The sequence below is a fragment of the Silene latifolia genome, chromosome 11, assembly GCF_048544455.1.
Source record: "Silene latifolia isolate original U9 population chromosome 11, ASM4854445v1, whole genome shotgun sequence".
In the NCBI taxonomy this organism is placed as follows: Eukaryota; Viridiplantae; Streptophyta; class Magnoliopsida; order Caryophyllales; family Caryophyllaceae; genus Silene; species Silene latifolia.
Window position 1 is genome coordinate 164,125,060 of NC_133536.1, and position 72,089 is coordinate 164,197,148.

General features: G+C 39.5%; 1 long non-coding RNA gene and 1 other non-coding gene across 2 annotated transcripts; both read right to left on the minus strand.

The window, feature by feature from the left end:
* Positions 1-25,349: 25,349 nt before the first annotated feature.
* LOC141615177 (uncharacterized) lies at positions 25,350-27,711 on the minus strand. The gene is made up of 3 exons (XR_012529687.1): positions 27,323-27,711; positions 27,117-27,225; positions 25,350-25,404 (listed from the first exon to the last, which is right to left on the minus strand). It is a non-coding gene; the product is annotated as an uncharacterized LOC141615177 (long non-coding RNA).
* Positions 27,712-60,043: 32,332 nt separating this feature from the next.
* Positions 60,044-60,151, minus strand: LOC141615811 (small nucleolar RNA R71). The gene has a single exon (XR_012530207.1). It is a non-coding gene; the product is annotated as a small nucleolar RNA R71 (small nucleolar RNA).
* Between the last annotated feature and the right edge of the window lie 11,938 nt (positions 60,152-72,089).

Consider the following 72,089-nt stretch of genomic DNA (forward strand, 5'->3'; position numbering starts at 1 on the left):
ATTTACAGAGAAATGAGTCTTGGGGTCATTTATATAATTCTTGAGGGAGGTCAATTGTATAAATGTTTTTGAGTCTTCGCGTTATGACATTAGTTCATTAGACTAAAAATAAAAACGATGCACATGCTTATTATTTTATTCTTCTATCGCAGTGTAGAACACGTTTATTATCAATAATACTGTTACAACAAATGGCTAGAAATAACGCAATCCCAATGCCTAGTGCCACACTTGATCGCGCGTCCTGGCTTAAAATATTTATGGACCAGATGAATCAGTTCACACGTCTGAAAAACGACGGGTCCAACTTTGCGGACTGGGAGGCGGCACAACGGAATGCTGCCATTGCTGATGGTAAGCTCAAGTACTTAATTGAGCCAATACCGGTCAACCCAGGCCCCAATGCAGGAGTCAACGAGTTACTCGCTTATAGTGACTTCGTTATGGAAGCGGGTGCGATAAAGAACGTACTCATCTTTGCAATGGAAACCAATTTGCAGAGACGCTTCATTGCCCAAGGCGCAAACAAGATTTTCACCACGCTCACTAACGAGTTCTCAAAAGCACCGAGAATCGTTACATATGAGCATACCTGTCGCTTCTTTGATGCGAAACTCCAGAAGGGCCAACCGGTTAGCCCACACATTCTTCACATGATTGAGAATGTCGACAAGCTAGAGGCTCTTAATTGTAAAATCAGTGAGAGCATTGTCATTGACCGAATGCTTCATTCTCTTCATGATGGTTTTGCCCTTTTCAGGGCGAACTACTACATGAATGACTTGAAAAAGAGTCCTCATGAGCTACACTCTCTTCTCGTACAGACCGAGAAGGACATGAAATTGAGTGGGAGCATGAAGCAGGATGTTCTCATGATTTCAAACAAGGGTAAAGGTAAGGGCAAGGCTCATGGCGACCTAGCTGTAGGTAAACCAAAGTTTAAGAAGCCAGGAAACGGTAAGAGTGCGCCTGGTGAGACTAGTGGGTCACATGGCAAGACAAAGAGCAAGGGCGGTGACATAGAGTGCCACCATTGTCACAAGACTGGACATTAGAGGAGGAACTGTCCCGTGTACCGTGAGGACATAAAAGCAGGCCGCGTCGTTCCTGTTGGTATGTCATCTTATATTCATATGATTGAGATTAACCATGCAAGTTTCAGAACTTGGGTACTTGATACTGGTTGTGGTTCTCATCTGTGTAATTATTTGCAGGACCTAAAGAACATCATGCCTCTCGAAAAGGGTGATGTGGACCTGCGAGTCGGGAATGGAGCACGAGTTGCTGCAGTCTCGAAGGGAACATATGTAATCCAACTCCCTAGTGGTTTTGAGTTATTTTATATAACTGTTACTATGTACCCAGTTTTTCTAAGAACATTATTTCTATTTTCGTACTCGATATAGACGGTTTTGCATTTTCAATAAAGAATAATAGCTGTATTTTCTCTTTCAATGAAATGATTTATGGCAAAGCAGTTTCCATGAATGGAATTTACATCTTAGATCAAACCACGGAAGAATTACACATGAATAATAAGAAATTAAAGGTTGGTGACAAAGATCAAACCTATCTATGGCATTGTCGAATGGGACACATAAATGAGAAACGCGTAAAGAAACTCGTCGATAATGGGACTATTCTGTGGGAAATAATCTGTATACTTCCCTTTAACATGAAGGATTATAACGATATAATAAAGATGATCTAAGGTCATAAAATAAAATACATAAGCATAAGTAAAAAGATTTAGAATTAACCTCGGGTCCTTGCAAAATTGGCCTAAGAACAATATCAAAATTGATATTCGCCTATTAGTTGCACCCAAGACGATCCAAGATATACCCTTTGATTATGCTAGAAATCAAGTCTTTGTGTTTTGTGATGAGAAAGAGGAGGCTAGGTCAGAAAAAGAATTAGGTTAGAAACAATTCTCCACCTTTCTTTTTATATAGACCGAAATCCGAAATCAATTAGGAAAGATTTACATCTCCTAATTTCGGCCAATGTGATCCGAAAATAAGGAATTAAATTTCCTTATTTTTGGTCTTTCCAAAAATATATAAAGTGTGTTAAATTGTCATCTAGTGAGGATCGAACCCATGACCTCTTGGCTTGTGTACCCTCACTATTACCACTATGACACATTCAACTTGTTGATATTAAATACAACTGATTATATTTAATTACGAATTAACAGATTAATTCTTTCAAACTAACCTTATATATATTTAATTAAATATAACTTATTATATTTAATTTACGAATTGACAGTTAATTCGTCTCAACTTAATATTATTTAATTTTCATTAAATAATTATCTCATCAACACATTGACTAACTTTTTAGTCATTTTGGGCATCAATGTAATTATATTTCTATAACCACATTTCTCAAATACGTCCTATAGGTGTGACCTTTAGGGACCAGTTGATCACCGCCATCTGTATGATAATAACGTCAAACTTTCTAGCAAGCCAACCGCTATTAGGTAAACGTTAATCAACTGATTAAATATACGAAGTATACCCTTGTGAACCTGTAAGAGATTTACAAATGTTATCACACTAATTTGTGGAGGACACCAGCTCCAACAAACTCCCACTTGTCCTCACAAGTGTATGTGTGATAACCGATTCTCATATCCTTTAAAATTTCTCCCACTCAATGTAAAACAATTTGCAAATCCGAATTCACAAAGGTCGTAATTTACAAGCGATCAGTATCAAGAGTGGTTTTCCCGACTAGAGAGTAACTTAACTGATAAACGAATCAACATTCGAGCATGGCCATGCATTTCAGTTACAACTCCTCGAGTGGCCCTGAGAAATAACTATACCTGATAAGGGATGGATATTTTCCTCAACTCAAATCTTGCAGGTGTAAGCACAGTATGAAATGACCCAGAAAAAATCTACTTAGCCCCAGTTACGGTAGACCGTGAGAAAGAAACCAAAGTCACCCAAAAACTGCCTTAATCTCAAGAGACAGTTGATAGTCAAAAGAATCGACTCTAGGTACACAATAGATGTCCTATCCACGACCTGGCACCGAATGTTATAGAAAATTTAGGACTCCATTACGTTGTCACAAATAAAAATTGTCCCACGAGGTATCGTCATAATCTCGTATCTGTGATCGATTAGTCAACCGTTTAACTTATGGCTCGTTGAACCCACCATCAATCGACTGCACAATATAATAGCCGAGTTATCACTCACATTGGCGATTACGGACAAAAACAAATATAATGTAATTCAGTTCACTTTGTGGCGTTCAATGTTGTCAATACAATCCACATGAAAAACAAAATATTATATATATAAAACGATGAAGTTATAAATAATATATGAAAAAGATAATGTATCAAATCCATAATCAAGTACTACAACTTAGGAACATGTTTAATTCCCATGGAGTTAACATGCCCTACATGCTTATCATAATTCAACGGTTTGGTGAGAGGATCTGCGATGTTATCATCCGTCGCAATCTTGTCAATCACTATCTCTTCTTGCTCCACGTAATCACGGATCAGGTGAGCCTTCCGTAGTACATGTCTAGATTTATTGCTAGACTTTGGCTCCTTAGCCTGGAAGATGGCACCTCTATTGTCACAATAGATGGTGATCGGGTCATTTGAACTAGGAACTACCGAAAGCCCTTGTAAGAATTGACGCATCCATATTGCTTCCTTTGCTGCCTCCGAAGCGGCATAGTACGCGGATTCAGTAGAAGAATCTGCTATAACACTCTGTTTGGAACTCTTCCAGCTGACCGCAGCACCATTAAGAGTGAAGACGAACCCGGACTGAGATTTTGAATCATCTCGATCCGTTTGGAAGCTAGCATCTGCGTAACCGGTTGCGCATAGCTTAGTATCGCCTCCATAAGTCAAAACCCAATCCTTAGTTTTCCGTAGGTACTTGAGGATATTTTTGACTGCTATCCAGTGTGTTTCACCTGGAGTCTTTTGGTACCGACTCGTCATACTCAATGCATATGCCACGTCTGGACGTGTGCATATCATGGCATACATGATCGATCCTATTGCAGAAGCATAAGGAACACGACTCATGCGCTCAATACCTTCAGGCGTCGTGGGTGACTGAGACTTGCTCAACTGCATCCCAGTCGTCATAGGAAGGTTCCCCTTCTTGGAGTTGGTCATGCTGAACCTCTCAAGAACCTTATCTAGGTAAGACTCCTGACTAAGTGATAACGTCCGTCGTGATCTATCTCGGTAGATACGGATTCCCAAAATACGCTGTGCCTCACCCAGATCTTTCATCTGGAAATGGTTCTTTAACCATTCTTTAACCGAAGAAAGGAGAGGAATGTCATTCCCAATCAAGAGTATGTCATCGACATACAATATCAAGAATACAATCTTGCTCCCACTCGACTTGATATATAAGCATGGTTCTTCGACCGATCGAGTGAAACCATACTCTTTTATCACTTGGTCGAAACGATGATACCAACTCCGAGAAGCTTGCTTAAGTCCATAAATGGAACGCTTAACCTTGCATACTTTCTTAGGATTTTTAGGATCTATGAAACCTTCGGGTTGCACCATGTACAACTCTTCCTCCAAATAACCGTTTAAGAAGGCGGTTTTCACATCCATTTGCCAAATCTCATAATCATGAAATGCGGCAATCGCTAAGATTATCCGAATGGAACGTAGCATGACTACAGGTGCAAAAATCTCATCATAATGCAATCCTTGCACTTGAGTGAAACCTTTTGCCACAAGTCATGCCTTATAGATATCTGGTTGCGCGTCTACAGAACGCTTTATTTTGTAAAGCCATTTGCACTGTAGAGGTTTTACCTTATTAGGTAAATCAACTAGATCCCATACGTTATTCTCATACATGGAGTCCATCTCGGATTGCATGGCTTCGAGCCATAGCTTTGAGTCGGAACAGGCCATAGCACCTTTATAGGTTGCGGGTTCATTACTTTCTAGAAGTAAAACATCATTCTCCTCGACCATACCAATGTATCTGTCCGGAGGATGAGAGTCTCTACCCGACCTCCTAGGTTCCTCAAGAATATCAACCGTATCATCAGTTGGAGGTACAGCTTCCTCCATCTGTTCCTCGGTTATTGGTTCTGGAATCTCCGACAGCTCGAAGGTTCTATTACTCGACTTGTTCCCGAGAAATTCTTTCTCTAAAAACGTCGCACTAGCCGCAACAAATACTCGATGTTCGGTTGGCGAATAAAAGTAATGACCAAATGTTCCTTTTGGATAACCTATAAAGTATGTCTTGACCGATCGCGGGCCGAGCTTATCCTCGTGTCGCCACTTGACATAAGCCTCGCAGCCCCAAACCCGAATAAAGGACAAGTTAGGTACCGTTCCCTTCCACATTTCATATGGAGTCTTGTCAACAGCTTTAGACGGACTTCGGTTAAGTATAAGAGCAGCTGACAAAAGAGCATAACCCCATAATGAATCAGGCACTACCGTGTGACTCATCATGGATTGAACCATATCAAGTAAGGTTCGATTTCTCCGTTCGGACACACCATTTAATTGAGGTGTTCCAGGTGGAGTTAATCGTAGAGCGATTCCACGATCTTTCGGTGTTGATCAAACTCATTTGAAAGATATTCGCCACCCCGATCTGAACGGAGTGCTTTAATCTTTCTACCCAGTTGGTTCTGCCCCTATTCTGTATTCCTTGAATTTCTCAAAGGACTCACTTTTATGCTTCATTAAGTAGACATATCCGTATCTAATCAAATCGTCCGTGAAAGTGATAAAATATCTATAGCCATCTCTAGCGGTAATTGACATAGGTCCACATACGTTCGTATGTATGAGTCCTAATAGGTCACTAGCGCGCATTCCAACACCTTTGAAGGAAATTCGAGTCATCTTGCCAATGAGACATGATTCACACGTGCCATATGCAGAAAATCCGAATGAGGGAATAGTACCATTATCGACGAGTTTCTTTACGCGTTTCTCATTTATGTGTCCCATTCGACAATGCCATAGATAAGTTTGATCTTTGTCACCAACCTTTAATTTCTTATTATTCATGTGTAATACTTCCGTGGTTTGATCTAAGATATAAATTCCATTCATGGAAACTGCTTTGCCATAAATCATTTCATTAAAAGAGAAAATACAACTATTATCCTTTATTGAAAATGTAAAACCGTCTTTAACAAGTACGGAAACAGAAATAATGTTCTTAGATAAACTGGGTACATAGTAACAGTTATTTAAAGATAACTCAAAACCACTAGGGAGTTGGATTACATATGTTCCCTTCGAGGCAGCAGCTACTCGTGCTCCATTCCCGACTCGCAGATCCACATCACCTTTTTCGAGAGGTATGATGTTCTTTAGGCCCTGCAAATGATTACACAGATGAGAACCACAACCAGTATCTAGTACCCAAGTTCCGAAACTTGCATGGTTAATCTCAATCATATGAATATAAGATGACATACCAACAGGAACGACGCGGCCTGCCTTGATGTCCTCACGGTAGACGGGACAGTTCCTCCTCCAATGTTCAGTCTTGTGAAAATGGTGGCACTCTATGTCACCGCCCTTGCTCTTTGTCTTGCCCTGTGAGCAACTAGTATCACCAGGCGCACTCTTACCGTTTTCTGGCTTCTTAAACTTTGGCTTACCTACAACTAGGTCGCCATGAGCCTTACCCTTACCTTTACTCTTGTTGTGAATCGTGAGAACATCCTGCTTCATGCTCCCACTCAATTTCATATCCTTCTCGGTGCGACGAGAAGGGAGTGTAGCTCATGAGGACTCTTTTTCAAGTCATTCATGTAGTAGTTCGCCCGAAAAGGGCAAAACCATCGTGAAGAGAATGAAGCATTCGGTCAATGACAATGCTCTCACCGATTCTACAATTCAGTGACTCCGCTCGACGACATTCTCAATCATGTGAAGAATGTGTGGGCTAACCGGTTGGACCTTCTGGAGTTTCGCATCAAAGAAGCGACAGGTATGCTCATATGTGATGATTCTCGGTGCTTTTGAGAACTCATTAGTGAGCGTGGTGAAAATCTTGTTTGCACCTTGGGCAATGAAGCGTCTCTGCAAATTGGTTTCCATTGCAAAGATGAGTACGTTCTTTATCGCACCCGCTTCCATAACGAAATCACTATAAGCGAGTGACTCGTTGGCTTCTACATTTGGGCCTGGTTGACCGGTATTGGCTCGATTAAATACCCGAGCTTACCGTCGCAGCGATGGCGACATTCCGTAGTGCCGCCTCCCGATCCATAAAAATTGGACCCATCATTCTTCAATCGAGTGGACTGATTCATTTGGTCCATGAACATTTTAAGCCAGGACGAACGATCTAGTGTGGCACTAGGCATTGGGATTGCGTTATTTCCACCATTTGTTGTAACAAGATAATTGATAATTAGCGTGTTCTACATCAAAAGAAGAATAAAATAATAAGCATGCATCGTTTTTATTTTAAGTCTAATGAACTAATGTCATAACGCGAAGACTCAAAGACATTTATACAATTGACCTCCCTCAAGAATTATATAAATGACCCCAAGACTCAATTATCTGTAAATTGATAAGCTAACCTTTTAGCTAATTCTACCGTTAGAATTCTTGGTCGATAAATTTCTGTAAATTCTATCTATAGTCCATCATAATCACGAGAAACTCTTCGGACTATGATGTTGAGGTAAACTAAGTCAACACAACTACTTACCCAACGTAGAAGGGGTCATATTAGGCCTACCGACGAAGAAGGGACTCATAGATGTTTGCCCTTATAAAGACTAATCTCAATTTCCGTTTTAGAGGAAGATCCCATCAACTTTTTAATTCATTTTAAGTGAACTATAATCTAGCATGCGAGAATGATTTAAACTAAGGTGATGGCTTAAAGACTGTGACATCTGCATGTCCGTGAAAACTAACATACAACCTATATGAGTCAATTTTCATGCATTTTAGTAGTAGGTGGTTTGGTTTTAGGCGAAATATGATGCAATTACTAGCATGTGAATGAAAAGCAATAATGAAAAACGTAAAAAAAAAAACAGTAAAAGTCCTAGTGTGGCCTATCCTATCAAAATGAACAATAAATACAAGTTTGGAATCCATCCTTGGACCCGAGAAGCTTGTCTTGATGTTCCATCTTGATCCATGTAGCGGGAGTGAGCTTGAATCTTCATCTTTAGTCTTCTTTGAAATTACAATAATTAAAATTACATAATTGACCTATTAATTACATTCTAATTTCAAAACCCAAAACTAAAATAAAGGAGATTCGAGATCTCATAATTACATAAAAATTATGTTTCCTTCATTAGGAAAACATAATTGACTAAGGCCACACTAAGTATTACAAATTACAACCGATTGCAAAATTAAATACGTGACAATTCCGCAATTTAATCACATTAATTTCATACTTAATCCATATTATACTTGTAATATGAATTCTATCCGTCAAAAATTTTATACTGCTTTAAAATAACTCGGTATCATTAAATTGTGAACCGATTTACAATAACTAATTGGCCAAAATAAAGAAAAATAAAATCCAATTCTCTAAATATTACTCGGCCAAAAAACGAAAAGTCCCCCTTTTTTTTTTTGACACGGCTGAAAAAAAATAAAAAAAACAACTCCTTTCCTATTCTAATTAGGTAAATAGGAAAAACAAGGGAAGAAAAAAAACTTTCCAAAAAAAATACTCTAATTTTTCGGCAAAAGCCAAAAAAAAGTTTCCTAATTTTTTTTTTCTTTTTCACGGTTTACCAAAAATAAAATTAACATAATTTTTTTTTTTTTTCGTAAACCCTAAAAAAAAACGGCCTCTTTTTTTTTCCTTTTCTTTTTGCGGCAATTATGCCCTAAATCAAGATTTGATGATCAATTGTTTACCTTTGCTATTAGAACATGATTAGCATATGAAATAATAAACATGATTAATTTATATGCCAAAAACTATATAGCAAAAACAATCTTTTAATCATAAACATGACGATTCCATTTGATTTTAACTTAAGCTGCATTAAATCAAAAACTACCAATTCTTCATATGATAATTTTAACTGATTATAAACTATAATATGAAAAATAGAATGGAAGAACTATCATCAAACAGGAAAAAAAAACGGCACAACAAAACGGCATAAAAAAAATTTCGATCCAAAAAACGAAACCCTAATTTTTTCTTCTCGAAAATCTTATCGTTTACATACAAATTTTATGAAAATCATCAAAATTAAAATCGTAGCCAAAGGCTCTGATACCACTTGTGGGAAATAATCTGTATACTTCCCTTTAACATGAAGGATTATAACGATATAATAAAGATGATCTAAGGTCATAAAATAAAATACATAAGCATAAGTAAAAAGATTTAGAATTAACCTCGGGTCCTTGCAAAATTGGCCTAAGAACAATATCAAAATTGATATTCGCCTATTAGTTGCACCCAAGATGATCCAAGATATACCCTTTGATTATGCTAGAAATCAATCTAAAATTTTCTGTAAAATTTTATTGTTTTTGTGTTTTGTGATGAGAAAGAGGAGGCTAGGTCAGAAAAAGAATTAGGTTAGAAATAATTCTCCACCTTTCTTTTTATATAGACCGAAATCCGAAATCAATTAGGAAAGATTTACATCTCCTAATTTCGGCCAATGTGATCCGAAAATAAGGAATTAAATTTCCTTATTTTTGGTCTTTCCAAAAATATATAAAGTGTGTTAAATTGTCATCTAGTGAGGATCGAACCCATGACCTCTTGGCTTGTGTACCCTCACTATTACCACTATGACACATTCAACTTGTTGATATTAAATACAACTGATTATATTTAATTACGAATTAACAGATTAATTCTTTCAAACTAACCTTATATATATTTAATTAAATATAACTTATTATATTTAATTTACGAATTGACAGTTAATTCGTCTCAACTTAATATTATTTAATTTTCATTAAATAATTATCTCATCAACACATTGACTAACTTTTTAGTCATTTTCGGCATCAATGTAATTATATTTCTATAACCACATTTCTCAAATACGTCCTATAGGTGTGACCTTTAGGGACCAGTTGATCACCGCCATCTGTATGATAATAACGTCAAACTTTCTAGCAAGCCAACCGCTATTAGGTAAACGTTAATCAACTGATTAAATATACGAAGTATACCCTTGTGAACCTGTAAGAGATTTACAAATGTTATCACACTAATTTGTGGAGGACACCAGCTCCAACATATTCCCGCATTCGAATTTTCTACATATGACACGTGTGAATCATGTCTCATTGGCAAAATGACTCGAATTTCCTTCAAAGGTGTTGGAATGCGCGCTAGTGACCTATTAGGACTCATACATACGGACGTATGTGGACCCATGTCAATTACCGCTAGAGATGGTTATAGATATTTTATCACTTTCACGGACGATTTAAGTAGACACGGATATGTCTACTTAATGAAGCATAAAAGTGAGTCCTTTGAGAAATTCAAGGAATACCAGAACAGGGTACAGAACCAACTAGGTAGAAAGGTTAAAGCACTCCGTTCAGATCGGGGTGGCGAATATCTTTCAAATGAGTTTGATCAACACCTTAAAGACTGTGGAATCGTTCTACAGTTAACTCCACCTGGAACACCTCAATTGAATGGTGTGTCCGAACGGAGAAATCGAATCTTACTTGATATGGTTCGATTCATGATGAGTCACACGGTAGTACCTGATTCATTATGGGGTTATGCTCTTTTGTCAGCTGCTCTTATACTTAACCGAAGTCCGACTAAAGCTGTTGACAAGACTCCATATGAAATGTGGAAGGGAACGGTCCCCAACTTGTCCTTTATTCGGGTTTGGGGCTGCGAGGCTTATGTCAAATGGAGACACGAGGATAAGCTCGGCCCGCGATTGGTCAAGACATACTTTATAGGTTATCCAAAAGGAACATTTGGTCATTACTTCTATTTCGCCAACCGAACATCGAGTTTTTGTTGCGGCTAGTGCGACGTTCTTAGAGAAAGAATTTCTCGAGAACAAGACGAGTAATAGAACCTTCGAGCTGTCGGAGATTCCAGAACCAACAACCGAGGAACGGATGGAGGAAGTTGTTCCTCCAACTGATGATATGGTTAATATTCCTGAGGAACCTAGGAGGTCGGGTAGAGTCTCTCATCCTCCGGACAGATACATTGGTATGGTCGAGGAGAATGACGTTTTACTCCTAGAGAGTAATGAACCCGCTACCTATAAAGGTGCTATGACCTGTTCCGACTCAAAGCTATGGCTCGAAGCCATGCAATCCGAGATGGACTCCATGTATGAGAATGACGTATGGGATCTAGTTGATTTATCTAATAAGGTAAAACCTCTACAGTGCAAATGGCTTTACAAGATAAAGCGTTCTTTAGACGCGCAACCAGATACCTATAAGGCACGACTTGTGGCAAAAGGTTTCACTCAAGTGCACGGATTGCACTATGATGAGAGTTTTGCACCTGTAGTCATGATACGTTCCATTCGGATAATCTTAGCGATTGCCGCTTTTCATGATTATGAAATTTGGCAAATGGATGTGAAAACCGCCTTCTTAAACGGTTATTTGGAGGAAGAGTTGTACGTGGTGCAACCCGAAGGTTTCATAGATCCTAAACATCCTAAGAAAGTATGCAAGCTTAAGCGTTTCATTTATGGACTTAAGCAAGCTTCTCGGAGTTGGAATCATCGTTTCGACCAGGTGATAAAAGAGTATGGTTTTACTCGATCGGTCGAGGAACCATGCTTATATATCAAGTCGAGTGGGAGCAAGATTGTATTCTTGATATTGTATGTCGATGACATACTCTTGATTGGGAATGACATTCCTCTCCTATCTTCGGTTAAAGGATGGTTGAAGAACCATTTCCAAATGAAAGATCTGGGTGAGGCACAGCGCATTTTGGGAATCCGTATCTACCGAGATAGATCACGACGGACGTTATCACTTAGTCAGGAGTCTTATTTGGATAAGATTCTTGAGAAGTTCAGCATGACCAACTCCAAGAAGGGGAACCTTCCAATGACGACTGGGATACAGTTGAGCAAGTCTCAGTTACCCACGACGCCTGAAGGGGTTGAACGCATGAATCGTGCTCCTTATGCATCAGCTATATGATCAATCATGTATGCCATGATATGCACACGTCCAGACATGGCACATGCATTGAGTATGACGAGTCGGTACCAAAAGAATCCAGGTACCTAGGGAGGACTAAGGATTTGGTATTGACTTATGGAGGAGATACTAAGCTATACGCAACCGGTTACGCAGATGCTAGCTTCCAAACGGATCTCAGTCCGGTTCGTCTTCACTCTTAGTGTGTTGTAGCAGATTCTACTACTGAATCGTTGAATTATGATAACCATGTAGGGCACATCATTTCCATGGGAATTAAACGTGTTCCTGAGTTGTAGTACTTGATTATGAATTTGATACATTATCTTTTTCATATACTATTTATAACTTCTTCATTTTATTATAATATTTTGTTTTTCATGTGGATTGTACTGACAACATTGAACGCCACAAAATGAACTGAATTACATTATATTTGTTTTGGTCCGTAATCGCCAATGTGAGCTGATAACTCCGGCTATTATATTGTGCAGTCGATTGATGGTGGGTTCAACGAGCCATAAGTCAAACGGTTGACTGATCGATCACAGATGCGAGATTATAACGATAACTCGTAGGACAACTTTTTGTGACAACGTAATGGAGTCCTAAATGTTTAAATCATTCGGTGCCAGGTCGTGGATAGGACATCCATTGTGTTCCTAGAGTCGATTCTTTTGACTATCGACTGTCTCTTGAGATTAAGGCAGTTTTTGGGTGACTTTGGTTTCTTTCTCACGATGCCGCCATAACTTTGGAGGCTAAGTAGATTTTTTCTGGGTAATTTCATACTGTGCTTACATCTGCAGGATTCGAGTTGAGGAAAATATCCAAACCTTATCAGGTATAGTTATTTCTCAGGGCCACTCGAGGAGTTGTAACTGAAATGCATGGCCATGCTTGAATGTTGATTCGTTTATCAGTTAAGTTACTCTCTAGTCGGGGAAACCACTCTTGATATTGATCGCTTGTAAAATACGACCTTTGTGAATTCGGATTTGCAAATTGTTTTACATTGAGTGGGAGAAATTTTATAGGATATGAGAATCGGTTATCGCACATACACTTGTGAGGACAAGTGGGAGTTTGTTGGAGCTTGTGTCCTCCACAAATTAGTGTGATAACATTTGTAAATCTCTTATAGGTTCACAAGGGTATACTTCGTATATTTAATCAGTTGATTAACATTTACCTAATAACGGTTGGCTTGCTAGAAAGTTTGACGTTATTATCATACAGATGGCGGTGATCAACTGGTCCCTAAAGGTCACACCTATAGGATGTGTTTGAGAAATGTGGTTATAGAAATATAATCACATTGATGCCCAAAATGACTAAAAAGTTAGTCAATGTGTTGATGAGATAATTATTTAATAAAATTAAAGAATATTAAGTTGAGACGAATTAACTGTCAATTCGTAAATTAAATATAATAAGTTATATTTAGTTAAATATATTTAATGTTAGCTTGGACAAATTAATCTGTTAATTCGTAATTAAATATAATCAGTTGTATTTAATATTAACAAGATGAATGTGTCATAGTGGTAATAGTGAGGGTACACATACCAAGAGGGCATGGGTTCGATCCTCACTAGATGACAATTCAACACATATTATTTATTTTTGGAAAGACCAAAAATAAGGAGCTGATAGTCCTTATTTCGGTCTGATGGCCGAAAATTAGGAAAGTATTATTCTTTCCTAATTAACTCGATAATTCGGTCAGTATAAAAAGAAAGGGAGAGAATTATTTCTACCCTAATGCTTTTTTTGACCTTGCCTCCTCTCTCTCATCACAAAACACAAAAACAACTAAATTTTACAGAAAATTTTAGATCGATTTCTAGCATAATCAAAGGGCATATCTCATATCGTCTTGGGTGCAACTAATAGGCGAATATCAATTTTGATATTGTTCTTAGGCCAATTTTGCTAGGACCGAAGGTTAATTCTAAATCCTTTATACTTTGTTTATGTATTTTGTTTATGACCATTGATCATCATTGTTAAACTCGTTATAATCCTTCGAGTTTAAGGGAAGTATACAGATTATTTCCCACATAACCGACTACACACCGAAGTGTGTAGCCCTACCAGATTACCCATCGCAACAGGTAATCCTCTCTGCTAGTGGGGGACCGCAGCCAATCCCCACCTAAGCCCTGCTCATCAACGAGCGATAACCCTGTTCATTAATGTGCACATCCCCTTCTGTGGCGGGTTTCAGAGTAGGCGAAACTAGAGCGTTAAGCCACTCCCGCAAGTGACTCCCCTCAACAACCATCACAACAACCACACCAACACCAACCCTCCAACAATTATCAGCAGACAATCCATCGTACATAATACAACATAATCTTAAATCAATTAAACAGGAATTGAGTAGGGAAACCCTACCTTAGCAAAACTGCAAAGAGACACAAGCAAGGCAATCTAGAACGGCTCCTCTACGAAGTCCTCACCTAACAACAATCACATAAACTCCAATTACCATATGCAAAACCCCTTTTCCCCAATTCATAATTCAAACCAAACCCTAAAAGATTAATCAAAGGAACTGATGAAATCAAGGACTTACCGACACCGACGATACAATGAAATGTGAAGAAAACTTGCTAACGATCCACGCACTTGAGAGAGATTTGGAGAGGATTAGAGTTACGTTGAAATGTTTAGGTTTTGTAAAAAGTGATTAGAAACTGATTAACGCGTTTTATATAACTCTAATCATCTCTAAATAAAACCGTGGAAAATAACACCCGTCAGACCGGATACTCGGTCGAGTATGGAGTATACTCGGCTGAGTATCATCTACATGGTCGAGTATTCCGGGGCAGTAAACTTTCCAGAATACCCAACACCTCTTACTCGGCCGAGTACTCCATATTCGGTCGAGTACCAGCTTAGGAAATTCGTAGTATTACAGATAGTTTAAAAGGCTAAGGTCCACAAAAAAAAGCTTACAAGCGTAATCATGGACAACGACATGTCACTCGGTCGAGTGCTTGGTGGCACTCAGTCAAGTGCGTTGTCAGAAGCTGGTACAAAATGACCAGGTGTTACTTGGTACCTCACTCGGTCAAGTGAGCTCCACTTGGTCGAGTACTCGGTGTACTCGGCCGAGTACATGCCTTAGAAATTACAGGTATTATTGTAACCCTAAGGTGTCATAATTACACTTAACGTGACCATTAACTCTTAAACCGCCAATTATAGCCGTTAAGTTGCTTACAACACTTGGCTTAGGTGACTTGGCATTTGAGGTGGCTGACAGGGCATGTGACTTGGATGATTATGTGTGTGTGCGTGATTGTTTCATATGGAAAATTACTTAAAAAAACCTTTACACGATTAAAACCCTTTAGTTTCCCAAACCCACTCTGTTTCCTAATTCTAAACTTTCATTCATCTCCCAAAATTAGGGTTTCAGCCAAATTCATTTTTCAGAAAAAATGACGCACATCTTTTTCTCCTGCCTCTCAACCACCATTTGTTAGGTGATAAAGGCAATCATCTTAACCTATTTATTGTTATTTAATTATTATTATTTGCTATTATTTGCTACTATTTTGCTCGGTATTTCAAAGTTGTAATATTTCACTTTCAATCTGACATTATTTGGTAATTGTTTCCTTGTATATTGATGTTTACCTATTTAAAACACAAAAATTGAGTGTTTTGAATTTTGAATGCAGTATGGAGAATATTGTGCTGAAACTGCAATCAAACAAAAACCCTAAAAGATTAATCAAAGGAACTGATGAAATCAAGGACTTACCAAAACCTACGATACAATGAAAGATAAAGAAAACTTGCTAACGATCCACTCACTTGAGAGAGATTTGGAGAGGATTAGAGTTACGTTGAAATGTTTAGGTTTTGTAAAAAGTGATTAGAAACTGATTAACGCGTTTTATATAACTCTAATCATCTCTAAATCAAACCGCAGAAAACAACACCCGTCAGATCGGATACTCGGTCGAGTATGTAGTATACTCGGCCGAGTATTCTCTACTCGGTCGAGTATTCCCCATACTCGGTCGAGTATTCCCCATACTCGGCCGAGTATTCCTAGGCAGTAAACTATCAAGAATACCCGACACCCCTTACTCGGCCGAGTACGCCATATTCGGCCGAGTATCATCTTAGGAAATCCGTAGTATTACATTCTTCCCTCCTTAAAAATAACTTCGTCCCCGAAGTTCACACTATACACACAAAAGAAGACCAACAAAACCAAACAACTACTTCTACATAAGACAAAACACCCAACACAACCGGCCAGACGACCCAAACGTAGCTAAACTAACACAAAACATCACTAAGCTAATTAAGACCAACTCAAAAACAACATGCGACCATCTCCTACCCCCCTAAAAAGACAACGGTTTTATCCCCGTAACCAAACATACCTGATCAAAAAGAGTGGGAAAATGTTCTCTCATAGCCTCCTCGGGTTCCCATGTGGCCTCTTCCACATTACGATTACACCAAAGCATCTTGAGTAAGACGGTCTTGCTATTCCTTGTCTTGCTTACTTTGCGGTCTAAGATATATTTAGGAACCTCAACATAAGATAAGGACTCATCCAGTTCGATGTTCTCAACCTCAAGTACATGTGACGGGCCACTAACATACTTCCGGAGTTGTAAAACATGAAAGACGTTGTGGATTCGATCCAACGCTGCTGGTAAAGCTAACCTGTAAGCCACCTCACCTACATGATCCAAAATCTCATATGGGCTGATAAACTTCTGGCTCAACTTACCCTTCTTTCCAAACCTCATCACTCCTCGCATTGGTGACACTTTTAAAAGGACTTTGTCACCCACTGCGAACTCGATGTCCCTGCGATACAAGTCGGCATAACTCTTATGATGATTATTGTGACTCTAATTGCGCACATTTAGTCCCCTAATTGAACCCATTTTGCATACTAATATAGCATTTCATGGCCATTTTATCCGTCAATTCCTTCCTATTTTGCTTTCCTAGTGCATTTCGTATGTTTTGTAGGAAACAAGATAATTAGGCGGAAATTCCCTTCTCTCGTGCATATTTGGAAGCTTATTGATGATATTGGATGGACTAGTGTGAAAGAGGAGGCAAGAACGAAGACCGACAACACAAGAATAAGGAGCATGCAAAAGGAGGAAAAGCAAGGTCCATTCTGAGGAACAATCTGAGCGGATTAGGCAGAAGACGCTCATCTTTCCCTCTCGAGATCCGAGCGTCCCGAGCAGAAGCCGGTCGTCTCCTCACCTCACAATCCGAGTGTCTCCCTCCCTGATCCGAGCGGATGATGACGACACTAGCGCGATATGCTCATCTCCTTGAAAGAGTTGCATTTCTCCACTTTAAAACTTAGCATTGTTATTTACTAATTTATCCTTACTTAACCTAGTAATACACTACTATAAATACCCCATTTGTAATAATCAAGAGGGGGGAAGTTCCCATAGTAGAAAGTTCTCTTAGATTAGATTAGGAGTAGATTAGAATAGATTAATATCAACCATTCCACAAAATTGCACATTAATCTTTCCTTAATCATTATTCAAGTTTATTATTATTGGGTAATTGAAGATTATTGGGTTATTATTGGAGAATTGACAACTCTTCATCAATCAATCAAGTTTTCTTCCATTATTCTTTCCTTTCCATTTGTTCATCTTAAGTTTGGTATAATCTCTTTACTCTTTACTCTTTATTGTTTATTTCTTCACTCTCTTATCATGTTTATACTTGTTGTGATGATTGACACCATTAATGACATGTTTTCCATGATAATAAGTGAGTAGTTACTTAGCTAGGATTATTGGGTAATTAGGGGAAACTAACATGGGAAATGATTCATGCTTAATCTAATATGTTTTCATAATTAATTTGCTTGCTTGTTGTGATTTCAACTTATGCACATGTTATGTTTGATGAAATGCGAGCCTATGAATCCTTGCATTTTTTACCTATCACTTACCTTTTCAATGAGACTTATAAGACATAAACCAATCCGAGTCTTATTAGACCATGCATATAATTAAATAGGAAGGACTAAGTCGATTTGTAGGTGTTGTACAATCTAATCGATTCGGCTCCGGAACCCAAACCTTCTTAGGGATTGTAAGATATACACTAACTCGATCCCATCACAACAATAAGTGCTTGCTTCTAGTAGAGAACATGTTTGTATGATCAACTCCCATGAATCCCTTATGATCATATGATATCCTAGTATCCTTTATTATTTGTCTACATCTTTATTGCTTGTTTTACTTTATTGCTTCTATTTGTCTAGACTCACCAAACAAACCCAAATCAATTGTGACGCTAGCATAAATTGAGATATATAGACTTAGAACCCAAAGCACACCGTCCCATGGATCGACCTCGACTTAACCACTAACTAGTTGTTTGTTGAGAATATAAATGTGTTTGATTGGGAGACACGACGACAATCTGACCGTCAAAATGGCGCCGTTGCCGGGGATGGTGATATGTGATTAAGTTTCTACTTGTTTGTCTATTTTTATTTGTGATTTAACCTTGAGGAACTTGTTCCTCAAGGTTCGTTTTTACCGTTTTATTGTTGTTTCCATGTTTGTAGTTGTATCTTTATCTTGGCTATGATGATGACCCAAGACTTGGTACAAGGAATATGTGGTGGATCTTTTGAGTATGACTACAATGGGTATGGGGAGTTTGAGGAGTAAGTCAACACAAACCTACCTTACTATTCATACAATGGAAATCCTAACTACTACCCCAAGTTTTCCCACCAAAATCACCACATCCAATATCCACAACAACCACCCACCCAATACCCACTTCATAATGAATTCCAAATACTACAATGCTACCACTTTCACAACCACTCACAATAAGAAGATGAACCCATTCAAAATGTGATCCTCTAAATGATGGGAGATCAACAAAACTTCTTCAAACAAATGCTAGAGGAGGCCAAAATAGGGACAATGTTCTTCAAGGCATTGTTACCCAAGGTGAGGAATTGGAGATCCAAATTGCCCAAATAAAAGAAGCCCAAGTAACTACTCCTCACCATTCCTTAGACATTGATCATGAATACGAGTTTGAAGGTTTACCTTTGATAAGAAGTGGGAGGAGCTAATCCTTTTGAGCTTTTGTGAGTATGAAAGTGTTGTATTCGATGAAGAAGACACGAGGTTGAGTAAGCCAAATATTCTTAGCCTTTGTGAGTATGAGGGTGTGTCTTTTGATGTGAACATTGAGATGGTGGAGGAAGGATTATTGAAGAAAGATGAAGCCCCCATTTATGATTCCTATGAAGATAGCCATGATGACAAGATCATGTTTTGCAAGAACTCATGGGATAAGGAAGAGGAAGTTTGTGAGATCACTCTACTTGAGGAGCCTATCCTTGAGAAATTTGAGATATCTTATCATGAAGAAGGAGAATGCCCCTTCCTTATTGCCTATAAAGACTATGATTATTGGAGATGATATGTTGGATCTCCTCCAAAAAGTCAAATCATCATATAAAGGATACTTGGTGGAAAAGCTCAAGAACAAACTTGCAAATGAGGCCACTTGTGGAAATTTGACATCCACAATTTCAACTTCTAAAGAACCCGATCTTCAATGTTGTGAGAATTCTCCTTCTACTTTGGAAGGATTGAGTAATCAAAATGCTATCATCATCACCAAAATGAAAAAAGAAGATGGCAAGTGGAAGTCTCCGGATGAAGATAAGCCACACTTCATCCCTAGCGTTGACAAGAATCATGGGCTTGTTGGTTTGAAGCAATACAAATATTCAAGTGCCAAGAGAAAAGTGGAAAAGAAAATGAATGAAAAATCTCCTTGGCCAAGCTTTATTATGAAGTTAAGCAAACTATACCTATGCTTATTTGGGGCTTGTTCACAAGCCTTTGATCTTCTTCTAAGAGCCTTGAGCTCTATGGACAAAAAATCTCGACAACTTGAACTAGTTTGGTGGAGTCCTATCCCAAACCACTAATTGTAAAATATTTCTTCCCATAATCTTTACATTTTATAATATTGTATATAATTTCGCGTTTCTTACATTTTCTTACATGAGAGTAGTGAGAGAGGAACTCCGCCTGTGAGTGTCTTCAGGCATTCACGGCCGGTCCCAAGCCCGGATAAAGGAGGAGGGTTGCGGTAGCTCTGTGGCAGCCAGCATAAAAACTTAGTCACATTTTATGGACATGAATCGGAATTTGAACATCATTGGGGCGTCTCCTCAGAAGCGACGCGCTGCACTTCTTTGACCCGGATGTAGTAAAAAGTATATGAGGGTTGCTAGGTGATGCGTGTCATTTATATGATCTTTTACACCTTATTTTACACGCATTTCAGAGCTCAATTTTGTAGTTTATGCTACTATTTTCCCTATTTCTGTCTACTTTCGTGTTTTTGTATAATATTGCAGAAATGTGAAGAATCCAGCGGAAAATGAGCCGAATCCGTTCCCGAGTGTTTAGCATAGGATTTTACATGAGGTATTTACTCGAGGAATGAGCTTGGTGCGCGTTTCAAGGCCTAAACATAGCAAAAGCATGGGTGCGTACGAGTTTAACAAGCAAAGAAGCACTTCACGATATTGCAGCCTGCTTCAGATGGCAGTATCTCGAGTTCTAGAGCGGATAATCGAGTGATTCCAATTGGAGATGAAAGCTTATCCTCTTAGCTTTCCAACTCCATGAGAATCGCTTTATTCCGATAATTAACGAAGAAATGGCAGCTGTTTTAAGATCGGTGCACGCTGCAGAATTCGTCAGAATGCATTGCTGCACCCCGACCTTTGGTCGATCGACTGGGCACTTTGGTCGGTCGACCAAGCACGCTGTAGCACGAGTTTTGTAATCAAGTCAGAAGCCTCTATAATCCCGACCTTTGGTCGGTCGACCATGGATGATGGTCGGTAGACCAGTTGAGCTGATTGACGGAAATAAAAGACGATTAGAAAGCCCATATGTAATTAGGTTTTAAGAAAAGTATTACGAGACTTGGCTATATAACGTAATACCTTTCCACTGTATCAATCATCTAGTTTCCATTAGTTCATAGTTTTAGATCTCAATTCATACATTAGTTTAGTTTACATACTTGGTTAATTCTCAATAAAGTTCTTGTTTGGCTCTCGGATTCGCTTTCTTGCTATTCAATTCGGTATTTTCTTGCTCTTTATTTTCAGTACTGCTTTATTTCATTGTTAGTATTAGAATTGTGTAGTTAGGATCCCGAAACCCTAATCTCATTATCGTATTATTATTGCTTTAATTTCAATCATGTTTTCCTTTATGCTTTTTATCAATTTATGCGTTCTTATTAGACCCATTATGCGTAGCTAAATCACCCCTTGCTAGGATGTAGGCGATCTATAGCGTAGATGGCATTAGAATAGGTGACCCCGGATTAGGGCTTGGTCGACCGACTGGCTTATCTAGTCGGTCGACTGAGTCAGGTGGTCGGTCGACTGGAGTAGCTGGTCGATCGACCGACCTTCGTGTCTGATTTGCCTCGTTTAATTCGTTAAGTGCAATATCTATCAATGAGACCTAGCGGAGACTTGTTAGATGCTTAGTTTTGACCAACCCGTAGATCGAAAGATAGGGAAGGACTTTGATTAACGAATTAAGACGACTAAATTGCTAGACTGAAAGGTAAGTGATTTAGGCATTAGGGTTACTAACGAAAGTTAGTATTAGTGACACCTAGGGACTAATAGCATAGACCGAGAGGGGCTATTAGTTGACATGGACCAAGGGGACTTGTCATACCCATCACCCACGATTGTATTTCGAGACCTACCTAGACTTATGTGCCATCGAAGCTGTAGTGAGCCGATCATCCTAGTTCCTTTTTATTATTGGTTTACGTCATTTTCTTTACTGCTTTTTCATCTTTTATTTGCATTTAGTTTTAATCTATTTGCTTTAGAATTAGTTCCAAATCAAAATCCCCCTCATTGTTACCCTAAGACTATAATATTAAATAATAAAAACTCCCCCGCCTCTCTGTGGTTTGACCCTGTTACCACTAACTTCTGTTAGTTTTAATAGGTATTATAAATATTATTTTTGGTGCACACAACGACAGGCATCACTAGGTCGTCGCCCGGAAGCGACGCGCCATCTTTACATCTGGGGGTGGTGTCAAATAGGCAAGGGTGCGCTACATCTTCTAGACCCGGGTGTAGTGAAAAATTTGCATGGGTTGTTAGGTCGTCACCCAAAAGTGGTGTGCCACCTCGAAGTATGGGTGTGGTGTCAAATAGGTTTGGATTTGGGAAGCATGGTCAAGAGCGGGTAAAGAAATCAGGACATGACTTTAGGAAGGGTAGTAGGTTACGTTTTGGTACTTGGAATGTTGGCTCTTTGACAGGGAGATTAGCTGAGGTAGGGGAGGTTATGAAAAGGAGGAGAGTGCATATAATGTGTCTACAAGAGACAAAGTGGGTCGGAGATAAAGCAAGGGTGATAGCGCCTTGGGGTTATAAGATTTGGTACACGGGTAAAGACAAAAGTCGTAATGGAGTGGGTATTGTCATTGATAAAGATTACATCGATGATGTGGTAGAAGTATCGAGAAAGAGTGATAGGATTATGAGCATTAAGCTTGTAGTCGAGGATGAGGTGGTGACTGTTATAAGTGCTTACGCACCTCAAGTAGGTTTGGATGCTTCTTTTCGACGAGCCTTCTGGGAAGATTTGGAAGAGGTTGTAGAACGAGTCCCTATTGGAGAGAAATTGATCATTGGTGGTGACCTCAATGGGCATGTGGGTACTAGTCGAGTTGGCTTCGAGAACATTCATGGGGCTTTTGGGTTCGGGGAGAGAAATGAAGCAGGAAGTGACATATTAGATTTTGCTTTGGCATATGACTTGGGTGTTCTGAATACTTTATTTGAGAAAAGACATTCTCATTTGGTGACTTATAGAAGTGGAGGAAATGCTAGTCAAATTGACTTCCTTTTGGTATAGGAATGTGTGGAGGAAAGAGTACACCGATTGCAAAGTCATACCCGGGGAAAGTGCCGCAACACAACATAGACTAGTGGTTCTTGATTTTCGGGGTAAGAGAGACTTGAGGAAGAGAAAGATAATCGGTGAGGCACGGATCAAGTGGTGGAAGCTACAAGGGGAAACCAACAAGCATTTTTGGATAAGGTTGGAAGTAGCGATATTTGGTCGGATTGCGAGGAGAAAGATATTGATGCAACGTGGGATAAATTAGAGTATGTTGTAAAGGATTTGGCGAAGGAGGTGTTAGGGGAATCTAAAGGGAATAGACTATCAAGTAAGGACACATCTTGGTGGAACGATGTGGTGAGACAAGCGATAAAGACCAAACGTGAATGCTATAAGGTTCTGGGGAAATGCATGAGTGATGAGAACTTTGAAAAGTACAAGGAGGCTAGATGAGCCGCTAAAAAGGCCGTACGGGATGCGAGGGCAAAATTTAACCAAGAAGTGTATGCCAGGTTGGACACGAGAGAAGGAGAGAAGGATATCTATAAACTGGCTCGCATAAGAGACCGAAAGACGAGAGATATTGGGAGAGTTAAGTGTGTGAAAGATATGGACGACAAGGTTCTGGTTCAGGATAACGAAATAATGGCTAGATGGAGTTCTTACTTTGATACTTTATTCAATGGACATCAAGAACAAGGTTTTGGGGATGTAGAGGTAACACCAAGCATGGTTAATCGGGAATTTGTGCGTAGAATACAAAAGAGTGAAGTTAGAAAGGCGTTAAGGAAGATGGGGTCAAATAAAGCAGAGGGACCGGATGGTATACCCATATAAGTTTGGAGGTGCTTCGGGGAGAAAGGGATCGAATGGGTAACCATGCTCTTCAACAAGATTTGGAGAAGCAACAAGATGCCATCGGCTTGGAGGAGAAGCACTCTTGTCCCTTTGTACAAGACCAAAGGTGATGTTCAAGAATGTTCCAATTATCGGGGAATTAAACTTATGAGTCATACGATGAAGTTATGGGAGCGGGTAATTGAGCAAAGGCTTAGGAGGTGTGTAGACATCTCGGATAACCAATTTGGATTTATGCCCCGGAGATCGACTATGGATGCGATTTTTATCATGAGACAGTTGATGGAATACCATCGGGACAAGAAGAAGGACTTACATATGGTGTTTATTGACTTGGAAAAGGCATATGATAGGGTACCAAGAGAAGTACTTTGGCAGGCTTTGGCGAGAAAGGGTGTGTTGTGAAAATATATTGACCTCATAAAGGACATGTACGAGGGAAATAGTAGAAGTGTTCGCACTAATGTTGGGAGAACGGAAGAATTTCCTAGTACCATCGGGGTGTATCAAGGTTCCGCACTTAGTCCTTTTCTCTTTGCTATAGTTATGGATGAGTTGACAAGGGATATTCAGGACGAAATCCCTTGGTGTATGATATTTGCTGATGATATTGTGTTGATTGATGAGACAAAAGAGGGGGTGGAGAGAAAGTTGGAATTGTGGAGGCAGACTTTAGAGACTCATGGGTTTAGGCTGAGCAGGAGTAAGACTGAGTATTTGAGGTGTAAGTTCACTAAGGTGGCGGGGTTGAGATCGACATAGGCGGGGAGTATTATTTTCGATGGGAAGGTTGTTGAGGGTTTGGATTTCTTCAGATATCTAGGATCTATTATTAAAAAAAATGGGGAGTTAGACGGAGATGCGGCTCACAGAATTAAAACGGGATGGTTGAAATGGAAGAGTGCTTCAGGGTTTCTATGCGATAAAGATATGCCCCAAAGATTAAAGGGAAAATTTTATCGCACGACAATTAGGCCTGCCTTACTTTACGGCTCCGAGTGTTGGGCCGTGCAGCATTGTCACTGTGACACCCTTAAATCTAGCCTTAATTAATTACGTAAATTCTACAGAAAAACTGGTAGGATATGTTTGTAATTGGTTCAACTAGCCAAAAACCTGTAATTTCAAAAATTTTCTAAACCAATCACAACATATCCAACATTCCCAAGAGGCGGGAGCCAAAACCTGCGTTGCTAATGAGCTACTTTACATACATAGCTAATGATAAGAAAAAGTAAAGATACAAACCCAAAATAGAAAAGGGAGACATATGTCCCTTCAAATAATATACAAAACCAAAAGGTAAAAGGTTTACTAATAGAATAGCCAAAAACTAGGTCCAAGGTTCCTTGCTCGCTAGCTCGTCTGTGACCCCAACAAAGCATCAACAACCTGCCAATCGCATTTTATACAAACACGAAAGCCACAATTCAGTGGGGAGTAACCTCGAGTCCTCCCAGCCACGAATCGTCAAAATTAATGTAACATGTAATGTAACATGTAAACAATATGATAAACCATGTAACTACCCTGTAATCTAACCTATGACCCCTAAACTGACCAAACTAAACTATCATGTGAATCATTTAACAAATAGTAATCCAAACTCTATCAACCATAGCCGGCTTGCATCTCACCTTCTATGATTCATAGAATCATCAAACAAGAAAGGGCAATATATCAAAGACAGGCATAAGTTCTTAGTACGGTCAATAGTCACTTTGTAACTCGAGTCTATACCACGAGGTAGGGAAGGTAATCGAACCGGTATCTTGGCTCAGCGGTTAATATTAATAAAACATGGCCAAGAGACAACACAACCCTAGCCTAATATCTGCGCAGACCTAGACATGCGGATACACACCACCGCACCCAAGACCCACAATTTTTCTAAAAACAAAGTGAGTACCCTAAGGAGTCCACCAAAGGGTTGGCTAGTACTTAAGCTGACCCCATACTATCAAAATAAGTACCTGAGGTCATGCCCCAACTTGGATATAAATCCACTAGTCAGGAACACAAAGGCTATCAAGCAGTGAACATATACTCGTCAACGACTATAAAGACCTATCTATGATGAAGGCCGAAATACTCACCTAGGACCTAGTCCCGACTAGTCCCACTTGAATACTTTAGCCCACACCACACAAGACTCACCACACAAGTCAAGTAAGACACCCACTTAACCTTAAGAGGGCAAAAAGTCCTACTTACCAACATAAATTCTAACATTGTATCATGTGAAAGGCTATATAAATGTCTATTCAAATAGATAAACCAACGATGAAATCCTCAACACAAATTTCCAATTCTAACAATATTATCCAAATTAAAGGCTTCAGGGAATCTAGGGCCGTTTCTACAATATAAGAAGCTACTTAAATTCAACTAACTAAACATGTGGAATAAAGATATAATAAATGGCATAAAGCAAGAAAAAGGCCGATTATCTAATTCATACAACCGAATTTTTACCCGCAACCCCAGCCCTGCGACAGGTACGGGTCAAATTGCGGCTGACCAATCACTCAATTAACTGACATCGCATCAGTCAAAGGGACTAAGGCTCAGTTTTCGGCACAATCAACAAAACATTACAATTATCCCTATATAATTCATTCTGAGCCTATTATTTACAAATTCATTTTGTAAACTAGCCTAACATGTGATAACTATTAATATAAGCATAGTTTTACCATTAACATAATTTTTATTACTTATATGATTCAATTCCTAAAGTGTACTCATACTAACTAAGTCATTAATAAACCTGAAATGACAAATTTTGCATGGAAAACCGCGAAACAAGCAACGGACCGACCCGGGCCAACCGTGGGCTAGCCGTGGGCACCACGCGCTCGCCTCGCTTGCCCGTCCCCCCTACACCACCATTTTTTTCCATTTTTGTTTAGTAAAAGACCGTCTGAACATTAATTAATCGTTTCCAATTCAACTTTGATAATTTAAACTAACAAAAGGCACAAATTAAGCATGCATGCAACAAATTTTACATGTGAAAACTACTATTCAACCAAAAATCACCAATCATACAAAAACAACAAAGATTGTGACGATAATTCGTCGAGTAACTCGAAATATGTTACCTTAAGCTAGAAAATGAGCAATTAGCACCTCAAAACCGAAACCCTAACAACAACTAGCCGCTATCCTCTACAATATACGAGTCCCCGAACTCGTCCTCCAATTCTTCACCTAAATAAACAATTAAAACACAAAGATAAGTATATAAACCGAAATTTCCGAAAATTAGTCTTAAAACAACTTCAAGAAAACTGAAATTAAATTATACCAAGTTGTAGATCGCGACGAGAGGATTCCGGAAAGGTAAATTTCGTGAAAAACCGATAAGAAACGAAGAAATTATGGCCAAAACAGCTTGAATTTTTGTTGAAATGTTTTTGGTTGAGTTTGAATGTTGATGAACAAAGAAAAAACCAGAAAAATGAAGAAAGGAAGGGGTGGTGCGCGTGAAGGGAGAAAGGAAAGGAGGAAAGGAAGGTGCGGGATTTTTAGTCGGGATTTTTACGAGTCGGTTTTGACTCGTTTCAATAATAATTAAATCCGTAAGTCAAACGCAAATTCCGTCAAGACCAAAGTTTTTAAACACGAGATTACAAGAAAATTGAGTATTCATACGACCCACTTCCAATTTCGTTTACCCAACGTTCAAAAGAATTGTCATTTTCCCCCCCGATACGCCCTTATTTCGAAATAAAAAGTTTTACACGGTTTAAACTATTTTTAAACATTTCGAAACTATCAAAATAAATACTTTTCTTCAAAATATAATAAAATTATATTTCTTTGAATTATTTTTACTTTAATTACTTTAAATATCAAATTTTATTTGATTAATAAATTATTTTTGAAATATATTAACGGTCCGAAATTACGGGGCGTTACAATCACCCCTCCTTTTAAAAAGTTTCGTCCTCGAAACTTAGAAGGAGAAATTATAGTTATTAGAAAATATAGGTATCTTTTCAATGAAACGGTGATACTCTTGTTGATCAGACAAGAACATCCATATTCATATCAAGATATAAAAATATTTCTACACCAATAAATGAGAAAACCCATTATTGGGACGTCTCCAACAACGAGATTTAACATTCACTAATGTTAAAACCATTGAAAATCATAAAAGCATTTTCAAACTTTTAGTTTAAAATTCTATAGTAAGAATACTATCTTTACTAATTATGATTATACAAGGCTTAGTAACTCGGAAAAAGAGTAAGAAAAGGAATCATTACACACAACGAGAAATAGCTTAGATATCCAATCGAACATTAGGGTTGAAAGAGAGTGAGAAATCATTTTCAAATGTTATAGAAAGAGGTCAATTTGTAGATTTCACTCCAAATTAAGGAAAAATAAACAAAAAGTTTACTCAAACTATATAGAATCTATGCAAGATGGAAAACAACTCGGGAACGAGAAGTGCAAGTCGCGATAGGGAACTCACACCCAACAGACAAGAAGGAATTGAACTTTTAAAGGTGGAATTTTTGGATGAAGTCAATAAAGATGTCAACGAACAAGACGCTTTACTCAGGAGGTTAAATGAGTTCCATAAAGGCGAACACAACGGAACAAGCCGAAATAGTAAGAATACAATTGTCAGAGATCGGAATTAGGAAGATCGGTACATCGAGAAAGGTTCACAATCCTATTTCCCAACAATATTCCAATTCCAATAGAAAGATTCCTCAAAGGATTAGATATAAAGTCCAAATTTACAATAACATTCCAAAACAACTTTCACAAGCCTAAGGTCAAGGCTTCCAACAAAGTTATATTCGTATCCAACTAGTGTCAACTATGGGTTCCTCAAATTCTACAAGGTTTTCATTTCAAAACAAGGTAGTGACATACCAACCCCAAAATCCGAAAAATTAATAGGATCTCACATTCCTCTATCCTTTTATTTATTAAGGATTGCCAAAAGCGGAACTACACTCAGCTACAACACCGTCCCATCATCTCAAGTACTCAATGCGACCTACCTCAAGGTCTATAAAACTATAGGATTAACAAATTCTTCTCAAGACTAAGTCTCTCTCAACTCCAGAACTCACAAGAGCCAACTAATACCAAATTACATCACCAATCCATTCTGGTCATCAACATCCCCAAGGAGTATTCTTTCAAATTTGATATCCTAAACTTGCTTACCCTCAATTTCTCACGGAACAAGGTCATAATTGTAACAACATTTTATCACTCCAGAGTTCCTAAAACCATAAATTGAAATTATGTTCCTTAGCCTAACAATTGGTGTCAACCATACCATTACCCTTTCTAGTTACCAAAACAAGTGCTAAAACCTCCGAATAATGTAGCTTACTCTCACTCTCATACCATACCTCAAGTAGTAATCAATATCACTCACTAAAATCAACTAATAATCCTACATTTAACATTTCTTGCACGGTAACATATACATTATCAAACTCTCATCTCCAAAGTGATTATGGAAGCCAATCACAAACTCGACTACTTAGTCAAACCTATATTCTCAAGTCACATCTCACTAACTCTGTAAACATGGTCAATAAGGTACCAACTATACTAAGGAGATAAGAAGTGATAAAGGAATAGAGAAACGGTGAAACATTTCCGAAGGGTGCATGAATCTGACAAGTTAGGAAACTAAGGAGTCGGTCCGTAAAGATAACGGTTGACCTAAATAAGAGGTATTCGAGTTAAGAAGATATCTCGGGCAAGAAGAAGATTCGTAGGATTTGGCATAAAAACAAGGTTCAACGAACGTTAAAGAAAAGGAAAGGAGAATAGAAGCGGCACAATGAAAGGGTTACCGCTTACCAAACACTCATCAAAGCTTAAGATTGATATGATAAGGTTACACCACTAAGGTGCTCAACAAAGCCCCAAAAGTCTACCAAATTATAAGACTAACAAGGACTCCACAATGGTAGGTATTCCTCAACTCAATTGGTTTTAAGAGCCAAAATCAATTCACCACACAAATTCATTTGTTACCACCCATGTCCCAAAGTATCTCCTTTACAATTCTCGTCATTGAACTTCACTTACTATGTCATCCCCAAGTACCATAGCTTGTCTACTCCATCATCTCACCACTTAATACTTCTAGTCTCCGATACCATAAATTGAAATCACATCCTTGAACTCACGAACTACATCGAACAACTTTCCACCAAAATTCCCAAATTCAGATATGATTAAAAAGGTCAACAAGGGCTACTCTATACTAGATTTGGTCAACTCAAAAGGTTTAACAAACTAACTAATTCCAAAGTACGATACCAAACCTTTAAGCAACGTCAATGTCCTATTGTATTCCTTTCAAGGCCTACAAGGATTAGGGCTGACAATCATTCCTTTAATTCTCCCTAAGAAACATCGAGACTCTCAAATGAAGTAGCTTAGGTTCATACCATCTTATGTGCTAAGGTAGTACCTCATGCTCAATCATCTATAACAAACAAGCTCTCAATAGACATAAATCCAAAGGTGTTCCAAACTCACTAGGCTCTCATATCATGCACAACTAACAAGTCTAACCAAAGGATCCCAAGTTATATTCTCCCATACCACTCAAACCTTAACCAATCAATTTCTCAACTCATTCACGCCCTCCAAAGTTACATTCTCTCAAAATCGGGTTCTCTTTGAACAAGGGCGAACTATCCTGCGGAATAAAAGGAAGGTGTCCACATGGACTTTATTATAAGAAGAAAACGAACCTAAGATGAATCGGGAGAAAGAATTGAAAGGTAGTTACCAAGGCGAGAGAAGAGGAATTTGAAAGACGAATAAACAATGAGATTGGAAAACTAAGGTAAGATTGCATTATCTACCTCTATTGGAGAGCCATCTTACAAAAGAGAAAATCAATTAGTACCTAACAATTAGAAATCACAAACAGACTACCACATAAAATCCTAACTCTACCCATCCTACCCATCTCTCAAGTTTATTTTTTTAAAGGTCAAGTGATTCTAAGTGGGGTGCACAAACGTGCGTCGAGAGCAATAGGCTCTGATACCAACTGTGACACCCTTAAATCTAGCCTTAATTAATTACGTAAATTCTACGAAAAAAAACTGGTAGGATATGTTTGTAATTGGTTCAACTAGCCAAAAACCTGTAATTTCAAAAATTTTCTAAACCAATCACAACATATCCAACATTCCCAAGAGGCGGGAGCCAAAACCTGCGTTGCTAATGAGCTACTTTACATACATAGCTAATGATAAGAAAAAGTAAAGATACAAACCCAAAATAGAAAAGGGAGACATATGTCCCTTCAAATAATATACAAAACCAAAAGGTAAAAGGTTTACTAATAGAATAGCCAAAAACTAGGTCCAAGGTTCCTTGCTCACTAGCTCGTCTGTGACCCCAACAAAGCATCAACAACCTGCCAATCGCATTTTATACAAACACGAAAGCCACAATTCAGTGGGGAGTAACCTCGAGTCCTCCCAGCCACGAATCGTCAAAATTAATGTAACATGTAATGTAACATGTAAACAATATGATAAACCATGTAATTACCCCCGTAATCTAACCTATGACCCCTAAACTGACCAAACTAAACTATCATGTGAATCATTTAACAAATAGTAATCCAAACTCTATCAACCATAGCCGGCTTGCATCTCACCTTCTATGATTCATAGAATCATCAAACAAGAAAGGGCAATATATCAAAGACAGGCATAAGTTCTTAGTACGGTCAATAGTCACTTTGTAACTCGAGTCTATACCACGAGGTAGGGAAGGTAATCGAACCGGTATCTTGGCTCAGCGGTTAATATTAATAAAACATGGCCAAGAGACAACACAACCCTAGCCTAAAATCTGCGCAGACCTAGACATGCGGATACACACCACCGCACCCAAGACCCACAATTTTTCTAAAAACAAAGTGAGTACCCTAAGGAGTCCACCAAAGGGTTGGCTAGTACTTAAGCTGACCCCATACTATCAAAATAAGTACCTGAGGTCATGCCCCAACTTGGATATAAATCCACTAGTCAGGAACACAAAGGCTATCAAGCAGTGAACATATACTCGTCAAAGACTATAAAGACCTATCTATGATGAAGGCCGAAATACTCACCTAGGACTTAGTCCCAAATAGTCCCAGCTTGAATACTTTAGCCCACACCACACAAGACTCACCACACAAGTCAAGTAAGACACCCACTTAACCTTAAGAGGGCAAAAAGTCCTACTTACCAACATAAATTCTAACATTGTATCATGTGAAAGGCTATATAAATGTCTATTCAGCAGATAAACCAACAGAATCCTCAACACAAATTTCCAATTCTAACAATATTATCCAAATTAAAGGCTTCAGGGAATCTAGGGCCGTTTCTACAATATAAGAAGCTACTTAAATTCAACTAACTAAACATGTGGAATAAAGATATAATAAATGGCATAAAGCAAGAAAAAGGCCGATTATCTAATTCATACAACCGAATTTTTACCCGCAACCCCAGCCCTGCGACAGGTACGGGTCAAATTGCGGCTGACCAATCACTCAATTAATCGACATCGCATCGATCCAAAGGGACTAAGGCTCGTTTTTGACAATCAACAAAACATTACAATTATCCCTATATAATTCATTCTGAGCCTATTATTTACAAATTCATTTTGCAAACTAGCCTAACATGTGATAACTATTAATATAAGCATAGTTTTACCATTAACATAATTTTTATTACTTATATGATTCAATTCCTAAAGTGTACTCATACTAACTAAGTCATTAATAAACCTGAAATGACAAATTTTGCATGGAAAACCGCGAAACAAGCAACGGACCGACCCGGGCCAACCGTGGGCTAGCCGTGGGCTCCCACGGCTCTTGCCGCCTCTTTGCCCGTCCCCCTACACCACCATTTTTTTCCATTTTTGTTTAGTAAAAGACCGTCTGAACATTAATTAATCGTTTCCAATTCAACTTTGATAATTTAAACTAACAAAAGGCACAAATTAAGCATGCATGCAACAAATTTTACATGTGAAAACTACTATTCAACCAAAAATCACCAATCATACAAAAACAACAAAGATTGTGACGATAATTCGTCGAGTAACTCGAAATATGTTACCTTAAGCTAGAAAATGAGCAATTAGCACCTCAAAACCGAAACCTTAACAACAACTAGCCGCTATCCTCTACAATATACGAGTCCCCGAACTCGTCCTCCAATTCTTCACCTAAATAAACAATTAAAACACAAAGATAAGTATATAAACCGAAATTTCCGAAAATTGGTCTTAAAAAAACTTCAAGAAAACTGAAATTAAATTATACCAAGTTGTAGATCGCGACGAGAGGATTCCGGAAAGGTAAATTTCGTGAAAAACCGATAAGAAACGAAGAAATTATGGCCAAAACAGCTTGAATTTTTGTTGAAATGTTTTTGGTTGAGTTTGAATGTTGATGAACAAAGAAAAAACCAGAAAAATGAAGAAAGGAAGGGGTGGTGCGCGTGAAGGGAGAAAGGAAAGGAGGAAAGGAAGGTGCGGGATTTTTAGTCGGGATTTTTACGAGTCGGTTTTGACTCGTTTCAATAATAATTAAATCCGTAAGTCAAACGCAAATTCCGTCAAGACCAAAGTTTTTAAACACGAGATTACAAGAAAATTGAGTATTCATACGACCCACTTCCAATTTCGTTTACCCAACGTTCAAAAGAATTGTCATTTTCCCCCCGATACGCCCTTATTTCGAAATAAAAAGTTTTACACGGTTTAAACTATTTTTAAACATTTCGAAACTATCAAAATAAATACTTTTCTTCAAAATATAATAAAATTATATTTCTTTGAATTATTTTTACTTTAATTACTTTAAATATCAAATTTTATTTGATTAATAAATTATTTTTGAAATATATTAACGATCCAAATTACGGGCGTTACAATCACCCCTCCTTTTAAAAAGTTTCGTCCTCGAAACTTAGAAGGAGAAATTATAGTTATTAGAAAATATAGGTATCTTTTCAATGAAACGGTGATACTCTTGTTGATCAGACAAGAACATCCATATTCATATCAAGATATAAAAATATTTCTACACCAATAAATGAGAAAACCCATTATTGGGACGTCTCCAACAACGAGATTTAACATTCACTAATGTTAAAACCATTGAAAATCATAAAAGCATTTTCAAACTTTTAGTTTAAAATTCTATAGTAAGAATACTATCTTTACTAATTATGATTATACAAGGCTTAGTAACTCGGAAAAAGAGTAAGAAAAGGAATCATTACACACAACGAGAAATAGCTTAGATATCCAATCGAACATTAGGGTTGAAAGAGAGTGAGAAATCATTTTCAAATGTTATAGAAAGAGGTCAATTTGTAGATTTCACTCCAAATTAAGGAAAAATAAACAAAAAGTTTACTCAAACTATATAGAATCTATGCAAGATGGAAAACAACTCGGGAACGAGAAGTGCAAGTCGCGATAGGGAACTCACACCCAACAGACAAGAAGGAATTGAACTTTTAAAGGTGGAATTTTTGGATGAAGTCAATAAAGATGTCAACGAACAAGACGCTTTACTCAGGAGGTTAAATGAGTTCCATAAAGGCGAACACAACGGAACAAGCCAGAATAGTAAGAATACAATTGTCAGAGATCGGAATTAGGAAGATCGGTACATCGAGAAAGGTTCACAATCCTATTTCCCAACAATATTCCAATTCCAATAGAAAGATTCCTCAAAGGATTAGATATAAAGTCCAAATTTACAATAACATTCCAAAACAACTTTCACAAGCCTAAGGTCAAGGCTTCCAACAAAGTTATATTCGTATCCAACTAGTGTCAACTATGGGTTCCTCAAATTCTACAAGGTTTTCATTTCAAAACAAGGTAGTGACATACCAACCCCAAAATCCGAAAAATTAATAGGATCTCACATTCCTCTATCCTTTTATTTATTAAGGATTGCCAAAAGCGGAACTACACTCAGCTACAACACCGTCCCATCATCTCAAGTACTCAATGCGACCTACCTCAAGGTCTATAAAACTATAGGATTAACAAATTCTTCTCAAGACTAAGTCTCTCTCAACTCCAGAACTCACAAGAGCCAACTAATACCAAATTACATCACCAATCCATTCTGGTCATCAACATCCCCAAGGAGTATTCTTTCAAATTTGATATCCTAAACTTGCTTACCCTCAATTTCTCACGGAACAAGGTCATAATTGTAACAACATTTTATCACTCCAGAGTTCCTAAAACCATAAATTGAAATTATGTTCCTTAGCCTAACAATTGGTGTCAACCATACCATTACCCTTTCTAGTTACCAAAACAAGTGCTAAAACCTCCGAATAATGTAGCTTACTCTCACTCTCATACCATACCTCAAGTAGTAATCAATATCAGTCACTAAAATCAACTAATAATCCTACATTTAACATTTCTTGCACGGTAACATATACATTATCAAACTCTCATCTCCAAAGTGATTATGGAAGCCAATCACAAACTCGACTACTTAGTCAAACCTATATTCTCAAGTCACATCTCACTAACTCTGTAAACATGGTCAATAAGGTACCAACTATACTAAGGAGATAAGAAGTGATAAAGGAATAGAGAAACGGTGAAACATTTCCGAAGGGTGCATGAATCTGACAAGTTAGGAAACTAAGGAGTCGGTCCGTAAAGATAACGGTTGACCTAAATAAGAGGTATTCGAGTTAAGAAGATATCTCGGGCAAGAAGAAGATTCGTAGGATTTGGCATAAAAACAAGGTTCAACGAACGTTAAAGAAAAGGAAAGGAGAATAGAAGCGGCACAATGAAAGGGTTACCGCTTACCAAACACTCATCAAAGCTTAAGATTGATATGATAAGGTTACACCACTAAGGTGCTCAACAAAGCCCCAAAAGTCTACCAAATTATAAGACTAACAAGGACTCCACAATGGTAGGTATTCCTCAACTCAATTGGTTTTAAGAGCCAAAATCAATTCACCACACAAATTCATTTGTTACCACCCATGTCCCAAAGTATCTCCTTTACAATTCTCGTCATTGAACTTCACTTACTATGTCATCCCCAAGTACCATAGCTTGTCTACTCCATCATCTCACCACTTAATACTTCTAGTCTCCGATACCATAAATTGAAATCACATCCTTGAACTCACGAACTACATCGAACAACTTTCCACCAAAATTCCCAAATTCAGATATGATTAAAAAGGTCAACAAGGGCTACTCTATACTAGATTTGGTCAACTCAAAAGGTTTAACAAACTAACTAATTCCAAAGTACGATACCAAACCTTTAAGCAACGTCAATGTCCTATTGTATTCCTTTCAAGGCCTACAAGGATTAGGGCTGACAATCATTCCTTTAATTCTCCCTAAGAAACATCGAGACTCTCAAATGAAGTAGCTCAGGTTCATACCATCTTATGTGCTAAGGTAGTACCTCATGCTCAATCATCTATAACAAACAAGCTCTCAATAGACATAAATCCAAAGGTGTTCCAAACTCACTAGGCTCTCATATCATGCACAACTAACAAGTCTAACCAAAGGATCCCAAGTTATATTCTCCTATACCACTCAAACCTTAACCAATCAATTTCTCAACTCATTCACGCCCTCCAAAGTTACATTCTCTCAAAATCGGGTTCTCTTTGAACAAGGGCGAACTATCCTGCGGAATAAAAGGAAGGTGTCCACATGGACTTTATTATAAGAAGAAAACGAACCTAAGATGAATCGGGAGAAAGAATTGAAAGGTAGTTACCAAGGCGAGAGAAGAGGAATTTGAAAGACGAATAAACAATGAGATTGGAAAACTAAGGTAAGATTGCATTATCTACCTCTATTGGAGAGCCATCTTACAAAAGAGAAAATCAATTAGTACCTAACAATTAGAAATCACAAACAGACTACCACATAAAATCCTAACTCTACCCATCCTACCCATCTCTCAAGTTTATTTTTTTAAAGGTCAAGTGATTCTAAGTGGGGTGCACAAACGTGCGTCGAGAGCAATAGGCTCTGATACCAACTGTGACACCCTTAAATCTAGCCTTAATTAATTACGTAAATTCTACAGAAAAACTGGTAGGATATGTTTGTAATTGGTTCAACTAGCCAAAAACCTGTAATTTCAAAAATTTTCTAAACCAATCACAACATATTCAACATTCCCAAGAGGCGGGAGCCAAAACCTGCGTTGCTAATGAGCTACTTTACATACATAGCTAATGATAAGAAAAAGTAAAGATACAAACCCAAAATAGAAAAGGGAGACATATGTCCCTTCAAATAATATACAAAACCAAAAGGTAAAAGGTTTACTAATAGAATAGCCAAAAACTAGGTCCAAGGTTCCTTGCTCACTAGCTCGTCTGTGACCCCAACAAAGCATCAACAACCTGCCAATCGCATTTTATACAAACACGAAAGCCACAATTCAGTGGGGAGTAACCTCGAGTCCTCCCAGCCACGAATCGTCAAAATTAATGTAACATGTAATGTAACATGTAAACAATATGATAAACCATGTAATTACCCTGTAATCTAACCTATGACCCCTAAACTGACCAAACTAAACTATCATGTGAATCATTTAACAAATAGTAATCCAAACTCTATCAACCATAGCCGGCTTGCATCTCACCTTCTATGATTCATAGAATCATCAAACAAGAAAGGGCAATATATCAAAGACAGGCATAAGTTCTTAGTACGGTCAATAGTCACTTTGTAACTCGAGTCTATACCACGAGGTAGGGAAGGTAATCGAACCGGTATCTTGGCTCAGCGGTTAATATTAATAAAACATGGCCAAGAGATAACACAACCCTAGCCTAAAATCTGCGCAGACCTAGACATGCGGATACACACCACCGCACCCAAGACCCACAATTTTTCTAAAAACAAAGTGAGTACCCTAAGGAGTCCACCAAAGGGTTGGCTAGTACTTAAGCTGACCCCATACTATCAAAATAAGTAACGAGGTCATGCCCCAACTTGGATATAAATCCACTAGTCAGGAACACAAAGGCTATCAAGCAGTGAACATATACTCGTCAAAGACTATAAAGACCTATCTATGATGAAGGCCGAAATACTCACCTAGGACCTAGTCCCAGCTAGTCCCAGCTTGAATACTTTAGCCCACACCACACAAGACTCACCACACAAGTCAAGTAAGACACCCACTTAACCTTAAGAGGGCAAAAAGTCCTACTTACCAACATAAATTCTAACATTGTATCATGTGAAAGGCTATATAAATGTCTATTCAGCAGATAAACCAACAGAATCCTCAACACAAATTTCCAATTCTAACAATATTATCCAAATTAAAGGCTTCAGGGAATCTAGGGCCGTTTCTACAATATAAGAAGCTACTTAAATTCAACTAACTAAACATGTGGAATAAAGATATAATAAATGGCATAAAGCAAGAAAAAGGCCGATTATCTAATTCATACAACCGAATTTTTACCCGCAACCCCAGCCCTGCGACAGGTACGGGTCAAATTGCGGCTGACCAATCACTCAATTAACTGACATCGCATCAGTCAAAGGGACTAAGGCTCAGTTTTCGGCACAATCAACAAAACATTACAATTATCCCTATATAATTCATTCTGAGCCTATTATTTACAAATTCATTTTGTAAACTAGCCTAACATGTGATAACTATTAATATAAGCATAGTTTTACCATTAACATAATTTTTATTACTTATATGATTCAATTCCTAAAGTGTACTCATACTAACTAAGTCATTAATAAACCTGAAATGACAAATTTTGCATGGAAAACCGCGAAACTAGCAACGGACCGACCCGGGCCAACCGTGGGCTAGCCGTGGGCTCGCACGGCTGGCCCGCGCCTGCCGCTTTCGCCCCGTCCCCCTACACCACCATTTTTTTCCATTTTTGTTTAGTAAAAGACCGTCTGAACATTAATTAATCGTTTCCAATTCAACTTTGATAATTTAAACTAACAAAAGGCACAAATTAAGCATGCATGCAACAAATTTTACATGTGAAAACTACTATTCAACCAAAAATCACCAATCATACAAAAACAACAAAGATTGTGACGATAATTCGTCGAGTAACTCGAAATATGTTGCCTTAAGCTAGAAAATGAGCAATTAGCACCTCAAAACCGAAACCCTAACAACAACTAGCCGCTATCCTCTACAATATACGAGTCCCCGAACTCGTCCTCCAATTCTTCACCTAAATAAACAATTAAAACACAAAGATAAGTATATAAACCGAAATTTCCGAAAATTGGTCTTAAAACAACTTCAAGAAAACTGAAATTAAATTATACCAAGTTGTAGATCGCGACGAGAGGATTCCGGAAAGGTAAATTTCGTGAAAAACCGATAAGAAACGAAGAAATTATGGCCAAAACAATTTGAATTTTTGTTGAAATGTTTTTGGTTGAGTTTGAATGTTGATGAACAAAGAAAAAACCAGAAAAATGAAGAAAGGAAGGGGTGGTGCGCGTGAAGGGAGAAAGGAAAGGAGGAAAGGAAGGTGCGGGATTTTTAGTCGGGATTTTTACGAGTCGGTTTTGACTCGTTTCAATAATAATTAAATCCGTAAGTCAAACGCAAATTCCGTCAAGACCAAAGTTTTTAAACACGAGATTACAAGAAAATTGAGTATTCATACGACCCACTTCCAATTTCGTTTACCCAACGTTCAAAAGAATTGTCATTTTCCCCCCGATACGCCCTTATTTCGAAATAAAAAGTTTTACACGGTTTAAACTATTTTTAAACATTTCGAAACTATCAAAATAAATACTTTTCTTCAAAATATAATAAAATTATATTTCTTTGAATTATTTTTACTTTAATTACTTTAAATATCAAATTTTATTTGATTAATAAATTATTTTTGAAATATATTAACGGTCCGAAATTACGGGGCGTTACAGTCACATTCAAAAGATGAGTGTGGCGGAGATGCGCATGTTGAGGTGGATGTGCGAACATACAAGGAAAGATCGGTTAAGGAATGAGGTGATTAGGGAAAAGGTAAAAGTGGCGCCAATAGAGGACAAGATGATGGAAAACCGACTAAGATGGTTTGGCCATGTGAGAAGGAGACCTATGAACGCACCAGTTAGGAGGCTGTAGACTTGGAGAACAGAAAATGTTCCTAGAGGTAGAGGAAGACCGAGACAGACATGGTTGAGAGTGATAGAGCATGATATGAGAGTTTTGGGGTTTGAGGAGAGTATGGTGACGGAGAGGGCACAATGGAGGGAAAGGATACATGTGGCTTTTTAGTATTTGATGTTTTTGACATATTTAGTGTTTTTTATTTAATTTTAAGAAATTAAATTATTTATTCTTCTCTCCTTTATTGCACTTTTTTACCAACCACTTTCTTATAGATTTTACTTGGTTCATTCCGGATCCTTAATTCTATTTCCATTTTTAAAAATCGTTCTAATCTTTTCTCTCGATTTAAATTTTAAGTTTTTATAAAAGAAATCCGGAATTCAATTTTAAAACCCCTAAGTTTACCTTGACTTTTCATTACATTTTCGTTCTTCCCTTTTGTTTTTCATCTTTTATTTTTATTCGCATTTTGAGGCGTGCGTTCACCCATGGGCGGTTCGAAAGGATGATTCATGTCAGCCGACCCCAAATCATTTTGGGATTAAGGCTCTGATGTTGTTGTTGTTGTTGTTGTTGTTGTTGTTGTTGTTGTTGTTGTTGTTGTTGTTGTTGTTGTTGTTGTTGTTGTTGTTGTTGTTGTTGTTGTTGTTGTTGTTGTTGTTGTTGTTGTTGTTGTTGTTGTTGTTGTTGTTGTTGTTGTTGTTGTTGTTGTTGTTGTTGTTGTTGTTGTTGTTGTTGTTGTTGTTGTTGTTGTTGTTGTTGTTGTTGTTGTTGTTGTTGTTGTTGTTGTTGTTGGTGTTGTTGTTGTTGTTGTAGAGTAGTGAGAGAGGGTTTCTTACCCATTTATTGATCATAATTTCAGAAAAGATAAGAAGGAATCACAAAAGGGTGCAAGGGAACGATTTTTGAAAGAAAAGAATAAAGGAGTGAGAAAGACGGCACGAGACGCTCGTCCCAAGGGCAAGACGCTCGTCCAGAGCCTTGTCATGAGTATTACTTGATCCTGATCCACAATCCACTCTGATTCAAAACAAGACGCTCGTATCACGCTAGAGACGCTCGTCCTGAGAATCATCATGAAAATGATTTTTGGTCTGGAAGAGAATCCGCTCGGATTCCTAGCAAGACGCTCGTCCCATATAAGACGCTCGTCTCAAGCAAAAGACGTTCGTCCCCAGCCAGTCTCAAAAGTGCCAGGATCCGTGACTCAGAATCCGCGCGTCCTCCTATCAAGACGCTCGGATTGCCCCTCGAAGACGCTCGTCCCGACTTCAAGACGCTCGGATTCCCTTGATTTTAGCTGGAAACTTCGTGAAGTCCGCCCGAGCCCGACCCTTATCCGCTCTTGTTCCATCCCTTTTTCTTTATAAACACCCCAACTATCCCTCATTTCCCTTATCTTATCTACCCAAAATCTCACATCATCATGTCCCAAACACCCCCATCACAAAATCAACCCAAAAACCCTTGCTTTTTCAAATAAAAAATGATGAACCTAAGAGGAAAAGGCAAGAAGTCCACTGAGACCGCACCCAAGAATCACAAGGGCACTTCTTCATCTGCCCAAGGAGAGGCAAGAGGCTATCACAATGTGATGATAGAAGGGGTGGAGCAACTCGAATTTTTTCCGGAAGTGATCTTCGCTTGCGATGAACATCGAAAAAAATTCCTCACATTGCTAGGTAAGCATTATGAGTCAACTCAATTCATTGATACCAAAGTTTTAGAGGTCCTAGGTATAAGGCATCAAACTAAAATGTTCTTTGATGGTTTGGGGCTTGGAAAGCTATTCTATGCCCATGAGGAAACCTACCTTAGCCTTACCCTAGAATTGTTGTGTAGTTTCCGCATCGTCACAAATACTCAGAGAATTTTTTGTATGGAATTCCGACTATGCAGTCGAGACCATAGGCTAACGCTTGATCAATTTGCAAATATCTTTGGTCTTCTTGTGCTAACGAAAAACACCGACAAACCCGCGGACTTCAATGTTGACCGCGTTTGGAGAGCTATCTCCGGAAGGGACTTCATACACTTGAAACAATGCTATACCTTCGCAATTCAACATCGGGTGATTCGAATCACCGAACGCTTCATTGGCGGCACTATCAATGGGAGATATGAATAAGATAGGTGCACTCTCCTTGACTTAACCTTCTTAGAGTCATATTTAAATGTTCAAGGGACAAGGCCTTATAATTTCAACACTCCCCTTGAGATGCTCACAAGGTTCTTCGACTTTGCTCAAGGGAATTCCCACATTAAGACCTTCGTGATGGGAGGCCTAGTCACGATGTTGGCCAATGATCTTTGTCCTGGGTTTAACGTTCATGGGACTTATGTAAAGCTCGAGGGGAGCACCTTGATTGATGAGGAGGCCATCTTCAACCACCACCGGTGGTGTACCTACACTCAAACCGGGAGTGTGGAGTGGTTTACAAAGGGGTGCTCTTCTATTGTTCTCACGGGGTGGAATGTGCCACCTACCGAGCCAAGGTTGAGTCGGTATTCGCCTACACCGAGCTACCTCCTCGACATTGAGATCCACCCCAACCCACCTCAAAGAGAAGAAGCACCTCACCAACCTCAACAACCTCATGGGATGCCGGTAAGGGGTAATGCACCACCATATTATGTACCCATTCCACCATATCCCACTCCTTATGTGCCATTTAGACCACAAGTTCCCAATGCTCCGGATGTGAATGATTTGATGAGCCTTATGAAACGGGTCGATCTCGGAGTGCACGATGGGAGGGTTGACAATTATTTGGCCCTCTATCCCCAATACTACCAAATGGCACAACAAGGGTATATAGACCCTACAGGCCATCGTCCATCTTGGGCTCAACCACACCTTTTGTTCCCTAATCAAGGGAACCAAGATGGGAACTTTGGCGGCCAAGGTGGAGGATTATATGGCCAAGGAGGAGGGTATGACCAAGGAGGTTCTAGCGGGTATGGATATCGCAATGATGGTGACGATGACGAATCAGATATGCCTACCACACCATATCCAATTGTATGCATGATACCCTTCTTTCCCTATCTCTTATGTATAGTTGCATTGCATTTTAAATTACCTTGCATTTAGTTATATACATATACATTATCTTGCATTTGTATTATATTTCATATTGCATTTACATTAGTTAGTTCATATAGTATAGTTTCATTGTAATATAGCTCACGTGATTCATGTAGTTAGTTGTATATAGACTCGAATTCATGCATAATCACTAATGACCAAAGCTCATTTCTCCTACACTAGAAATAGTGCTCAAATCGGTTTGGGGAGGTTTGATCATAGGTGACTTAAGCATTTAGCATGCATCATCTAGTATAGTGTAGATTGCATTCATTTGTTATATATGTCATATAGAATTGCATTTAGTTAGAGCATGCATTCATTGATATCATATCATTGCATTTGTACTTCTTTTCCATAAAAGTTTAAAAATTCAAAAACATGTATTTCATTTTCATTCCTACTCCTACATGTACATTGAGGACAATGTCCAAAATAAAGTGGGGTATGAGAATTTATATTCCAAAATACATAAAAATTGAATTTTTTTGAAAAATACAAAAACATGTCTTTTTTTATAAAAACATAAAAACCATAAAAATTTGAAAAAAATGCAAAAACCCAAAAATATATTCATTTCCCTTATAGCTTAGTATTGTATATATTATATATACTTGTTTGTTTGTTTGTTTATCCTTTTTCACATTGTCGACTACGCCACATCCGAGACATGAGGATATTGAATACCGCATGGTATGATCTTTCCAATCTTCTTTTTCCTCTTTATGTTAATGACTATGTGGCTTTATTTTGATTGATGCGGTATAAACAATGTGATTATAGGATTGCATTTAGATTATATGGCATACTAGTCGGTAGAAGCATATGCATTAGGTTGTATAAATGTTAGTTGCATCATGGCATATGTTGCATTTAGGAAACAAATTGTGAAAACATCTATTTGGGAAACTTGACAAGTGTATATAAGGCCCTTGTAGATACTTTTTCTTCTTGAGACTTCGCTTGTTAGAATACTTTTAAAACACCCTACGATGTGTCATGCTAGTATCCTTTGACCCATGGGTTAAAGCCTAGTCAAGAGTACCTTGTGGTGTGATAACTCCTTGGCTACCGTTTATTCCAAGGTGACCCTTGAAACCATGCAACCATCATCCATATTCTACCACATTTTGTCATCAAAGGGAATGGGCACAAAAATTGTTCAAAATTTGAGTTCAAGGATTGAAATGAAAGTCAAAAAATTTGCAATTACATCAAAATAAAAGAGGAGTAACAAAAATGAAAACTCTTATACTTCAAAAATAAGCACCCTCACTACAAATGGGGTGACTTTGAAAATGTTCAAAAGAAATGCAAAAGTTGAAAATTGTCAAGTGTTGAAAAATGCCAAACATCAAAGAAATGGCAAAGAAATGTTCTCAAAATGTCAAATTCCACAAATTAGGGGGAATAACAACAAACAAAAAGCAAACTCCCATATGAAACTCAAATTCTATTTATCCCTTTTCCATCGTATCCACTTTTGTGCATGGTAGAGAGGGGACGACCCTTCTTCTTGTCTAGGCAAAAAGGGGAATTCCGCGATCCTCCAGTGTTTCTAACACGATAGGGAGTCTACTCTTGACGAAAGCATTTAACAATTGAGGACAAAGGTACCCTAGCTTGAAAAAAGTTGGAGGTAATTTATTGGTATCCTTCTAGGCTTGGTAGTTTGAATAAACTATATCTATGATGGAATGTGTACCCTTAGATTGCTTCCCTTGTAGATAATTACTGCCACTTAGATGAGGAAAGTGGCTATTCTTTTGTAGATGCATCCATTACTTGTTTTGTGTGCTTAATGCTTAGATGTATCGCCATTTTGGCAAGCCCCACCTTGCCTTACAAGAAGGCATCTTTCCTCATAGATGTCTTGTTGTGAGTTGAAGGGGCGGAGTGAGACCCGCTAATTGTCTCACATCGGCTATATTATTAGGATAGTTTAAATAAAGGTCTAGTTCTAGTCACCTCTTTACTCGGGACGAGTAAAGGTTCGGTTTGGGGATATTTGATGTGACTCTTAATTGCGCACATTTAGTCCCCTAATTGAACCCATTTTGCATACTAATATAGCATTTCATGGCCATTTTATCCGTCAATTCCTTCCTTTTTTGCTTTCCTAGTGCATTTCGTATGTTTTGTAGGAAAGAAGATAATTAGGTGGAAATTCTCGTCTCTTGTGCATATTTGGAAGTTTATTGATGATATTGGATGGACTAGTGTGAAAGAGGAGGCAAGAACGAAGACCCACAACACAAGAATAAGGAGCATGCAAAAGGAGGAAAAGCAAGGGCCATTCTGAGGAACAATCTGAGCGGATTAGGCAGAAGACGCTCGTCTCCCCCTCTCGAGATCCGAGCGTCCCGGGCAGAAAACGCTCGTCTCCTCACCTCACAATCCGAGCGTCTCCCTCCCTGATCCGAGCAGATGATGACGACACTAGCGCGATATGCTCATCTCCTTGAAAGACTTGCATTTCTCCACTTTAAAACTTAGCATTGTTATTTACTAATTTATCCTTACTTAACCTAGTAATACACTACTATAAATACCCCATTTGTAATAATCAAGAGGGGGGAAGTTCCCATAGTAGAAAGTTCTCTTAGATTAGATTAGGCGTAGATTATAATAGATTAATCTCAAACATTCCACAAAATTGCACATTAATCTTTCCTTAATCATTATTCAAGTTTATTATTATTGGGTAATTGAAGATTATTGGGTTATTATTGGAGAATTGACAACTCTTCATCAATCAATCAAGTTTTCTTCCATTATTCTTTCCTTTCCATTTGTTCATCTTAAGTTTGGTATAATCTCTTTACTCTTTATTGTTTATTTCTTCACTCTCTTATCATGTTTATACTTGTTGTGATGATTGACACCATTAATGACATGTTTTCCATGATAATAAGTGAGTAGTTACTTAGCTAGGATTATTGGGTAATTAGGGGAAACCAACATGGGGAATGATTCATGCTTAATGTAATAGGTTTTCATAATTAATTTGCTTGCTTGTTGTGATTTCAACTTATGCACATGTTATGTTTGATGAAATGCGAGCCTATGAATCCTTGCATTTTTTATCCATCACTTATCTTTTCAATGAGACTTGTAAGACATAAACTAACTCGAGTCTCATTAGACCATGAATATAGTTGAATAGGAAGGACTAAGTCGACTTGTAGGTGTTCTACAATCTAATTGATTCGGCTCCGGGACCCAAACCTTCTTAGGGATTGTAAGATATACACTAACTCGATCCCATCACAACAATAAGTGCTTGCATCTAGTAGAGAACATGTTTGTATGATCAACTCCCATGAATCCCTTATGATCCCATGATATCCTAGTATCCTTTATTATTTGTCTACATCTTTATTGCTTGTTTTACTTTATTGCTTCTATTAGTCTAGACTCACTAACTACAAACCCAAATCATTTGTGACACTAACATAAATTGAGATAGATAGACTTAGAACCCAAAGCACACCGTCCCATGGATCGACCTCGACTTAACCACTAACTAGTTGTTTGTTGAGAATATAAATGTGTTTAATTAGGTGACACGACGACAATCTCACCGTCAACGATCCTGAGCTGCTTTCATCTTTTGATGAATTAGCCGAACTTGTTCAACCATATCCTGCACCATCTGTGGTCTTAAAACCACTGCCTCTGCACTGTCATCCCAACAAACTGGACTTCGGCATTTCCTGCCATATAAAGTCTCGAAAGGTACCATCCCAATACTAGTATGGTAGTTGTTGTTATACGAGAACTCAATCAAATCCAGTATGTCCTCCCAAATCCCACCGAACTCCATGGCACAAGCTCTCAACATGTCCTCCAAAGTCTTGATAGTCCTCTCAGTTTGACCATCTGTTGCTGGATGAAAAGCTGTACTCATCTTTAAGGTCGAACCCATCAATTCCTGCAACTCTTGCCAAAACCGTGATATAAATCTCGCATCTCGATCCGACACTATATCTTTAGGCACACCATGTAACCGAACCACATGTTTCTTGTAACTCAAAGCTAGCTGTATCTTAGACCAGGTATCCTTCATCGGAATGAAGTGAGCTGACTTTGTTAACCGATCGACGATCACCCAAATCATATTGTTACCTTGTTGTGTCCTTGGTAAACCCACGATAAAGACCATAGAGATCAACTCCCACTTCCACTCAGGCACCTCAAGTGACTGAATCTTCCATTCTGGTCTTCGTTTCTCACCCTTGTCTCATTGGCATGTCAGACACCTAGCCACGAACTCAGCCACATCCCTCTTCATATTAGGCCACCAAAAGGTTTTCTAGAGGTCCTTATAAAGCTTGTCACCTCCTGGGTGAACCGAATAAGGAGTGCAATCAGCCTCTGTCATGATTACTCTCCTCAAGTCCGCATCATCAGGAACACACCATCTCCCATCAAAACGAACACTCCCATCTGTGTGGATGGAAAACCTGGAAACTGTGCAACTCTCTACTCTCGACTTCCACTCTTGGATCTTAGGATCAAGCTCTTGTTTTCTCTTGATATCCTCATACAAATCTGGCTCGATTGTCAAATCCTCGACGGCATCCCCTTTTCAAATCAAATCATATGGATCCCCATCTTGGATATCTCATCCCTCAGCTTCAGCAAAGACATAGCTGTACACAATGAATGGAAACTCTTCCTACTCAAAGCATCTGCAACAACATTAGCCTTACCCTCGTGGTAGATGATATCCATATCGTAGTCCCCAATCAGCTCCATCCATCGTCTCTGTCGCATGTTAAGCTCTTTCTGAGTGTAGATATATTCTAGACTCTTATGATCAGAAAACACTTTAAAGGTTGCCCCATAGAGGTAATGTCTCCAAATCTTAAGAGCAAAAACAACTGCACCCAGTTCCAAATCATGAGTAGGATAGTTCTCCTCATACGGCTTCAGCTGCCTCGACGCATAAGCTATGACCTTCCCATTCTGCATCAAAACACATCCCAACCCATTCTTTGAAGCATCGGTAAGTACTTCAAAGTTCTCACAACCCTCAGGTAAAGGTAGGATAAAAGCTGTGTTCAAAGGTCTGGAACGCCGTTTTACAACTCTCATCCTATCGAAAATTGGTCTCTTTCCTCATCAAAGCTATCATAGGCCGTGCTATCGTAGAAAAGTCCTTCACGAACCTCCTGTAGTAACCGGCTAGACCCAAGAAACTCTGAATCTCAGCAACATTCTTCGACGATTCCCACTTGGTCACCGCCTCAATCTTGCTAGGATCCACTGACACACCCTTTTTAGATATCACATGACCCAGAAAAGTCACCTACTCTAACCAAAATTCGCACATGGATAGCTTGGCATAAAGTTGATTGTCTCGCAAGGTCTGCAAAACTAACCTCAAATGCTTCTCGTGCTCTTTTTTAGTCTTAGAGTAGACTAAGATGTCATCAATGAAGACGACCACAAACTTGCCCAAGAACGGACTAAAGACCCGGGTCATTAGATCCATGAAAGCTGCTGGTGCATTCGTAAAACTAAATGGCATCACTACTACCCATAGTGACCATAAGGAGACCGAAAAGCTGTCTTAGGAATATCCTCATCTGCTATCCTCAACTGGTGATAACCTGACCTCAAATCGATCTTAGAGAACACAACTGCGCCACTCAACTGGTCAAAAAGATCATCAATCCTTGGCAAAGGGTTCTTGTTCTTCACCGTGACATGATTCAGCTCCCTATAGTCGATGCATAGCCTCATGCTCCCATCTTTATTCTTCACAAACAACACTGGTGCTCCCCATGGTGACACACTAGGCCGGATATACACCATGTCTAACAGATCATGTAACTGTTTCTTCAACTCTTCCAATTCCTTAGGTGCCATACGGTATGGTGCTTAAGATATAGGTCCTGTGCTCGGTTTAAGCTTCACATTGAAGTTGATATCTCTCTTAGGTGGTAATCCCGGTATCTCATCTAGAAAGACATCACTAAACTCTCCCACCACATGTATATCAGATGCTGTCAGATTTTCCACGCGCCGTTCTCTCACTTGGCAAATAATCAAGGGACACTTCTTCCTCAAACATGACTTTAAGGTCATTACCGCGATGAACTTGCACTTAGGCCTCACAATAAACCCCTTATATGACACCCTTATACCCTTAGGACCCTTTAATGACACTTTGTTTTGTCGGCAATCTATCTTAGCATCATACTTACCCAACCAATCCATCCGGACGATGACCTCAAACCCATCCATAGGAAACTCTAGCAAGTTGACCGGTAAGTCTACCCCTCCAACCAACATGGACACATCCCTATGCAACTTGACACAAGACACTGACTCCCCGGAAGGTATGAACACACTATCCTTTACAAGCTCAAACTCCCCCAAACCCATAGACAAAGCATGACCTCTAGACACAAAAGAGTGTGGGGCCCCAGAGTTAAACAAAACAAAAGACGGTGTATTATGAACAAGAAAGGTACCGGTAACTACACGAGCATCGTTCTCAGCTTCCTGTTTGTCCATTATAGAGAGATTTTCACAACTTTTCTGGCCTCCACCCTGGACCGAGGTGTTAGAAGTAGTCGGCTTAACTGCCGAGTTCTGACTCACACTGTTGTTCGGGCGTTGATAAGATCCTCCACTGTTGCGGTTGAAGCCGCAAATATTGTTCTGCCCTCAACGCTTACCCCAAGACCCAGATGGCCTGTTGCTGGCAAAACTCTGACTCGGACCCTGTGAGAAACTTCCCTGGTAAGCCCCCGACGTTCCTCCAGTTCTGGCACTAGTACAGTCGTACCTCTTGTGGCCTATTCTCTACAGTTGAAGCAAGTAAGATTGGAGTTGTCACTCACACTTCGACCACCACCCCTTCCCCAAGCTCGAAGTCCCCCAGAAAACCCAGATCCTCCCGAAAAGGCTTTGGACTGACCATAATTGCCCTTCTTGTGGCTCGACTGATTACCACTCTCACTTTCTGTGTTTCTCTTCTCAGTGGTGGTTCTCTCAATAGCCTCTCTGGATAAATCCGCCAACCTCTCAGCTTGCCCAACCCTCATATACATATCCTTTAGATCGGTGATAACCCCGGCTGGTAACCTATTCAAGATCTTGGCTGCCAACCCTCTCTCAAAACGAAGAGCTAAACCCCGCTACCCCAGCTTCATATCCTCAGCATAACGTGACAACTCAAGGAACCGATGATAGTACTCCGTAACTGTCATATTGTTAGTCATGGTGAAAGAATCAAACTCGGATCTCAACTTGTGACGGATGTGTTCTGGCACAAATTGTTCTCTCATGGCGCTCTTCAAACCCGACCATGGTATAGCTCTGACCCCCTCATCCCTGTAGTAAGCTCTGGCATCTTCTTTCACATTTTGCCATCACACAGCAGCCTCACCCCTCAGGTAGTTCACTACCTGCTCAACAGCTAACTCCAGTGGACACTTAACAACCTCTAGGAGACTCTCCATCTCACGGTGCCAGTTGTCAATCAGCTTAGGTTCTCCGGTGCCCTCGTAAGTAGATGGATTGAAGCGAGCGATGATAGTGCTCAAGTGGGTAGCATCCACCGGTTTCTCCGCCCCCTTACCCACAGTCTTAAGAGCCTCAAGGAGTGCATCATGCTGCTCGATCATACGGGCTACCTCATCTGTGGTCATCTCATATGCTTGGAGATACGCGGCTGACCTCTTTGGCGACATTTTGAGCTGATAAGAAGCAAGGAAACGTAAGTACAAAGCCTACTGATACGTGCATATTCTATACACTTTATCTGTGGTTTTGGCACGTATTTCCATGCATAATTGTTAGCTTAAGGCTACTATTTCTCCCGAAACGGTTTACTTTGCATTTTCTATGATTTATTGTAGGAATGAATGGAAGTAAGCTAAATCAAGCCTAATTCGTCCTCCGGAGGCAACTTCAAGGAAGCCCAGAAGAAGGAGAGTCGTACTCACTCACCTCGGGATGCGTGCATTGTAACACCCCCATACTCCAAGTGCCTTACCAGGACCACTCAGGTATAAGGATACTACCATCTCGGTTGCCCGAGGTACTGAATATCATAAGACAATAAAGAAACGTACTTTTAAAGTAATTATAGATTAAGTGATTACATGTTCAAACCAAAACTAATAAAAGGAATTACAAGGTTCTCATACGGTCTACAGCTAAAACTATCAAAGCTACTAGACTTCGTCGACACAAATGAAGACTTCTAACCGCCACGTGATGACTCATCCCAGCTATCCCATACGCGTCATATCACACCCGCTCAATAATCGCTCACCACCCCGAATGGATCACCACGAGTTTTAAAACATTTAAACGGGGTCAGTACTAATCACACAATTCAATACATATATCAACAATAAGATAAACAGACAGCTGAACTGTCACACACACACACACACACACACACCACCAACTCCCATCGTCTCAATACTGACTGTCCACTTTGGACCCGCCACGCGATGGGGGACCGCAGCCGTTCCCACCTAAGCCCCGCTCATCATACGAGCGATAACCCCGTCCCATTAATGTGCACATCCCCTTTCGTGGCGGGTTCCACGAAGGGCGAAACTAGGGCGTGAGATCACTCCCGCAAGTGACCCCACTCAGCCGAGAACGCATCTCGAGAACCATCAACAAACACAACCACAATCACAAACACAATTACAATTACAATCATCATATCAATCACTAACTACAGCACATCACCAATATCCCATTATGGGACTAATACCGAGTAGGAAATCCTACCGGATAGCACAACACGCAGACGGTATCTACAGCTGTCTCAAAACGCCTCTTCTATGAACTCTCCTCCTACCATACAACACATAGATACTACTATTCAATTACTATTCATAAAAACCCCCAATTCCTAAATTGGGGTTTCACTAATCTTAACAAAACATTGTATAAATTACATTAAAAGCTTACCCTCGACGCAAGGAATCCAACGACACAAACTACGATGCAAACCGACCGTCTCGAACTCCGGAATTGTCGGAACGCGATTAGGAAGAAGACAAGTTGCTTTCTCTCTTAAACAGGTTTTAGGTTTTGTAAAAAGTGATTTAGAACAAAGACGAATTGGTTTAAATACCTTAATCGCGTAATTAACAAAACCCGAGAAAACTCCCCGTAAAACCGGACACTCGATCGAGTACCCAAGGTACTCGATCGAGTACCACCCTACTCGATCGAGTACCCCACTACTCGATCGAGTACCCAACAGTCGAAACTATTTTATTTCGCAACTTGCCCTTACTCGACAGAGTAAGGGCTACTCGATAGAGTACCCCAAGACTTATAAATACGGAGTATTACGGTCTTCCCTCCTTAAAAGGAACTTCGTCCCCGAAGTTCAACCCATACATAAAAACAACCATACTGACTCGACCAAGACACAACAACTTAGCTAAGGACTCGAGAACTCGACCGAACATAGAACATGAACTCTTAACCCCCATTCTACTAACTATGTTTACTTCCACAACATGACTCACTATATCGTATCTACCACATATATATCTTTCACGACACCAACTCCATACATAACCAACTACCATCCTCTAATGTTGCTAGCTCCATAATATCATCAACTATCAAATCCAATACCAAGACACTCATAGACATCAAACGGAATGTTACATTCCACCACCCTTAAAAGGAACTTCGTCCTCGAAGTTTACTCACACTCATAACATCATCCTCCAACTGTTAACATTATATAAAATATTCCCCCACTCTAAAGCATCACACTACTACGAGCACGGCCATGGCCCTTTTATAAGTATTGTCCACAAAACAAATCCCTCCTTTACGCTACGCTAACACTCTACTTCCAATTATATTACCGCATGCACCACCATGAAACTCTCTTTTATTGCATCCTACTCCTCTTAAGACAAATGTTACGTCCTCGTAACTCGCTAATACTAAACCCTTAGCTATATTATCTCATTATCCTCATCACCACATGTCAAAGATAATCGCCTATAACCTCATTTCCATAACCACTCCTATTTCTCAAGGCTCTCTTACTTCAACAGTTCTCATACTTCAAATCAATCCGCACACCCCTAACCTATACCATAAGGCTCGTAGCAAAATCACCATACTAACTCTCCATTATCACTTCAAACCAAAGATACCTCGCTATGTAAAGCACTTATCTTCCAGAAGCATAACTCACGATCCGCACTCGTTACGTACACGCACACTAGATCCTCAAGTTCTTTCTTTCATTACCGCAAAATTCATACACAACTTAACATGACACTAATTTCCCCAACACCCCACACTCACTGTCTCAACAAAAGATTATGAACTACCTGCCGCTTTCAGCTCATTACAACACATGATCCACGAATCATTTCCCATTACCATGTCTACCGATGTCTCATCTGAAAACAAGATCAACATTACCGTAACAACCTCTCACAACCGCGTCCCATCAACAGATTATCACTATCCCATGACAACAACGAAACATATACAACTCTATTTCACATCATACTCTACCTCATTCCCAACTTAACCTAGTAACGAAAACATAAATAAGCAAGACAACCGTCTATCAAAGACAAATCGAAACTCGTAGACAGCTACATCAAACAAAACAACAATTTATGTATAACCGGTATGTACTTTCGAAACTCGAATCATAATCATCCCGCCTACTCCACCACAACCGGTGACGGCATCACAACACCGCCACCAACAACCACACCGTAGTGCGAAAATACCCGCATCACAACACTAAATATCGAGCCCGGATCACCACCCGAGGCACCACAACCACATCGATAGACATCACAACTACATACGATTCCATAAATACTGCCTCGGAAATAACCTTTCGGACAAGGAAACTTACTCCAATCCACTTTACTCTATCACAACGCAACATATTATATGAAATAACAGATAAGCATCTCATGAACATCATCTCTACCATTTCACGGAATACACGTGTGTTATTAATACACATAAAATTATAACTAGCCATGTCAAATTAATCAAATTATTACCTTTTTGGATATCATTCAATTAAACTACCGTGTCCAACATATATATATTACAGAACATTCATAAAATAGCTTTATAATTATCACACCATACCACTTCTTGTGAGGTCCGAACCTCACACAAACATTTACACATATCATAGACCCGTAATCACAACCAACTAGTCAATCCCGACCACGTAAGTTACCACTCAACAAAGGTTACCTCGTCGTCCGAGCTTAACTCGCATGCCCCTCATCACATTCTTCCATTCGCATCACCAAAGACCTTCGCCATACATAACCATACAGATAACACTCATTATGAGAAACCACCTCCTAAGACTATGTCTTATACTTCCTGACAACCATACTTTTATCAATTCCGTCTTTACAAAATCAGCCTCTTTAGAATTGCCACTTTTCTAATATACACTTTTCCTTAACCACTAGTCAAAGACCATAACACTACCACTGTCCGGACATCAAACCTCTTCACTCATCTCTAAATATCATGATTTCTTTTCTATCTTTGGTTAACATCCCAAACAACGAACATCGAATCCATGAAAAAAATTATCTCAACATTCTTCCCAATATTTTCCTTAATTGAATCATCATCCATTTCTCCACCAAAATCTCATATCATGCAGATATTCTTCTAACTTCTTACTTTCCTTAATTCCTCGAAACTCATTATCAATCATGTTGTCCTGAAACTCCTATATAACCTTCAGCTAACATCTTCGTGATACTATCACACATTTCGATGATTCCTTACCTTTACATCACATAACTCCGGTGAACATTTTCCTCAGCTTACTTTTATCCTTCTTTTCTTTTTACACTCAATAATACCAATTTAATAGCTCAACTCCTTATTACTTCTATCTAACCCTTTTGTGCACCAATTACCTTCTCATCGCTCCAAAACTCAAATCCCATTATTTTATATCGATATCATCTCCCTCTTTCTTACCACAAATATTCTCTTATTATGTCATCAATCACCCTTGCCACTAATACATCCATAGAATCAACGTTCTTGTTCAACAATTGCATCTCCCTTCTTACATCTCTAGAAATCAAAATTCCTTTCATACCGCCAATTACCCAAGGAACTCACACAGTAGTTTCATCTTTTAATAAACCAAACCTCCCAAACTCACTCATTGTCTATAAATACACCTCGCGACATGTCTCCACAAAGTTCACTATATATTACTCTTCTCAACCCCTTTAAACGAACTTTCACTACCTAAATCCATAACCCACACGACTCCTAACCATTTCCCTCCTTAACTCTTTACACATCTCAAGCTGCCACTATCCACATTCTTACTTTCAATCTTTTCATTCTCACGTTCATTATACTCACATCATCCCTTGTCTATATTCACTTATTTCTACATTACTCAACACACAATCATATCACTCATCCCGTCTCGCAAAACGTGCGCCTTGCCTCAATAAACTATACCAATCTTCCTTTTCTTTTCCACCATCTATCATAATCACTCATAATTCCTGTCCTCCCCACCGAACTCATACTCATCATAGTGCCACTCTTTACAACATAAGATTGGGTAACTTACGCTTCAGGACCAACGCATACGTAAAACAATGCATAAAGAAGTAATACAACACCTTTGAATTAAACGTAATATGCAACGAATGTCAAAAGACAAACATACGACCAAAATACGCATATGACCTGCACAGACCCCACTCGATCGAGTACCCGAACCTACTCGATCGAGTTGAGGCTACTCGATCGAGTGCCCAACATGCTCGATCGAGTGCCCCGACTCCAAACCCAAATGGACCTTCGATCTCGACTTACTCGACCGAGTAGCCCGGCTACTCGATCGAGTGACCCCATACTCAATCGAGTGCCCGAGGTACTCGATCGAGTGCCCAAACACGATTCGGTCAAAATAACGACAAGTACCCACTCGATCGAATCAAACCCACTCGATCGAGTCATGCAGACTCGTGAATACTACCCGCATGTTATCTCACATACCCTAACGTACTATGCATTCATTATTATTTCAACATTATGATTACAACTACGCATTCAAATCTGCGCGACTCCTCATACAATCAACAAAATAATCTACTTCGTGTTATTAAGTGCCACGTTATAAACAACCATCATGCTTTTCATCCAATTCGTTATACAAAACACATATCATTGAACCTCTATTCTTCATGTTACTACTTACCAAAAGTCAAACATTACCACCTATCATGCTCATATAACATTCAACTTTCAATCATGTATTACTCGCATGTTTTAAATTTTCATAACTTTTCATAACACAAACCACACCCATACACTACAAATCCTATTTCCATGTTGCTAATACAACAACATTACAAATCCACTTCATCACACATCATCATATACGAACTACATTCTTTTTCTACCATATCATTCATCATTCTCATATACTTTTTCAACGATTCCAACCAACATGTCAACCAACTATCATGCAACATACTTTCAACAAACCATATACAACACAATTAACATACACGTCACACATATACCCACGGACTCCACGTTCCCATACCATGTGACTGGCTTAAGTATCATGGGGCCAAGATTTTGAAGTGAGGGCGCCTACTCACCCAAAACCTAGCATCAGCCGGGGCTCCCATTACACATACACCAGGTTCATTTTATTAGACTCCCTATGTTCATTATGTTCATTTGTTACAGTTCCAAGATCGTCGCTCGATACCATTTGTAACACCCCCATACTCCAAGTGCCTTACCAGGACCACTCAGGTATAAGGATACTACCATCTCGGTTGCCCGAGGTACTGAATATCATAAGACAATAAAGAAACGTACTTTTAAAGTAATTATAGATTAAGTGATTACATGTTCAAACCAAAACTAATAAAAGGAATTACAAGGTTCTCATACGGTCTACTAAAACTATCAAAGCTACTAGACTTCGTCGACACAAATGGAAGACTTCTAACTGCCACGTGATGACTCATCCCGGCTATCCCATACGCGTCATATCACACCTCGCTCAATAACGCTCACCACCCCGAATGGATCACCACGCTTTTAAAACATTTAAACGGGGTCAATACTAATCACACAATTCAATACATATATCAACAATAAGATAAACAGACAATTTGACGTCACACACACACACACACACACCACCAACTCCCATCGTCTCAATACTTGACCGTCCACTTTGGACCCGCCGCCGGGGGGACCGCAGCTGCCGTTCCCACCTAAGCCCCGCTCATCGTACGAGCGATAACCCTGTCCCATTAATGTGCACATCCCCTTTCGTGGCGGGTTCCACGAAGGGTGAAACTAGGGCGTGAGATCACTCCCGCAAGTGACCCCACTCAGCCGAGAACGCATCTCGAGAACCATCAACAAACACAACCACAATCACAAACACAATTACAATTACAATCATCATATCAATCACTAACTACAGCACATCACCAATATCCCATTATGGGACTAATACTGAGTAGGAAATCCTACCTGGATAGCACAACACGCAGACGGTATCTACAGCTGTCTCAAAACGCCTCTTCTATGAACTCTCCTCCTACCATACAACACATAGATACTACTATTCAATTACTATTCATAAAAACCCCCAATTCCTAAATTGGGGTTTCACTAATCTTAACAAAACATTGTATAAATTACATTAAAAGCTTACCCTCGACGCAAGGAATCCAACGACACAAACTACGATGCAAACCGACCGTCTGAACTCCGGGAATTGTCAGGAACGCGATTAGGAAGAAGACAAGTTGCTTTCTCTCTTAAACAGGTTTTAGGTTTTGTAAAAAGTGATTTAGAACAAAGACGAATTGGTTTAAATACCTTAATCGCGTAATTAACAAAACCCGAGAAAACTCCCCCGTAAAACCGGACACTCGATCGAGTACCCAAGGTACTCGATCGAGTACCACCCTACTCGATCGAGTACCCCAGCTACTCGATCGAGTACCCAACAGGTCAGAAACTATTTTATTTCGCAACTTGCCCTTACTCGACAGAGTAAGGGCTACTCGATAGAGTACCCCAAGACTTATAAATACGGAGTATTACATGCATTGGAGTGAGGAGTTGTTTTTGAAGAAAAGAAGTGTTTCTGCACAGCACCATCAGTCGATCGACTATTCTGTAAAGTCGATCGACCACTGAAGCTCATCAGACGCTACTGTTCTGCATTTACCAGTTGATCGACCATGCTGACCGGTCGATCGACCAGTCTTCGAGCTGAGAATTATTTTCTTCGTGTTAGACTTTTAAAAGCCCAACTTGTAATTAACTTTTGGCATTCTTTTTATCAGTAGAACGCAGCAACTTTTAGGTTATGCTTTTCATTATTGAAGAACTCAGTTTTTAGATCTAGTTTTGCTGACGGAAAACCTCGAATTCGGTACCTTGTTCTTTAATTCAATTAGTAAGTTTTATGCAACTATTTTCTTCTTTTAATTCTTGTTATTTCAATTCTTGTTTTACCAATTTAATTCCAGAAATTCATCTCTTGTCCTTTGTCTTTTATTTAAATTCAATCATGTCAATCTTGTTCTTTGTTATCAATTTAGAAATTGTTTTAGTTTTAGTCATGCGTAGCTAATTGTTTTGATAAGGAATGAGGTGAACCATGGCATAGATTAGGATTGTTTGTTAGCATGAATTCTTCCGTTTCAGTTTTGTCGTCTGTTGATATGTCTTTTTGCTAGATTGAAAGATTAGTAATTAGAACTATCATTAGATTGGAATTTCTCTTGAGTGAAATTGCTTTGAGAAATTTCGGGGAATTAGAAGACCGCAAGGTTAATTTGAGCATAGATCGAAAGGCTTGCTTATACCCCCTGAGACCGTATTATAGGATTTTTGTTACCTTATTGTCCTGACCATTGCCGTGGTGAACCGAATTTCCCGATCCCTTTTTTATCTTGTTGAGAAATTTCATTTTAGTATTTAGTCAATTTAGTCAACCAATCTCAAAACCCCCCAATTAATTGTTACCTTCATAGACTGAAAATTAGCAAATAAAATCAACCTTGTCTCTCTGTGGTTCGATCCTTACTATCACTAGCTATAGTTTTAGTTTGGAATTATAAATTTAATTTTGATACAAAACGACGGTATCAAATTTTGGCGCCGTTGCCGGGGAGACGGTGTAATTCTGTTTGCTTTATTTTAGTTTATTTTTCTTGTCTCAAGGAACTTTTGTTCCTTGAGACCGTTGCTTACGTTTGCTTCTAGTTTTGCTTTTGCACAGTTAGAAGACAGGTTTTTGAGAGGAAGACTTGAGTACTCTCATTTTGGCAATTATGGCTACAATATATGATAATCTACAGCCAAAGGAACACCATCTTCCAAAGGGGCACCAGTTACCTACTCCTACTACGGGTAACTTCGAATTTCGTTCCTCTTATATCGATTTAGTGGAGCGAAATCGGTTTCTTTGTCTACTGATGAGGACCCCTTGAAGCATATGGAGATTTTCACGGACTCACTGCTTGTTCCATACCTATACCACCGGGTGACTCGGAATGAAGTAAAGGGGTTGATTTTCTTATACTCCTTGAAGGATTCAAATACGAGATTGGTACCGCTACCTTGATAGGGTAGCAACCGGAGTCACGGATCGGACATCTCTAGCATTAGCCTTCTACAAGAAGTACTTCCCACTTTCAAAGACCGACGCCTTGAGAAGTAAAATCACAAGTTTCCAAAGAAGGAGCTGATGAAGGTTTTTGTGAAGCATGGGGACGTTTCAAAAGTTTGGTCCGAGCTGTCCCTCACCATGGTTTCCAGCAATGGTATCTTTGCAACCTATTTTATAATGCTCTTTATGATGATTACAAGGTCATCCTGGATGCAGCTGCTAATGGTAGGTTCCAAAACAATACCGGTCAAAGTAAAGGTTGGAACACTATTGAGGAGATGGTAGTTCATAGAGCTGAGTTTGGAAGTTCACGTGGAAAGTCACAAAAGCAAAGTGATGAAATAAGTGCTGTTGTGACACTTATAACTTCTATTACTGCCCGTCTCGAGAAGCTCGAGATCTCTGAAGCTTCCAAGGAGAGAGTTGAAATACCTGTTCAAAACTCAGATGAGATCGAGAAGTTGAGAGAAATGGTCCAACTCCTTTTGGTTCAAGTGGCAAATATGGAAGCAGCCGGGATTGAGTCCTCAAAGAATTTTGTGAAGGAATTGGAGAATATAGAGGCTAAGCAAGTTGCTAATTCTTCAAGCAAATGTGAAGGGCCGATTGAAACGATTAATGCCATTAATCTCAGAAGTGGCCTCTCTTATGAAAGTCCCGACAAGCCAAAGGAAGACTCTGGAAATGATGAAGAAGCTCGTTTAAATTCTGGTGCAAAAACGAGCTCAATTGCCAAGATTTCCGTCGATCGACCAACATTGCCGTCGATCGATCAAGCGTCGATAAAATAGTTTCGATCGAAACTATTCACACCAAAGACACATCGTCGATCGACCAACATTGTCGGGCGATCGATCGATCACCTGACGAAATCAATTTCGAGCAGAACTGTTCACGCCCAGCCAAGTTGGTCGATCGACCACTCATATCAGTCGATCGACTGGAATCCCAGAGCAGGATGCAAATCCGTCAACTAGTTTGCATGATTCTTCACTCATTGATGATTTGACGAGGGTTTTAAACTTACGAAAGCCGAAGGTTACTGATCCTACGGCCAGTATTGCAGTCCCGTATCCGGAGCGTTTGAAGGCTACTAAGCTGGAGCGTAAGTTTGGTAAGTTTCTGGAGATGGTCCAGAATCTCGAGGTAACAGTTCCTTTCACTGATCTAATTACCCAGGTACCCTCTTACGCTAAATTTATGAAAGATATTTTAAATCGTAAGAGAAATTTTCGTGATGATGGTAATGTTGCTTTTGTGGAAGAGTGTAATGCTCTTTCGCAAATTAATGTGCCACCCAAATTAAAGGACCCGGGTAGTTTTTCAATTCCTTGCACTATAGGTAACCACGTAATTGGAAAGGCCCTCTGTGACTTAGGGGCCAGTGTCAGTGTCATGCCGTATTCTGTTTGCGAAAGGTTAAATATTGGTAGACTTAAGGTGACCAATATTACCGTTCAAATGGCAAATAGATCGATTCAGAGACCTATAGGAGTTCTAGAGGATGTACCCGTTCGAGTGGGTAAGTTTTTTATTCCTGTCGATTTCGTTGTTTTGGACATTGCAGAGGACAGTCAGATACCTATTATTTTAGGCAGACCGTTCTTACATACAAATTTGGGGCGTGATAGATGTCAAGCGCGGAACCATCACCTTAGAGGTAGGGGATGACACCATTGAGTTCATCTTGCTCACAAGGCGACGAACCTCGCGATGAGGATACGTGTTATTCCATTGATATTGTTGACAGGGTCACATACTTGTAATTGGAGGGAATCCTTAGCCAAGGATCCCTTAGCCGATCTAACCCGTTTAGATGAGTGTGCGGGTAATCATGGGAGAATGCTTTGAGGAGCCAGATGCTTTGGTAGCCTCAATGGAGAGCTACGAGCTCAATGAGGAAGAAGATGAGATGCTCTTGAGCTTGGCCAACGAGAACTTGGTCAACACTTGCTACACCATTGAAGCTGATTCTGTCTATGCTGTAGAGGTAAAGGTCCCGGAGCGTAAGCCACTTCCTCTTAATCTTAAGTATGTTTTTCTAGATGATACGGAGCAGTACCCATCTATTGTTAGCTCTAAGCTTAATGATGACCAGCTGTCTGCTTTGATGTGTGTGCTTAAGAAAAACAGGAAGGCTTTGGGTTACTCTTTGGATGACATAAAGGGCATCACCCGATGTTTGTATGCACATGATAGAGCCGGAGGAAGGCCACAAGCCTTACAGACGGGGTCAACGCAAGTTGAACCCGAAGATGCGAGGAAGTTGTTATGGGCCGAGGTGATGAAACTACTCGATGCCGGTATTATTTATACAGTTGGCAACTCCAAGTGGGTTAGCCCGATTCGAGGTAGTCCCGAAGAAAGGAGGGACTACCGTGGTTAAAAATGATAAAAACGAATTAATACCAACTCGAGTAGTGACAGGGTGGCGGATGTGCATTGATTATAGACAGTTGAATGCCGCCACCAAGAAAGACCACTTCCCCCTCCTTTTTGTTGACCAAATGACTGAAAGACTTGCTTCTAACAAATTTTTCTGTTTTCTAGACGGATATTCGGGTTCTTTCGATCCCTATTCATCCTGACGATCGAGTAAGACCACTTTTACCTGTCCACAGGGTGTTTTTGCATATCGTAGAATGCCTTTCGGATTGTGTAACGCCCCCGCTACCTTTCGAGGTGCATGATGGGGATTTTTTCTGATTATATAGAGAATATTATGAAAGTATTCATGGATGATTTCTCAGTTTATGGTAGTGACTTTGATCGTTGTTTAGCTAACCTTGATAAAGTCATGCAGCGTTGTATAGATGTTAATCTTGTTTTAAACTGGGAAAAGTGTCAGTTTATGGTCAATGAGGGAGTTGTGTTAGGGCATTTGATTTCTGATAAAGGTATACATGTTGATAAGGCAAAGGTGCAGGTGATTGAGCAATTACCCCCTCCCGTGAATGTTAAAGGAGTGAGGAGTTTCCTTGGTCACGCTGGTTTTTACCGGCGTTTCATTAAGGATTTTTCAAAAATTGCTAAACCACTTACACATTTGCTCCTTAAGGATGATGTCTTTGAATTTACTGATGAGTGCCTTACCGCTTTTAACAGGTTAAAGGAGGCCCTAGTTTCTGCGCCAATCATTCAGCCGCCTGATTGGGACCTCCCATTTGAGATCATGTGTGATGCCAGCGATTATGCGGTCGGTGCAGTTTTGGGACAGCGGAAGAATAAAGCTCTGAATGCCATATATTATGCGAGCCGAACTCTGGATGAGGCTCAAATTAATTATTTTACCACTGAGAAGGAGTTTCTAGCTGTAGTTTTTGCCTTAGACAAATTTCGGTCTTATTTGTTAGGTTCTAAGGTTATTGTTTATACTGACCATGCAGCGTTGAAGACTCTCTTTATTAAGAAAGATGCGAAGCCGAGGCTTTTGAGGTGGATACTCCTTTTGCAGGAGTTTGATTTGGAGATCATAGACAAGAAAGGAGCTGAGAATGTGGTGGCTGACCACCTATCTCGTCTGCAGCTGACAGAAAGGGAGGATTCGTTACCTATTAATGATTCTTTTCCTGATGAGAGTCTGTTAGCTATTACTACTTCAGGGTCTTATCCACCTCCGTGGTTTGCTGATTTTGCTAACTTTGCTGTGACAGGTAGGATACCACCCGAGCTTTCATGGCAGCAGAAGAAGCGGTTTGCTTATGATGCTAGACAATATTTTTGGGATGATCCTTATGTTTTCAAGGAATGTGCAGACGGTCTCATCCGGAGATGCGTACCTCAATGGGAGGTGAAGGATATCCTAGAGGCTTGCCACTCTTCTGCTTATGGTGGTCATCACGGTCCGTCCAGGACTGTAGCTAAGGTACTCCAATCTGGTTTCTATTGGCCAACTTTGCATGCAGATTGTCGCAATTTTGTTGCTGAGTGCGATGCTTGTCAAAGATCGGGGAATATTTCCAAGAGACATGAGATGCCACAGGTAGGCATTCTTGAGGTTGAGATTTTCGATGTCTGGGGCATTCATTATCTCCGAGCAGTCAAGGTAATAAATATATCCTCGTAGCTGTAGATTATGTATCCAAATGGGTGGAAGCTATTGCTACTCCCCATTGCGATGCAAAGGCCGTGATTAAACTGTTTAAAAAGATTATTTTCCCTCGTTTTGGTGTCCCTCGGAATGTCATTAGCGATGGGGGAATGTATTTTAAAGAGAAACAACTTAGTGCTTTATTGACTAAATTCGGTGTCCAACATCGTAGAGGTTTGGGGTATCATCCCCAAACTAGTGGTCAGGTTGAGGTTTCTAACAGAGAATTCAAAGAAGTCTTAGCCAAAGTTGTTTCTAAATCACGGAAAGATTGGAGTCTTAAGTTAGATGATGTCTTATGAGCTTATAGAACTGCGTTTAAGACGCCAATCGGGATGTCACCATACCGATTGATTTATGGTAAGACATGTCATTTACCTGTTGGGTTAGAGCGTAAGTCTTGGTGGGCTATTTGTGATTTGAATTTGGATCCTAACCTCTCTCGTGAGAAACGCATGACACAAATTTGAATGAGCTAGAGGAATTTAGGTCACTGCCCTATGACAATGCAAGGATCTACAAGGAGAAAACAAAGCGCTGACACGACAAGAGAATCATCAAGCGCGAGTTCCATATTGGCGATAAGGTACTTCTTTTTAACGCTCGTATCCGTTTATTTCCTAGTAAGTCTGAAATCCAGTGGACTGCCCTTACACGGTCACAAAGAAATCACAAAGTTCGGATCAGTTGAATTGGAGACCTCTGCTGGAGAAAGGTTCAAGGTTAATGGCCAATATGTGAAGCATTATCATTGATCAGATGCATATGTTGGGAAAGTCGAGGTATTGTACTTCGACCCGTTATCGGATGATGCAGAGTGAGGTAAAAAGGTCGTGCGGGACCTCTTAAACCAGCGCTAACTGGGAGGCAACCCAGGTTGTAATTATTTGTAATTTAGGAATTTTATTTTGTTATTTTATTTAATTTGCATTTTGAGCTTTATTTATTTCTTTTTATTTAGCACTTTCTTGGGTTGAAAACAAAAAAAAAAATGTACGCCTTTGATAATTTTTGCAGGAATATATTTTATGCAAAGTGCGTAAAATCAGAGGAAAAGGCGATTTAAGTTGGCAAACAATTTTTGACGAATTTAAGCTAAATTGCCAGTGTTTTCAGTCGATCGACTGAGCAATGTGGTCGATCGACTGAAAAGGAACAGGTCAGAGGCTACTGTATACGGAGCTTAGTCGATCGACTGGGCAACATAGTCGATCGACTGATGAGAAAAGTCCAGAAGCTGCTGCAAGTGAAGACTGGTCGATCGACCGGGTCAGGTGGTCGATCGACCACAGTGCGAGTCCAGATTGCATTTTAATAAGGGAGTTTTCTTTCTTTTCTCATTCATTCTTTCATATTCATAACATCAAAAATCCTAAGCAAACCCTAGCCTTTCCCCTTTTCCGCGATTTCATCTGCAATCCCCTCTCAATCTTGATTTCTCTTGCTTAATCCTGCAATTTCTCGTCAAAAGGTATGCTCTAATCTCATTTCCATCCTCTATTTTTGACTTCTACTGAAGTATCTTGCCCAATTTTCGAGCATTGTCCCCTTGAGACGGAAAAATCGATTTGTGATGATTGATTTAGGGGTTGATTTCTTGTTGTTTTTATGCTTTAATTGCTTGTATTACCCTTTCCTCCTTGATTTTCGAGATGATCCAGCGACTAGGAGGTGATAATGCCGTCTTTCCCCAAATTTCGAAACCCTAAATCGATTTTCAAATTCTGATTTTGTTCGGGTTTCCGTAAATTGACTTTGTTAGGGGATTCTCGTTGCTAATGAGTTGTTTGCAGGTAACAAAGATGACGAAAGGAAAGGAGCACATGCACGAGGGACAGTCGAGCCAAGGCCCTCCCAAGCGGCCACGCGGACCGCCACTGATGATAGAGGCTACTACGGATAGTCGACCTGACTATCCGCAGGTTATCTTTGCTGATTCTACTCAGCGTGCTAAGTTTTCCCTTTTTGTTGCGAGAATGAAGGTCACAGCTACCCGGTTTCTCCATAAAGATACTTTGGAGAAATTAGGCTGTTATGAGTCGGTTGTGTCCCTGCTAAATGGGACAGGTATGATGGGTCTTGTGGACATGGCTGAGTTCACATACTATGTTTTGACCCTCAAATTCTTTTCGTCCTATGCTTTTGATTCGGACGCTTTCATGGCTGATAAGACTAACCCTTGCATATCCTTTCGACTTTTCAATGTCAACTACTCTCTGACATTAGCTGATTTTGCCGGTTTTCTGGGTCTTTATTTCGGGGGCAGAACCTCGGACACCTCTGATGTTCATCGAGTCATGTGGTCTTGCATCAGTGACTTTCACGGGCCTAAAAGGACGGGCACTTCCGTCCACTTGCCCCCTCATCGCTATTTTCTACGGCTAATGGGTAATACCATTTTTGGCCGTAAAGAGTCTAATAATGTGAATAATATTGAATTGTCAATCTTAGCGGGCTATCTGAACATTGAAAGTCGGGTAGCCCGTATCTATAACATTGCCTACTTGACTGCCGCTCACTTTCAGACTGTAAGTGAGGGCACTTTGACCACTATTGCTTGTGGTGGGTTGGTGACGCGTCTCGCCAACCGTCTTGTTTTACTTTTCCCTCGACAGGAGGACCCTATCGACCCCGACCTACGTTTCATGGACCTTCCCTACGCGAGGGCTGTCTATTGGGTCGATAGACAGATGCGGTGGAAGATAGATTCTTTCATCTGTGACCGCATTCCTGTCACTGGCTACCCTCTTGTCCTCCCCCTTACCACTGTTCAGGGGGCAGCTCGGCCGCCCTTGCCTAGTTACAGGCTTCCTCTGGTGGCGGCCACTGCTACTGCTAGCACTTCGAGGAGAGCTCGTGCCTCCACTTCACAGGCACCCTCTTCCTCCACTCCTGCTCCCACTGGCTACCCGGACACTTTTCGACCTCCTACTCCTTTGGTTGTCCCTCCGGTCATGGACCAGAGGGCAATGTCACGTGTGTTGGGTGACTTGTGCAAGAGCTTTGACCAGCACAGGCTAGACACGGCTCTAGCCCTCTACCCAGTTTACGTGGAGTTAGCCCGAGGAGGGATGCTCCCACAGGGTGCTTGGACTCACCCTTCCTACTTTATTCCCCCTGTGGGCGGCTACCCTCGGCTGCGCCAGAGACCCCCTCCCACTACTATCGCTGGTGCCTCCACTTCCGGAGAGCCACCTGCCGCCGCTGGCGAGGCGGAGGAGGAGGAGAGCGACTCGGGGTCCGACGAGGACAGAGATTCTGATTACGATGGTGGAGATTAGATGCTGGTGACCTCCCCGTTTTTGGCTGGTTTGGGGAGGTCGTATTTTGTGAGTTTATTCCTTTATTTATTAGCTTCCTTTTATTTTATTATGCTTTTATTCTCCCATTTTTCTGCTGGTGATTTGCTGCTGAGCACAATGAGGGCATTGTGCGTTTTGGTTTGGGGAGGGTATTTGCATATGTCTTTTATTTTGCATCTGCATTTGTTTTTATTGCATTTCAGTCACATGTTTAGTGCATTTCTGTTTGCATTTGTTTTTTTCATTCATTCAAAAAAAAAAAAAAAATAATAATAATAAACAAAGAAAAATTTGAAAATTAAAAAAAAATCAAAAATATCACGTTTACTTTTGCATATAGTTGAGTCGGATTGGAGTTATTAATGATGATTTTGCACTATTAGTAAAAAATGCCATTCCATGCCCTTTTCACAGCTGTTTAGCGAGAATTATAAGTGATTTCTCAAATTTTGTTATGGAATTCATTTCGGGTAATTAGACTTGACTCATTACTTTTGGCAAACTACTTATACTTTCTGAGATATAGAGCCTATAACTGGTGACATTCATGACTGGTTAATTTAGGATTGAGAGTAGTACTCCCTTCATTTCATGTTTTGCACGTGTATGAGTTTTGATTGCTTATTGCCTATACGCATTGGTTTACGGTCGGTATTGCATGTTTTGAGAACTTTTGCATCCTCCCCTTTCTCATTTTACCCCATTAACTCCACTATAAGCTATAACTGCCAGTTGCCCTCAACTACATCCCATACTTAGCCTACCATTGTGCCAAGCTAGGAAGTAGTAGAGGAATTTTTTGTCGGATTAGAAGCAGTTTTGGTTCGTTTTGTACTGATGGAGTGAGTATTGATGAGAAGTTAAGGGGATGTTAATGTTTCAGCTGGAAAGAAAGAAAAAAATTTCAGAAAAAAATGAAAAAAAAAAGAGGACTTACCTGGGCAGAGAGCTCTGGTTGTGATAGGGTGGTCGATCGACTGCCATCACTGGTCGATCGACCACCTGTTCAGAAGATGAAAAAAAAAAAATGAAAATGAAAGAAAAGAAAAAGAAACAGACAGAAAGAAAAAAAAGAGGAGTTTTGAAAATAATAAGGTTTAGGTTGAATAAGAACGCGCCTCATATGCTTATTTCATGAATTGGAGGCGTTTGTCTTGGGATTTTGTGATGCCTAGTCTTTTAAAGGCATGGTTTATATGTTGAGTTGGAGGAAGGGATACGGTTTCTGATGGTTGTATAGGTACTAGCTTGGCTCTTACCTTCACTTTTTCCATAATTGTTTTGCCTTTCTTTTTCCCCACTTAACCTCACATATCCAAATCTTGCAATAGTTCGGCATGTAATAGTCTTTGACAGTGGTTATGCGTATTACGGTAGCTAGAATCATTATTCATGCTAGTCAGGCATACATGTTTTGTCGGTCGCAGTCTAGGTGAGAGACTGTATTTTTCTTTCCTCTCTTTTACATATAATCTTACCATTTGCTTTGCTGAGAGAAGAGTGACCCGGGAGAGTCCGAATGTATAAGTCTTGCAAGGTCGAACGCCCGATTTGATTCCATGATATGCATAAGTTTGTTCACCTGATTTGAGCTTTGCAGTAGTTGATAATGAGCATTAAACGGTTTGGCATTGACTTGTAGTTAGCTCTGAGATATACCCCTCTCCATTTAGTTTTTATACGGGCCATAGTGCTTGCTTGGGGACAAGCAAGGTTTGGTTTGGGGAGATTTGATACGTGCATATTCTATACACTTTATCTGTGGTTTTGGCACGTATTTCCATGCATAATTGTTAGCTTAAGGATACTATTTCTCCCGAAATGGTTTACTTTACATTTTCTGTGATTTATTGTAGGAATGAATGGAAGTAAGCTAAATCAAGCCTAATTCGTCCTCCGGAGGCAACTTCAAGGAAGCCCAGAAGAAGGAGAGTCGTACTCACTCACCTCGGGATGCGTGCATTGGAGTGAGGAGCTGTTTTTGAAGAAAAGAAGTGTTTCTGCACAGCACCATCAGTCGATCGACTATGCTGTAAAGTCGATCGACCATCGAAGCTCATCGACGCTCGTTTCGCATTTACCGATCGATCGACCATTCTGACCGGTCGATCGACCAGTCTTCGAGCTGAGAATTATTTTCTTCGTGTTAGACTTTTAAAAGCCCAACTTGTAATTAACTTTTGGCATTCTTTTTATCAGTAGAACGCAGCAACTTTTAGGTTATGCTTTTCATTATTGAAGAACTCAGTTTTTAGATCTAGTTTTGCTGACGGAAAACCTCGAATTCGGTACCTTGTTCTTTAATTCAATTAGTAAGTTTTATGCAACTCTTTTCTTCTTTTAATTCTTGTTATTTCAATTCTTGTTTTACCAATTTAATTCCAGAAATTCATCTCTTGTCCTTTGTCTTTTATTTAAATTCAATCATGTCAATCTTGTTCTTTGTTATCAATTTAGAAATTGTTTTAGTTTTAGTCATGCATAGCTAATTGTTTTGATTGGGAATGAGGTGAACCATGGCATAGATTAGGATTGTTTGTTAGCATGAATTCTTCCGTTTCGGTTTTGTCGTCTGTTGATATGTCTTTTTGCTAGATTGAAAGATTAGTAATTAGAACTATCATTAGATTGAAATTTCTCTTGAGTGAAAGCTTTGAGAAATTTCGGGGAATTAGAAGACCGCAAGGTTAATTTGAGCATAGATCGAAAGGCTTGCTTATACCCCCTGAGACCGTATTATAGGATTTTTGTTACCTTATTGTCCTGACCATTGCCGTGATGAACCGAATTTCCCGATCCCTTTTTTATCTTGTTGAGAAATTTCATTTTAGTATTTAGTCAATTTAGTCAACCAATCTCAAAACCCCCCAATTAATTGTTACCTTCATAGACTGAAAATTATGAAACAAAATCAACCTTGTCTCTCTGTGGTTCGACCCTTACTATCACTAGCTATAGTTTTAGTTTGGAATTATAAATTTAATTTTGATACAAAACGACGGTATCACCTACGACTCAAAATAAACAAGACCCTCTGCCAAAGATGCACTCGGCCGAGTATGGTGAGATACTCGGTCGAGTATGGATTACTCGGTCTAGTATTACTAATACTCGGTCGAGTATTCCACTCCATTAGCCATCATCAAAAACAAAGAAAACATACTCGGTCGAGTATGGTTGATACTCGGTCGAGTATGCCTCACTCGGTCGAGTATGCTCTAATACTTGGTCGAGTGATAACAACTAGAAGCTACTGCTTCGTACACCCCAAACAACATTCGGTCGAGTGCCTGGTTACTCGGCCGAGTACCCCCTACTCGGTCGAGTACCTACCCTGCTCGGCCGAGTCATGCCAAAAACGATCTGCAAATATCATAAACTTACTTAAACATGCCTTTCTACCGAGAAATATAGGATATACCACTACCCAATTGAAAGCCAAATAATAAACACTTAACATGCTCAACATTTTTCATGCTCAAAATCTAATATCGATAAATTCTCAATGCATCTTTCACATACTATCACATTCCACTTCTTCCATCATTTTATCCAACCATTGAACACGATTCAAGTTTCAAGTACTACACTCACACATGACTCGACATACAACAATTTTCCCCCATGTGACCGGCTTAAGATCGTAAGGGCCTTAATGCGACTTCAGGACGTCTCCCAAGTCTTTGCGGTAGCTCTAAACAACTCTCCCCGGGTTCATTTTATTTAGACTCCCTAAGGTCATTGGGTTCATTAGTTTAGGTACCAGAATCATCGCTTTGATACCACTTTGTGACACCCCCATATACCAAGGTGCCTTACCAGGACCACCCTAGCATGAGAGACCGTCACCATCTCGGTTTCCTGAGGCTAGTATACCAAATTTAACAATCCAAACACATTTATTTAAGTATGAAAGATTAAATGATTAAAGTTTACATATTCTCAAAAATCAAAACCAAAGTACTGTCATTAATGTTCAACAACTAAAACTGAAAGCTAAGTCTCTTGACAGTGGAAGCTAGACTTGAGTGATGACTCCCCACGACGGCCCCATTGCTAGAAAACATCATCACCTGTCACAATCTGCTCACCCTCCCCGAATGGATCACCACATATTTTAAAAAACAACAACGGGGTCAGTTATTACATAATCAAAGTAAGACAAGTACAAAAAGGAAACCAGCTGATCATCATCCATCTCCAAACTCCCGATCTCATATAGTAACCGACTACACACCAAAGTGTGTAGCCCTGCCATATTATCCATTGCAACATGTAATCCTCGCCGCCAGTGGGGGACCTCAGCCAATCCCCACCTAAGCCCCGCTCATCAACGAGCGATAACCCTGTTCATTAATGTGCACAACCACTTTTGTGGCAGGTTTCACAGAGGGCAAAACTAGGGCGTCAAGTCACTCCCGCAAGTGACTCCACTCAACAACAATCACAACAATCACAACAACCACACCAACACCAACGCTCCAATAATGATCAGCAGACAATCAATCATACACAATACAACATAATCTTAAATCAATTAAACAGGAACTGAGTAGGGAAACCCTACCTTAGCACAACTGCAAAGAGACACAAGCAAGGCAATCTAGAACGGCTCCTCTACGAAGTCCTCACCTAACAACAATCACATAAACTCCAATTACCATATGCAAAACCCCCTTTCCCCAATTCAT